The sequence below is a fragment of the Gossypium arboreum genome, chromosome 10, assembly GCF_025698485.1.
Source record: "Gossypium arboreum isolate Shixiya-1 chromosome 10, ASM2569848v2, whole genome shotgun sequence".
NCBI lineage: Eukaryota > Viridiplantae > Streptophyta > Magnoliopsida > Malvales > Malvaceae > Gossypium > Gossypium arboreum.
Genome location: NC_069079.1, coordinates 112,337,779 through 112,409,635, shown reverse-complemented (window position 1 = coordinate 112,409,635; position 71,857 = coordinate 112,337,779). Strand labels below are relative to the sequence as shown.

The following is a 71,857-nucleotide window of genomic DNA, read 5'->3' as shown; positions in this document are numbered from 1 at the left end:
GGGAATTCCATTAACCATAGACCTGTGTACATTGCCTTTCAAAAATTCTAGTTCTTTATCAGTGCAGTCTCCAGGGTAGTTAGATCTTTTCTTGTTCAAGGCATCAAAGTCTACCCCCAAAAGTTTGTCCTTCCAAGAGATTGAAGGGATAGGCCTAGATTCAATTAACATATCATTGTTTTCTTCAACATTCCCATCTTTAAAACAAACTTTCTTAGTATTGCGATCAACATCTGTTCGAGAATCACCACTAACTTCGATTTTCCGACATTGTGTTTCACCTTGTAATAACTGAAGGCTTATTAAACAATAGAAAAAACAAACAAAAAACATATAAAAGACTTAAGATAACACGAGTCCAAATCAACTTGTGAAGTAATACCTCGAAATTTTTTTTACAGTAAAATATTATCCGTAATATAGTAAAATAAGGAAATAAAGTGACAAAAAGGGAAATTTTGAGTTATGTCAATATTGGGAAGTATATTATGACATATTGATTCAAGAAAGGACTAAATTGTAAAAGTGAGAAAAGTTTTATGGTCTAAGAGTAAATACTCAAAATTTGAAGGATTAAGGTATAAATATGAAAAGTTAAAGGACTAATGTGCAAATATTTTAAGGGTGGAATGATCTAGAAACTAAGGAAAATTGATGAATTAGGACCAAATTGAATAGGTGAAGAATTATGAGGGACTAAAATGTAATTTTACCAAATTAAGTGATGACTCAAGAATGGAATTTTAAAAGATCATGAAGGGCAAAATGGTCAATTGGAAGAGAGAGAAATCTAGAGACAATGATGATGTTAGAGATATTTTAGATAAATTAAATAAATAAATATTAGTTTATTAATACTTTAAATTGATTTTTAAATGATATTTTATTATTTTATTATTATTTTATTTAATATATATGTAAGGAAAGAAAGAGGAGGATGATGATCACCTTTCTCATGCAACTAACGTGAGAAGAAGAGGAAGAAACAAAGTTTTCCTTTTCTTACAACTTGGTCCTTCCATCAAAAATTCACCATTTTTACCTAGAAATCAAAAGAATTTCCATATCTACTAATAGAGAAAAATGTTAAGGAGTCCATGGGGAGTTAGAATATCAAGTTGGATTCAAGAAATAGAAATTGGAGGAGAGAAAATCAAGTTAAAGATTGGTATCAAGAGAACAAGGTAAGTACATCAAGATTTCAATATGTTTTTAAGTTTGTTATTATTAACAAAGCATGGAAATAATGTTATAGTAGAGTTTTCTTACATAAGGTTCTATATTCTTGATATGTTAGTGAAGAGAAAATAAGAGAAAGTGATGAGAAATGGTGTAGAAAAATAAAATAAGGGTGTTATAACATGGTAATTAATATCTTACACTAAAATAGTTTTCGACAGCAGCAGTAGTCTAACTTTGAAAAATCATCAAAAATTGTGTAAATCTAATTATAGGATGAATAAAATATGAAATTAAATCTTATTAAGTCTAGTTTTTTATAGAAGAAATTATGTAAGCAATGGAATTGTAAATCATGAGATATGATGAATTTTGTGAGACAAGGTCAGAATGATTTCAGGTTCCCCTATTCTGACTTTGGAAAATCATCAAAAATTAGATAAAAATAATTATGGGCTTAAGTTTATATTTTAGAATCCTGAATGAGTCTAGTTTCAATAGAAACAAACGAGAACATCATTCAAATTATGTACGAGGAGATAATTAATTTTTAGTGAAGAAGGGCCAGAACTGTCAGACAGCAGAACAGGGGTAACTTTAAAGAATAAACTGTACTTATTGGCTGAAGAAAAAATTCTTAAAATTTTATGGTAAGAATATATATGAGTCTAGTTTCAGGGAAAATTAGCAGATCTTAATTTTGAGTTCTATAGCTCCATATATAAATAATTTAGTGACTATGACGCAGATAGACAGCTTGAATATTCATAAAAGTAAATAATAAAAATTATGGATAATGTTACTTACAAGTGTGTTATCTACATTAAGGATGTGGAATGGAGAGGAGGAGGATGAAAAATATGTATGAATATTCATCTAGCATGGCTAATTTGTATATTTTAGGCTTAGGGACTAAATTGAATAAAAGTAAAATTTTATGGGCAATTTTGTAAAAATGTCAGAAATGACTAAATTGCATGAAATGGATTATTTTATTGTTTAAATTACAAAATTGAACGAAATTATTAATTTAGTTCAAGATCGGGGAAAAACATGTTTTAAGGGATTAAATTGAAAAGTGTTAAAATTATGGAAAATCCTGATATTTTATAGAATTCATGGACTGTTATCAATACGTATAAGAATAATAGTTGGAAATAAGGATTAAATTGCAAGAATTTTATTTTCCTAACCATAAGGATGAAATCGTCATTAATTAAAAGTTTATGGGCAAAATAGTAATTTTGCCTAGAGTATTAATTAAATGCATTAGAATATGAAATGAATGAAAATGGTGATCAAATTTATTTATAAAGATCCGAACAACTCAAATACGAGACTTGATCGTGGAAAAGAAAAGATATCAGATTAATGAAATTATAAACACAAACAAGCAATGGGGTAAGTTTGTGTAACTTGAATTGTATTTTTAAACACTTGAAATATGTGGTTATGTGATGAAAATATGATTTGAATGTTCAATTCATGATAATTGATGGAATATTGATAATACTCGATATAAATTGAAAATAAATCCCAGTTGAATGGAATGGAATTCATGATTATACTTGTGAATTGTATTTTTGTCATGCATATGAAATTGATATGGATATATTTGATAATGCCCGATAAAATGATACATCCCGTTGAACAAAGGAAAATCCATCGAAATTCTGAGAAATTCAACGGGATAAATATGAGAAATGGAAGAATATGAAAATTATGGAATTAATGAACTCATAAATCATTTATCTTTGTATTGAATTTATATTATGATTTGTACATGTTATATGGACACATGGGTGGAAAGTATATGGTACATGAAATGTTGATATAATGAAATGAATGATAATGTTATTAAATAAACGGTAAGAGAATGATATGTATCATGGCATGTACATATGAGATTATCTTTTATATGTTAATATAAGGAAAATATGTAAGTTAAGACGAGTATTAAATTTAAATATGATATATTGAGAAAATAAGAATTTATATGCAATATGTGTAAGTACACTAACAAGTGTTGTTGTTGATGATGCTTAGGCAAGTGCCAAGTCATTGATTGAATGGTAATATATTTATTGATGCATGGAATCGGTAAGTATTTAAGTGAAATTTTTTTTTAGTGATTTGCAAATGGTAGTAATGCTCCGAAACCCTGTTTTGGCAGCGGATACGGGTTAGGGGTGTTACATGTGAAGTCATTTATTATTTTGAAATACTCTCAAACAGATTAAGAAGTTTACAAAAAGTCACCTACTTTCCAAGAAAAACTACTGGTGGCCGGTGGAATTTTAGTGAACGACCAGCACCGTCATCTGTCTATTATAACTTGTGAAGACAACAAAAATACCCATAAAATAAATCAATAAACATGTGTAACAAATAAGAAGAATAAATAAAAAATGGTTGATGGGAGGGAAAAAAGACGAGTGATAGCCAACCTAAAGGCTGACACTATTGCTGGACAAAACAGAAAATATGAAACAAACAACTTGTAGAAAAGGAGATAATTTTTTAAGGTTTTTCTTTTTCTTAGATGCTAGTAAATGAGTTAGTGCAATCCATTTGCATCAAGCCAAAAGATAATTAATTTTCTTGCCAAAGTCAATGTAATTCTATTAAAAAATTATTAGTATTTATTAGACGACATTGCAAATCTTAATATAGATATGTGTATATATATTAATCATTTTTGTGAAGAATTTGATTTCACTTCCCTTTTCATAATAAAACTATCAAATTATTTAAAAATAACAAGTAATAAATGATAAAAAACTATCATAATTAGGTTCAATTGTTCGGAAAAAAATTCAATCCTTATTTGATTGAATTCAAATGTTAAATCGAGGTGTAATAAAATGAATTTCATAAATTATCATAATTGTATGAAAAAATTGATATTGAAAAAATTCAAGGAACTTAAGTTGTTATTAAAAAAACAATAAGGATAATTTAGTAAAATGTGATTTTAGGTAATATTGGATTCTATTAACTAAAACCAAAATCTTATATTTTAAAATGTGTTAAGTAATCTTTCATTCCAGTAATTTTATTGGTAGAGGTAATCTTACATTCCTAAGGTGCATTTGATTCAAGGATTGCAACTGTTGAGAGGAGTTAGGTCTTGGACCCTTAACGAAAGGTATTTACCTATTTAGAAGTTTTGTCTCCCTTTCAAGGTACCACCTCAGTCAATGGTTAGTGTAGATACGACCTGCAAGCTCATGGAAGAGGTGTCAGTATTGTTAGAAATATTAATTATGCATATTGCATCTACAGGGGATCGAACCATCCACTAAGACCTTATATGCCTTAACAGTAACATTCCCAAGGGTAATGTTGGATTTCGATATAGAATTCCGATATTTAAATTTTGATAATTACCTTAGTTTGATAATTTCACATTCTCAATAGTGCCAATATTTGGGAATATAGAGGGCAATCTCAATACCACAACTTTGGTAAACATACCATGGAGGCCTCTTTAATAAGAATCATATTGCACTTTGCTCCCTCTATTAAAAAATGGGCAAATACTCCCTATACATTAGATCAGTGGGCAAACTTGTCCTTCTGTTGAAAATTCTATCCATTTTTACTATTAAAAATTGATCCATGTATGTTAGAATGAGGTACACGAGGCACGCCATGTGTAACTGTCTAGTTATTTTGTTAATCATACCAATTTTTAATGGTAGAAATCGATAGAATTTTTAACAGAAAACAGAAAGGACTTGTATTCTCTTTGATCTAACGTATAAGGACTAATTTGCTCATTTTTTTAATAAATAGGACAAAATGCAATCTAGCACTTAGTATAGGATCTCCATGATACTTTTACCCCATAACTTCATTTTGAAATCTTATATTCCCTTGGTAATGTGACATTATTGACAATTTTATCCCTATTATCAATAACATTGATTCAGTTTTCTTAAACCAATATGAAATAACAATAATCGATTAATCAAAATTTTAATTATTTAATATATTCTTCAGGTAATATTTTAATTTAATATATTCTTCAGGTAATATTTCAATCATATTTATTTATTATTATAAGTTGAAGAAAATTAATATTTAAGTCATAACATGTAATATGTTTTAATAATAAAAATATATTTTTCTTTTTTTTCTTTGTCACTTTGATTAAAAGAAAAGCCTTAGCAGCTTATCACTTTTCCTCAACTTTAATTTATTTATTTGAAAAAGAGATATGAAATTAATTTATTAGATAAATGTATTCATTTAATAGTAAAATAAAATAGACATAATCTTTGTTTAGTTCTTAACGTTTACATCTTTTATCAATTTCATTCTTATTCTTTTTAGTTAAATTTGGCCATTAATTTTTTAAAAGAGTCAAATTTGACCATAAACCTTTTGACTAAGAGTCGAAATGATATTTTTTGATGATAATACTAACTCAAATGTTAATTTTTTAAACATGATAACCTGCATGACAATTCACGTCTGCTCCATGCTAAATTTTTTGAATTTTTATAAACTTATTTATATATTTTTTTAATTTTTATAATATTTGAATTATTTATTGATGTGACATATAAGACAAATAATGTTATGTTAGCATGATGTGCACATGCATTCCCATGCAAGTTGGCACACCAACAAAGTTAAAAATTAATGTTTTAGTCATCATTTTCATTAAAAAGAAAACGAATTAACTCTTTTTTAAAAGGTTAAGGGCTAAATTTAGCTCAAAAATAGATTAATGACATTGACAGAAAATGTAAACGTTGAGGGCTAAATTTATCATTATACCAATAAAATATTATAAGCTTCAACTTTTGTGTAGGAAACAATAGAAAGAAAAACAAATGCTAGAATGACAATTTAGTAAAATGTGTTTTCAAATAATCTTACAATTTATCAAAATTTTACCCTCAAGCAAAATAAAATAAATAAGATAATATTATATACCCGATGTTGTACTAAATAATCTTACATTCCATCAACCAAATAGCAAAATTTTACCTTCTAACTAAATGAATCAAATAAGCTAATATTACATACCGATAGTGTACTAAATAATTTTACATTCCATCAACTAAACAGTAAAATTTTACCCTCCAACTAGATGGATAAAATAAGATAATATTATATACATGATAATATACTAAATAATCTTACACTCTAAACCATCTTCATTACTGTTAAGCATTGACTAAATATCCTAATTAACATAAAATATTAAATTTAAAATTAAACTTTTATACAATATCGAAGAATAAAAATGAAATAACATGATTTAAACTCCCGTCAAATAAATATCTCAACCTCGTACAATATACTTTTATACCTAAAATAGCCCCACCACATTATGATGTAAGGTAGGTGTTATTTGTCAAAATTTGATGATTCTAAGTTTCAAATCGGCAAAGCTCATTCATAGTACTAACTTTTATATAATTACAATATACACCTTCGCTTCGGAAAATAAATTAAACTTTTGAATATAATATTATGGTGGTAAGTGTTGATGGAATTTTTAAGTAAATAATTTTAAATTTAAATTATTATGAAAATTATAAGAAATATGAAATAATTTAAGATATAATAGTCGATTGAATCTTAGTTCGATTGACATCGATATTGTTACTAGTGTAGAAGGATATGGGCTCGACTGCGCTGAAGCGCATTATACTCCTATTTAAGAGTTGAAGAGAGATTAGAGGTAATTTTAGGTATTATATCAAAAAAAAGTAATCTTGGTGTCATTAAAACTACATGTACATGACATAAATATCAAACGCATTAAAATCTAAATAAACAAATTATTAACATGTAATTATTTCCTTAAATTGAATAATTATGAAAAAGTTATATAAATATATTATAATATCAAAGTAATGTAAACATGACACACATACATAATGTGTTAAAATATATAGGGGTGTTCATAGTTCGATTAAAATTGAATTAATCGACCGAATCGATTTAATTCGGTTAATGGGTTGGTGGGCAAATTTAGTTTGGTCGAAGATCGGTTAATGATATTTTGAAATTTCAATTATCAGTTAATTCGGTTAATTATCTAATTTCGAACCGGCCAAATTAACGAAATAAATAATATATTATATATAATCTATATTTTTATTAGTAATGTATGTTTTGAACTATTTTTTTATATTAATCGAAATAAATAATATATTATATATAATATTTTTAACTATTAAAAAATGAACATTAGCAATATATTTTTTATATTTTTATACTTATTTTAACTAAAAGACAAAAATATATAAATTTCGGTTAATTCAATTAACCGATCAAATTAACAAAATATTTCGGTTCATTAATGTATTTGAAAAAATTCAATTCGGTTAACGGTTAAAGATTTTTACATTTTGAGTAATTCGGACCATTTGAACACCCCTAAAAATATACATATAATCAATTTTTAATGTATGAAAATTATATATATTTTCGGGGGTATGAGTAAGGTATCTTTAATATTCGTTTTACGGTTTATGAAAACAAATCATTTTGGGTTTGTGGCTACTCTTTCCAACCATGTTGTCTTTAAAGTTTGAACATAAATTCTCTCATTTAAAGTGCAATATGTTTTACCGCTATACTCAACATTTATCGGTAAAATTATATAATTTTTAATAAACTCAAAAAGCTATACTAAATGTGAGATGAATTAATACATGACTTAAACAATTTAAAATAATTAAAACAAATAACATGAACACAACACCAAATTCACAAATGCATAAAAATATACAAAAAAAATAATTAAAAACGTGTAAAAACTCGAAAAATAATATAAATATACGAATGCATATATATAATTAATTTAGTAACATTTAAAAGTTAATTATTTTTTTATTTTTAACAACCTTATTATAAATTCTTATTATATCTGTTCTTTTTGACACAATGTCTAGAATTACCCATAGCTACTACCTAACTCATAAATAGGAGAATAATGCGCTTGATTGCACTCGAACTCACGTTATTTTGCATTGACAATAATACTCATACCAATCGAGTTAAGACTCAATTGACTAAATATAAAATACTTAAAATACAAATAAAAATAATAAAACCAATATCTTAATTAATTCCCAATATTTTTCTTAATTTTCTTAAATACTATAATTACCCTTGTTGAATTAACCTATCCCATGCATTGGGAGAACTTTTATATATATAGGGTTTTAGGAACTTTATATAAAGTTGTTATTATTATAAATGGTATATAATCACATATATTCTGACAGTTGGTTTTATTCTTAAATGTCATAATGACATTTTATTTCAATTGAAATATTCAACCCTAGCATTTCGGATATGAAATACTTTGGTTAAATTCTGCTAATAGCCCCTTTACTTTGCAAAAGTTATACAGTTAGTCTCTGTATTTTAATTTGGTCATTTTTAGTCCTTTTATTTTTCAAATTTTACAATTTTAGTCCTCACCAAATGGTAACTATTAAATTCATTAAGTTAAATAATGCTATTTTCCAAAATATGAAACGGCAAACATATTATAATATGTATAATACTAAATTAGCTTGTTATTTCCACATATTACTCACTAAAGTTTCAGTTAATGGATTAACGATTGTCATTTGAGTCAATACTAAAATTTCAAAATTGGAAGAGTGTAGGGACTTTGAATGATATAATTAAAGAATATGGACTAAATCTACAATTGTACGCATAGTGCATGACTAGTAATTAAAGTGAACCAAATGAATTTAACTGTTACGTTTGAGTCAAGAAAATTTTAATTTTGAAAAATATAAGAACTAAAATTGACCAGTTCGGAAAATAAAGAGACTGCTATTGATTAAATTAAAGTACATGAACTAAATCTATAACTTTTATAAAGTACGGGGACTAAGACCAACATTTAACCAAGTATTTTTCCCATAAAATTATGGCTTTATATAGTCTAACTGCAAATCATGTGAGCGGCGTTATTGAATTTTGTCAGTGTTCACTTCACTTGTTGTCACTCGCTAACAAATTAATGACAATTTCCAACTTCCTCACATATTTTATATCAAAATTAATTTTAATATTAGTAATTTACTGTATATAAATGGAATCCTTAACAAAAATGCAAAAGAATCAATTAACTCTACTATTGCTATTTAAAATAATTAATTAATACCGTTAGCGGTTTTCGTCATTAACCATATTAACTGTAAAAATAAATTAATGAATTAATTAAATAGTGACACATGACAACTTCGATTTAATCTAATATTTTTTATAAAAATAATAATAACATCAGAAAATCTTTATAAAAAATATGAAAATTGATATAATCTTATAAAAATTAAAAATATATAAATATTATCAAAACATAAAATTCTAAAATATTTATAAAATTAATAAAGCATATTTAAAATTTTATAAAAACATATTAAATTTTATAAAAATCATAAAAATTATAAAAAGTATTAAAATTGATATAAAATAATAAAAATTATAAAAAAAATCATAAAAATTTGAATTGGACCAGATCAATCGGTTAAATTGATTAGATTAAAATCGACAAAAATATCAATTTAGAGAAAGTCATTAAATCAGTTAACTTAATCTGGTGCGAATTTAATAAAAGAGCTGAATTAATTTTTACATTTTTAGGTTTTTTTGCCATATATTTTAATTATTTAATTGTTTCGTATTAATATTATTTATTAATTCTAAAATATTAGATTGAATAAAAAAAAGTGGGGTGGGGTCTACGCGGTTTTGGCTGGTGTCTTTGGTCTGCCTGCCCCATGCAACAAATTCCTCACGCGGAGACTTCTTAAACCGGATGGATTCTTCATTAATTTCTGACAAATTTCTCTAATTGACGAAACTATAACAATGTCAATCCAAATTTAAAATTAAAATAAAGTTTGTTACGTATTTTATTTTTAATAATTAAATTATTACCTTTTAAAACCTATGCACTTTTTAGTATATTTTACACACTTAATTTTCAAAATAAAAATTTAATGGTTTTCAATTTAATTGGGATTGTTTAAATCAAAATGAAAAATTAATTGAAATTGTATAAAATCGTGATTCTATGTTGTCCTTATCTCTTTTTAATAGTAAAATAGCAAATTAGATTTATCTTCCTGATGACATAGAATCACAGTTTTATACAATCTTTTCTCAATCTTTTAGATAAAAATTTATAGGTGAAATATTTTTCTATCCCCATAATGGATGTAACAACTTTTAGCATCACTTTATTTCCATAAAATTGGTTTTTGAAAAATATTTTAAATTTTTTATTTTTAAAAATAGTTTGTACATTTTAATATTCTTAATACAAAACTTTGACAAAAAAAAAAGTACTCCAACCATTTCAAATATTAAGATTTTTAAAAAAACCCTAGCAGCCAAGAGTGCTTCCTATAGTGTCATGGAGAAAGCAGTAGCATCTGCGGCTTAGGATGGAGGAAAGTAGTGGTGACGTTGGGGTAGGGAGAGATGAGATCGGGCTTCTAGCTGAAGAACTCCTTCAACTCTCAGTCAAAGGATCGATGGTGGTGCTGAGTGAGAAGCCAAATCTGATCTATACAATTTGGACTGAAAAATTGTATAATCAAGATAGTTTTAAAGCAAAAATGAGGAGTATATGGAAGACAAGAAAGAAATTTGAGTTTCAGACGGTAGGGCAGAATTTATTCTTAATTGAATTTGATCTTGAAGAGGATCTGGAGTCAATAATGGAGGGGAGACTATGGCTTTTCCGTAAGAGTCTTATTTTATTTAATAGATTATCTAAACCAGTAGAAAGAACTCAGATTCGGCTTATTTCTTCTCCTTTCTGGTTGAAAATAGGGGCGTGTTTACCAGAGTACGACAAAAAAGATCTGTTGCATGCAGTTGGAGTCACGTTTGGAGGTTTAATAAAAACTGAGATCAATGGTGAGGTGTGTCATCTTAGGATCAATTTAAATGTACAGAAGCCGCTTCGACGAGGTATTTTTGTATCAATTAATAATATGACTAAGTCATGGATTTCTTTTAAGTACGAAAGTTTACCAATGTTTTGCTTTGGGTGTGGACGAATGGGGCATAGCTTTAAAAAATGTTCAGTGCTAAGCCCAACAGAAATAAGTAAAATAGGTGATGATCCACCCTTCACACTAGCTTTGAAAGCAGAATCTAATTTAATTGGGAAGGAGTGTGTGAAATTTAGAACGCTTTTAAGGAGAGAAGGGACTCAATGCTCGTATATAGGAGAGGAATAACCGGTTCTGGAGAAGGGCAGAAGGCATAACGAAGGAATAAATATGAATGGGATACAAATAATGAAGCTAAATGGGGATGGTAAAGAGGATGGTAAGGAACAGGGGGATACATCAATAGCTAAGGAAGATAACCAGCTGGTGGACAATAAAAATCAGTTGGGTATTGAGCCATGCTCATCTAAGAAGAAAAGATGGAGAAGAATTGGTCTAATGGCTACTTTGTCACAAAGCAGAGAGGTTAATAATAAAAGGAAGAGGAAACTTATGGAGAAGATTGTGTAATCTGGTGTTTGGAGGGTGGACAAGAAGAGGGAGTTAAAAGAGCAAGACAGGAGAGTCTAGAGGAAGGCGGGGAAGTCTGGCCTCAAGTAATGAGTGAGATCATGGAGGAGAATAATCTTTCTGAATGTACAAAATCGGCAACTGCCAATTGGCAAGCTGACCGAATGCCATGAAACACATTAGTTGGAATGTCTGTGAATTGAGGAGTCCACGGACAATAAGAAGGCTGCGATTTTTTCTAAAGCAGCATAATCCCTATATGGTCTTCTTAATGGAGACAAAAATTGATAAGCAACGGATGGAGATGGTCAGGAGAGGTTGGGGTTTTTTGAATGGTATCGATGTTGAAGCGGAAGGTTCGAGAGGTGGATTAAGTCTAGCATGGAAAGGTGATATCGCAGTTACTTTGAGGAGCTTTTCTAAACATCATATTGATGTCATGGTTAAGGAGGGTGATGATTAAGAAGAATGGATATTGACAGGTTTCTATGGCTCCCCTTATGTTCAAGATAAGAGTGTTTCTTGGGACTTGCTAAGGAAACTAGGACAAGATAAAAATCATCCATGGTTAGTATGTGGAGATTTTAACGAAATCTTGTACTCATTTGAAAAAAGTGGAGGGATACCAAGGGAGGAGTGAAGAATGGAGGCTTTTCGGGAAACTTTAGAAGTGTGCCAACTAGAAGATTTGGGATTTAAGGGAACTTGGTATACATGGGAAAGAGGGAACTTGCCAGAAACTAATATAAGAGAAAGACTCGATAGAGGTGTTGCAAATAATAGATGGAGGCATATCTTTCCAACAGGTAATATTCGACATTTACCTCATTCAATATCGGATCATTGTCCACTCCTTTTAAATACAAAGGGGGAAAAAAGTATATGAGAATTCTAAGATTTAAGTTTGAAGTATGGTGGACTTTGGAGGAGACAATGGAAGAAGTAGTTAAAGATTCATGGGAGTTAACCAGGGGTACAATAGTGGAGAAGTTGGAACGACTACAAATAGATCTGAAAGTTAAGGAGCGAACAATTAAAGAAGGGAGGGATGGATTAAAGAAAAAGCTTATAAGTGATCTTGAGATAATGTTGGCGGAAGAACGAAGTGACAAAACAATTTCCAAAATTATAGATACAAAGATCTCTCTTAATTTAGAAATTGACAAAGATGAGATTTATTGAGAACAAAAGGCAAGAGCAAATTGGCTTAAAGCAGGGGATAAGAATTCAGCCTTTTTTCATAGATTTGCTTCTTATCGTCGACGAGTGAATACAATCAATGTGTTGGAGATAGAGGAGGGAGGAGAGGCTACGGATGCTAACGAAATTAGTGAAGTGGCAACTCTATTTTTTCAGAAGCTTTTCAAGTCAAATGGTGTCGGAGATTCATCTCATCTTTTAACGGACATTGAAAGCAGGGTTTTGGCAGAGGTCAATAATGCTCTATTATCAACTTTTACAGAAGAGGAAGTGTATTCAGCATTGAAATATATGGGGCCCACAAAAGCCCCAAGACCGGATGGTTTTTCAGCACTATTTTTTCAAAAATACTGGCACAAAGTAGGTAGAGATATCATCAATTTTTGTTTGGGTATTTTAAATAGAGGTCAGGATTTTGGTTCTCTTAATCAAACAGATATTGTGTTGATCCCAAAAACTCAAAATCCCACAAGTCTAGCCAATTTTTGACCTATCAGTTTGTGTTCGGTTCTTTACAAAATAGTGGCAAAGATAATAGCTAACAGATTTCAAGGAGTAATTGGTAGATGTATTGATGAGGCACAAAGTGCTTTTGTACCAGGGAGGTTAATATCTAATAATGTGATATTGGCCTATGAGATACTACATTCTTTTCGGCAAAAGCGAATAGGACTGAAAGGATATATGGCGGTTAAACTTGATATGAGCAAAGCATATGACAGAGTTGAATGAGGTTTTCTTCAGGGTATCATGTTGCGAATAGGATTTGCTAACCAATGGGTGGAATTGATCATGAAGTGTATTTTCACAGCATCTTTTACAGTTAATATAAATGGGGGCAGAGGAAGAACTTTTCAGTCATCTCGAGGTCTACGCCAGGGAGATCCACTGAGCCCTTTTATTTTTCTTTTATGCAGTGAGGGCCTTTCATCATTGATGAGATTGGCAATAAAAGAAGGTGTTGTAAAATGTGCAAAGGCTAGTAGGAGAGGACCAGTAATATCATATTTTCTTTTCGCAGATGATTGTATATTGTTTGGTGAGGCATCAGAAAAGGGAGCAACAGCACTAAAGGTTATTCTAAAGGAGTGCGAGGAATGCTCAGGTCAATGTGTAAACTTAAACAAATCCACTATTTTTTACAGTTCGAATACTTCAGAAAGGAGGAAAGCTGAAGTCACAACAATACTAGGGGTACGGAGCTCGACAAATCTAGAGAAATATATCGGTCTTCCCAATGTGGTTGGTAGGAAAAAAAAGAGTCTTTTCAAAACCTCAAAGCGAAAGTCCACTCAAGAATCGATGGATGGAGTACAAGAATTTTATCACAATGAGGTAAGGATGTTTTTATAAAGTCAGTACTTCAGGCTATCCCAACTTATGCGATGTCGTGTTTCCTTCTTCCAGCTTCTCTTTGTTAAGAATTAGAGAGTAGTTTTGCTAAACTTTGGTGGCAGAAATCATGGGGCAAAAGAGGAATCTATTGGTGCAAATGGAAAATTTGTGTCTTTCTAAAGAAGAGGGTGGAATGGGATTCCAAAGTATGGCAACATTCAATATCGCTTTGCTTACAAAACAAGGTTGGCGAATTCTAAAAAATTCAAATTCTTTAGTAGCACAAGTTCTTAAAGGAAAATATTTCCCGAATGATAACTTTTTAAAGGTGTAGTTGAAAAATAATGTTTCATACATATGGAAAAGTATATGGGCCGCTCGGAGTACTGTCGAAATGGGATTATGTTGGAAGGTAGGCAAGGGCTCAGATATTTCAGCACTTAATGATGCGTGGGTACCAGAATTGAAAAATACCAGATTAAAGTCTTTTGTTAATGATATGAATGATTTTAGAGTTGCTGAGTTGATTAATAATAATAGTAGATCATGGAAAAAAGAGCTGATAGAAGTTACCTTTCCAGAGGAAGTAGTAGTGAAAATCCTTCGGACACTATTGGCAGAAGAACCCCATGAAGACTTGCGGGCTTGGAATGGTGAACCCTCGGGAGAGTTTACAGTGCGTAGCGCCTACAAACTATTATAGAATATGGCAAAAGAGCCTAGAGCTTACGCTTTACAAAACGACTACAAGGAATTTTACAAAAAGCTATGGAGTATAGATATACCCTCAAAGATAAAAATTACATTCTGGAAAATTTCAAAAAATTTCTTAGCTATAAGGGATAATATGTATAAACGGAGAGTTTTAAATACCACAGAATACTCTCGATGTGGACGAGGATCAGAAAATATGGAACACCTATTCAGAGAATGTTTAATTTCAGTAACAGTATGGAAAGAACCGAACCTGGAGTTCACGCAGTGGCTCATCTGGGTGTTTTTGCAAAGTTCTCCATTTCAAAGTAAGGTTGTTTGCTGTGCATTATGGGAAATTTGGGGTGACAGAAATAACAGGATTCACAAGACGACCAACAAACCTGGAAAAGAAATAGCATGTTTTGTACAAAATTACATATCAGAGCTAAGTACGATAGAACAAAAAAAGACAGGAATATGTAAAGTTATTAGTAAATGGAAGCCTCCACCTGCAAAGGTAGTAAAGATCAATTTCGATACAGCTTTTGATGAAAGATCTTGGCTATCAACAGTGGAATTAGTCACCAAGAACAGCGAGGGTAAGGTTCTGGTTTCGTGCTCGAAGATTTATGAGTGCGTTGTATCGGCTTTTGCGGCTGAGGCTCTCGCATGTCGCATAGCAGTTCGACTCGGTATCAACATGTAATGGACATCAATTATCATTGAGGGTGATTCATTAGCAATAATAAAGAAGTGCAAGTTGGATAGTATAGATAAATCATAGATAGGGGCTTATATCTACGACATTCAGAAGTCACTGTCATTTTCTAAGAATTTTAGTTTTGAGTTCACCCCACGAACAGCAAATGAACTAGCACATAGTATAGCTACTGAATCAATGAAGGAAAAGAAAAAGTTTTACCTGATAGGACGGGTTTCCAAATTCGCTGAGAAACATGCTGACAAGGAGAGGGTGCGAGAACTAGACTAAACACGAAGGTCAGATGAGACCCTGGAGAGCATTTTTGAAATGGAAATGAAAGGGCGAGGTAAATATAGCTCTCTGTGGAAATCTGGAAAATGTTTTGCGGAAAGAATGAGGAAAATGTAAGAATGAAGGCAAAATGTGAAATGGAGAGAAGGGATTTGCAATCAATAGCTTCAGTGGAAGAGCTCTCCTTGGAAATCTGGAAGCGTCATGAAGAAGAAACGGCAGACGATTAGATGGGACGGGCAACAGATTGCTTTTTCTGATTGGGCAGTGAAACGGTGGTTTTTTTAATTAGGTTCTAGAATATGCTATTTTGTTTTTAGGTGCCAAAGTATACGGGCTTGTTCTTAGTAGAATTATGGTGTGTTTTCATTTATTAGGACTATCTTACAATTATTTTCATATAGGATCCAGTAAGGCCCAATGTGTTAGTTCTGGGTCAGTTGTCCTGTTATTTTGTTATTTTAGGTTTATGTTAGTTTTTTTGTACATTTTAATAAAGCCCAATCCAAAGATGATTCTTCAAAAAAAAATACAAAACTTTTGGTGTCTAATAACCATAGTGGGTTTAATTAAATCTAAAGTCAAGTCAATTTAGACCATTGAAAGGGAGTACAACCTCTTTTATCACTATTTTCTCTATCTACTAAACTTGAATTCAAAATTTTACTTAAAAAGATTGAACTTTTTTCTTACTAAACCCATCTAAGACATATTATTGGTAAAAAAGATTACATTTTAACTTTAAGGGTGCATTTGGTTTACGTTTTCTTCCATTATACATTGTAGTCTTACATTCTGATTGAAGATTACCTTGTTTGGATTTGAAACATTTGTTTTTTTGAAATAATACTAGATTTTTATTCACCTCAGGCCCAAAACAAAACCAACACAAACAAAACCGAACCAAAGTAAGACAATGTCGTCTAGAAACCAAGTCGAAAGCAGATAAAAACACAAAATAAAAAAGCCCAAGATAAAATCTTCCCAAAACATTAAAGACCCAGCAGACGAATAGACAGGGAAGCTTTAAGAACTTGCGTCCCAGCTGTAATCCAACAAATACCCCCTCTTGAAGATAATGACACCACCTAGAAAAACAACAGATCATAATTATCATCTGTCTCTTCCATCCATCAACAGTAGTCTGAATTCACTTACTCTCTAGAAACATGCTTCCCTTCATGAGAATTCCAAGCGTTAACTTTCTTCAAAATCACCTCCCAATTCTTCTTCAACAGTCCGGCTCCTTATTTCCCTTAAGTGCTCCGTCCACCTCCGCTCCTCATCCACCACGGCCTCAGCCCAGGAGGAACCCTATTCATCAGATAAATAGTTTCTCCCTTTTTGAGTCCTTCAGTCACTATAAAGTGAGTAACTTTGTTAGAATCCCTGTAGATAAAATGAAAAACACAGTATCTGATACTTAAACTCTGATGCTTTGAGTCTTTGATAAGTGCTGCGATTTCAGATCTGTCCTTTTTCTCTTCTTGCAATTTGCGAATCACCGTCCAAGAGTCTCCCTCTACTTCCACTTCACTCAGCCCAAGTTGTATGCCCAGATCAAGAGCCTGAAAACACATCGTCACTTCAGTTGCAAAAGTTAATGGTATGTTCACATTTAAAATAGTACCTGAGCATATAACTTCTCCTTTTTCATTTCTGACTACTAACCCAGAGCACGATTCTCTCTTTTGACTGTTGAAAGCGGCATCAAAGTTTATTTTAACTATTGGCCCTATCGGAGCAGCCCACCTGATCGTATGAAGCTTTTTTTCAAGTACAGACCTATTCAGCCCATCTAATTCCTTTAGGTAGTTTAAAACAAAATCTGCAACTTGAGAACCCGACCTCATTTCCCCCTCATGTAGAAATCTATTTCTGCAAGTCCAAATCGCCCATAAAGCTCATGTAATCAACCTACAGTTGGGAACAGAATGATATTCAAAAATATTTATTAGCTCTTCTTGAAAGTCAGAAGTTGCAACTAAACTAGGCCAACAAATATTTAACTTCTCCCACATTTCCTTTGCAACAGGGCAGTCTCTGAACAAGTGCTCCCTCGTCTCCGCTCTCGTTTAGCATCTTCAGCAGGTGGCAGAACCCATCAACCTTCTATAGTGTAGATTACTATAGTTAGGCAGATAGTGTAGATACTCTTTATTCTTATTGTTTTAATCAATTTCATACTTTATTTCCTATATAAATTCTATCTTTTAAAATGATTATAATATTGATTCTAAAGATTTATTTATTAGTATATTAACTACTATTATAATTATGATTTATCAATACAATTGTACTTGTTATGCATGTAAAACTTCAAAACTTCATAATGTATATACGAACAATTGAAAGTTTTTTTACATAAAATACATATTTAAAAAATTTAATTTTGTCACATTTGACATGCATGATCTATGTGAATGGAATATGAAATATGGCGATTAGATCATAAAAATATTTATCGTACAAAATTATACGAAATGATGCAAAGCTACTTCATAAAGATCTAATGTATGAAAATATTCGAACTTTGAGTGGTTTACAATTTAGTAAATTAAGTCAAATATTAAATATTAAATATAGGAGGATCTACTTATATCGGTGTAAAACGTAAGTAATTTTACACACTTCTATAATTTATTCTACGATCAATATTTTAACAATTCAACTGTCTTATTTTATGTTCCATTAGACAATGCATGTTAAGTTTTGAGTAAATTAAAATGTCTAACTATATGATTTATGTAAAAAGAATTTCAACCATTAAATATATTATAATAAAGACAATATTTTGGGTCGATATAATAAAGATATCGATAAATTTGAAAATTTATATAAAAAAATCTATATTAATAAATTCAACCATTGAATTGCTAAAATATGGATTGTAGAAAATGTTATAAATGTTGTATAAAATTGCAATGTAAATGGATCTCTCCTTAAATATATTTATCATCCTTAATACATGTTGCTAGAGGCAAATCTGGGGAGGGGGGTGGAAGGTCCTTGCCCCCTTTTTAAAATTTTTAAAATTTTAAATTAGTAAAGTTAAAATTACATTTTGATCTCCTTAAAAATAATTTTTTTATTTAATCATTTAAAAATTATATTTTTACTATCGTAAAAATTACAATTTAATTTCGGCTCTCTACAAAAATTTTTTGGCTTCGCCCTTGCATGTTGGATCAATGAATAAAAAGTCTCTCATTCCTCAAATTCATATTTAGTTAAAGACTAATATAATTATCTTTAAAACTCGTGACCAGCATCTACCCCTTAATGGATCTACAGAATGCGGAGGATTAGTTTGTTAACCTTGAGAAAAACCAAAAAAGGACTAATATAATTATTACGCATAATGAATTTTTTAGCCACTAACTTTACAAAAAAATATTTTAACCCTTCATTTATTTTTTTTATCTCTTTTAGCCTTTGAATTTATATTTTTTATCAAATCATCCCAAAATAGATAAAAAGTTATCATTTGTTAACTTTGCCCATGTAGTATACACATGGATTGCTATGTAAATGACATATCAATAATTAATTAATTTTTTAAATTTTAAAAATATCTTTTAATTTTAATAATTTTAATTTTAAAATTTAAAATTAATTAAATACTCACATGTTAAAATAAAATTAGATTACTAAATAAATTGTTATGAATAATTATTTCTATTAATAAAATTGATGTTGATATTTGATCATAAACTACAAAAATCATGTATTATTTGTATTACTAAAACAAAACCATTGACGTGTGAAAGCATTTAACCCAAAAGAAAAGAATGTTATTTGTATTTTCCTAGTACAATGTTTTTGACAATATCATTAGCTGGCAACATCTTGGACTTCTCCTACACTGCCAAATAAAAAATGAAATAAACGAGTGAAAAAAACATACAACATATGACAAAGGTATAATTATGCTCCAGTCCCTGTATTCTTTAGAATTTTCAACTTTAGTTTTAGTCTGATTTAAATATCAAAATCTAATTCATAACAATGTTAACCGACTCTTGTTAAAATTGAATCTGTTATCACATAATAAAATGTAACGAAAATTGATTGACAGTAGTATCAGTTTGAGGACTAAATTTAAAATAAAAATAGAGGGAGTAAATTTTATAAGTCCAAAAAGTACAGGGACCGGATGAATATATATAAAGCTATGAGAAAAATGATGCAAATATATGTTGGTATAGTATAAAGGGTCAGTGGCATGGAACCCCTCCCTCACATTCTCAGCCTCTCTTCTCTTTGTAAACTGCAAACAGGGAAGAAGATTTTAGACAGTTTGATTTCCATTTCCATTTTAAAGGAGACATAGGAGAGAGAAAAAAAGAAGAAGAAGAAGCAGAAGTAAAATCTAACTTGAAAACTGTCTCCGGCGCTGGAGTTTCGAGGTCCGTCGCCATTTTTCTTTTCCAATTTTCATTTCAGCGATGTTACATGCTCTTTCTTTCTTTCTTTTTTTTTTTTTGTTGGATTTTACGTGCATGGGCTTTCAAACATAGAATCAAAACAATGAAAAAGAAAAAAACAACTTTAAATGTGAGTAACTTCTTTGTTGTTTTTTTCCTTGGAGATTTTGATTTTTTTTCCAATGTAGAAAATGTGGGGTTTTCCCCTGCTTGTTTTATAGTAGAAATGGAAATGTTCCACTGTTCTCTAGTTGAATCTTGAATATCAACCTTTTTTTTTCTTAAAAATGTGAGTAAAATTACTATGTTTTGTAGTTTGCATTATGCTGATTTTTTTTTGTAGTATTATTGGTTCTTTCAGAAATTCATCTTCTTTTACACATTATTGGTTTTTTTCCCCTTGATTCAGCCTGCCACAAACCATTCATCTGAATGGTTGTCATATGTATTGTTTTATGAGATTTCTATGAACTGTGTCAGTATCAACAGATCAGATGGTTTTTATATTAGCTTTATTTTGGATGGTTCTGCTATATTCTATGAAGTTGTTAATTGTAAATTACAGATCACATGTATCCCATTATTTTTTGGTAATTGATTTTCTCTTTGTTAAGGCAATTGTATCATGATCACCACTGGTCTTCGCAAAATCCACATGCATACATGATATATACATGTTCTCTTTAGTGTGATGTGCTTTGCCAACTTCTTAGAGATATTTTATTCTTTGCACTGTTTTGCCTATGTGGTTAAGAGGATGATTTGGACATATGTGTTGCTATCATTGTAGAATATAGATTTATGTAAAAGCTATTTTTTTTTTTTAATTGCCCTTGTTGAATCAGTTATGGGAAACATGAAAAGTCCATTCAAGGGGATAACCAAAGACATCAAGGGAAGAAGCGCGTGCTACAAGCAAGATTGGGTCAATGGACTTTGCTCAGGCTTTCGGTATGTTCATGTTCTTTGTTTTGATGTTTCTGGCACTACATTTTGTTCCTCTGATGAAGATATTTTTTATTTTGATTCGTATTTCTTTTCTTTTCCTTCTTAAATTTTTAACAGGATATTTGCTCCTACTTTCTATATCTTCTTTGCTTCTGCTCTTCCTGTTATTGCCTTTGGAGAGCAATTGAGTCGAGATACAGGTAGTGCATCTGCTTATCTCCTTAAAATGAGAATGTTGAAAAGCTAGCATAATGAAGGATGAAGTTGCTTCAATGCAAATCATCTTATCTCTAAGATTATTAATGCTGGATATTAGTGCTGAAAACTTATTTATCCTATTTTTGTCGAGTTTATGGCTTTAATGAATAAACCATATGATTGTTTTTGTTTTTCTTGTTTCAGACGGTGCCCTCAGCACAGTGGAAACATTGGCTTCCACAGCTATTTGTGGAATCATTCACTCCATTTTAGGTGGGCAACCTTTGTTAATAGTAGGTGTTGCAGAGCCAACAATTATAATGTACACTTATTTGTACAATTTCTGCAAACGAAGGCCTGAGTTGGGCCAGGAGCTCTTTTTGGCTTGGACTGCATGGTAATGGATGTCATTCCTTCTTTTTTCTTTTCCCTGATTGTAATTTTAAAATTATTATTTAATATTTTTCGAGCTTCTTGATTCAGCAGAAATGTTCTCATTGTTTAATTTCATTTCTTTTGTTTTCTTTTCCCAGGGTGTGTGTATGGACAGCTATGCTGCTCATTTTTCTTGCTATATTCAATGCATGCACCATAATCAACAGATTTACAAGAGTTGCTGGAGAGCTTTTCGGCATGTTGATAACTGTTCTTTTCCTTCAAGAGGCTGTTAAGGTATTGAATGGCTTATGCAACAAAGAAATTGTGATGTTTATGATGACAAAGTTCTATGGTTTAACCTTGATAACTATAATGTTTGGATCATAGGGAGTGATCAGTGAGTTCAATGTTCCCAAAGGTGAAAATCCTAAGTTGGAGAAATATCAGTTCCCCTGGCTATATACAAATGGGTTGCTTGCAGTCATTTTCTCATTTGGGGTTCTATTCACTTCCCTAAAGACTCGTAAGGCAAGATTGTGGCGTTACGGAACAGGTACATCAACTCACTAACTGACATTTACTGATTTGACAGTTTCACTTGATATTATTTGTGGGACTTTTTTTTTTTGTTTAAATCTTGTTTTTAATGGCTTTTCTTTCAGGTTGGATTAGAGGTTTTCTTGCAGATTATGGTGTTCCCCTTATGATCTTGTGTTGGACAGCATTGTCTTACATGATACCTGGACAAGTTAGTTCTGGAGTCCCCAGGAGGCTGTTCTGTCCACTTCTTTGGGAATCTGAATCATTACATCACTGGACAGTGATAAAGGTAAGTGATGAATCCATTACTTTATTTGTTCCCTTTCCAGGGATCTTATGTTATTGATATCTTATAATTGAACTGTCTCTAAAATTCATAACCTTAAGCTATAATCTAGGAAACATTGGAATGTTTGTTTGGTGCATACCTGGTTTTTCTAATCAGATGAAAGCCCCAATAATTTTATATTCAACTCTTGTTACAGGATATGGGAAAGGTACCCATAATGTACATCTTTGCTGCCTTTATACCAGCAGTAATGATAGCAGGTCTATACTTCTTCGATCACAGTGTTGCTTCACAGTTGGCACAACAAAAGGAGTTCAACCTTAAAAATCCTTCTGCTTACCATTATGATATCTTATTGCTAGGAATTATGGTACTTAATTCTTCCGACCTATTCTCTCTCCATAGTTGCCACCACCCCCTTTTTTTTTTAAAATTGATATTTTCAAATATATATATATATATATATATTTCATACTAATATCAGGCTTAAACACATGTCATTTCAGACTTTGATTTGTGGGTTGCTGGGACTCCCTCCTTCAAATGGGGTCCTTCCACAATCTCCCATGCACACTAAAAGCCTTGCAGTTCTCAAAAGGCAGGTAAGACATCGTACTTTTGGGAACCATTCCTCTAATTGCCATATGATTCATATGATTCCCATCAATCTAGATTCTTATACTATATAATCAATCAATTGCAGCTGATTCGGAAAAAAATGGTACAAAGTGCCAAGGAGGGCATATCGCAACTAGCAAGCAACTCAGAAATCTATGGGAGGATGCAAGCTGTGTTCATAGAAATGGACGAATCTCCTGCTGTAAGTACTATAGGCTTGTAATACTGCTTATATTACTTTGTATGTAATGCATGCTTGCAAAATATTTAATTGGCTGAAAGTCTCATTACAACATAATTTGGATTGCAGCCTACTTCAGTAGATAAAGAGTTGAAGAACTTGAAAGAGGCTGTAATGAAACGTGATGGTAGGGAGAATGGAAAAGAAAAATTTGATCCTGAGAAGCACATTGATGCTCATTTGCCAGTTAGAGTTAATGAGCAAAGAATGAGCAACTTGTTGCAGTCCTTCCTTGTTGGACTTTCATTGTGTGCTCTGCCTGTGGTAAAAATGATACCTACCTCGGTACTGTGGGGATACTTTGCCTACATGGCGATTGACAGCCTCCCAGGGAACCAGTTCTGGGAAAGGATGTTGCTACTGTTTATCACCCCTAGGAGACGTTACAAGTAAGTCATTGTACCTTAAGAATAAACATATTTAATGATTTATACAAAGATATATTGTATAGAAGCAGTAGCATAACTCTGATAAGAAATTGAATGTGATAGTTGATGTGGTTTTGCATCTTATATCTTTGAACAGAGTCCTTGAAGGTGTTCATGCATCATTTGTGGAGTCAGTACCTTTCAAGTCCATTTTGATGTTTACACTCTTCCAGTTGGTATACTTTCTGGTATGTTTCGGGGTGACATGGATACCTATAGCTGGAATACTGTTTCCACTGCCGTTCTTCCTCCTCATCAGCATCAGACAGCACATCCTTCCAAAGTTTTTCGCTCCTGAACATCTGCGGGAACTTGATGCAGCTGAGTATGAAGAAATTCTTGGCACACCACGCAGAAACTTAAGTTTATCATTCAAGGTACATCCTTTTTGGTCCTTTCTAATAATTTGTTGTTTTAGATCCAGAGCAATATTTGCATATGCTATTAGTAATTACACTAAATAGTTTGGTGTTTCGACCTGTGGAACGAACTTATGGGAAGGGTTTCCTCTCCATAACTGAAAATCTTAGCATAAATGATACAGTTTTTCTTTCTATGCTCTAGCGCAGTTTAAGTTATAAATGTTCCTTTGATTTAAATGACTTTATACTTCTTTTCATATGCACATTGATCGCAAACATGGTAATGTTTAAACAGGGAAGGGAATCATTTGTTTCTCACAATGAAGGATCTGAAGACAACTTTTCTGATGCTGAGATATTAGATGAAATGACAACGCACAGAGGAGAATTGAAGCTTAGAACCGTAAGCTTTAAGGAAGAAAGGTTACATCAGGTATATATCTCTTTAAACTTCCATTTTATAATGCGATATTCCACTCCCAGTTCATCGTCATTATGCTTGATTATGGAATACAGGTTCATCCATGAGAGCGACATTAATTTTTCGTGTTCGATGAGCTGACTACAATAAGGATTGCTAATGGTACGGGATTAATATTTGTATAGGCTAAGGGCAATATTGAGAATAGCACTATTTAAGCTAGTTTCAGTATAAAAGGGAAGCCATTCACGTGTACATTCATCACATATGGAATGAAAAGATTGTCCCATGAGAAGATTGTCCAAGAATTTTGCCTTTCTGATAAGCAAAAATAGAGTAAAGGAAGCATTGAACCGTATTTCCCCCTTTTTCTTCATTTGCACTATTATTTTAGTCCTTCCAAATTAGGCATATCTGCTAGAATATTACAGTGACGATAAGGTACATTTCACGTTAAAAAGAAATGGAAAGGCCGATTCTTTTATTGAATTTGTTGTTAAAAAATGTTTTTCCTTGCATGAGTGATAATAATAAAAGAGCATGTTTCATTTTGCTTTTTCTCCTTGGGCCTTTGACCAATGTCCCATGGCACTCCCATGAGCCATGGTGGACTCCCGCAATTGCAACTGAAAAGGTATGACCTCAATCTCTTTACTTCTCAAGGTCATTTGTTTCTTAGAAGCTGGATGGCATCGAAGCATACCAAGTTACAAGTTTGAATCAAGACTTTTGGCCTTGAAAAACACTATTTGGTTCCATGTTTCGACATTGAAAACAATGTTCCACCAGCTGGAAATAAGAAAACTATGCAGGAGGTGAGGTGATTGTACTTGGATTATACAATATTTATTTTAATACAAACACTTTGATAGACATTAAAATTTCTCCCCCTTGTTCATCGCTATATTTCCCTCCTCCTGGCGGTGCAGACCAAGTAGATAAAGAGAATCATGGCAATGGCTCTTGTGAGTCTCCCAAGCGAGACAAATGAAGATATGCATCAGTCCCTGTCAATCACAACACAAAAGATATGTTAGTTATCTGCTTCTATAATATGAACAATCCTTTTGACTGTTGCTTTCTACTTAAAATCTACCTTGAGATGACAGTGCCAGTGCCACCTAAACAATATATAATGCAACTATATGTTCATGTATACGCAAAGATACATGTGATGTCAACCAAATATGCTTGCTTACAAAGTGAAATAGTATGACTGTCTTATCAACATTCGATTGTTAAGCAATCAAAATCGTAGCAAACCGCACTCACCATATCCTTCCATGGAGATAACTTGAAGATCTCCTCCGAAATACTTTGCATACAAGCGGCTTATAGGTATTCCATAACCGTATCCTGCCATTGTTATTCTATCATCTGTTCCAAGATCTGTATGCTCATCCAAGGGGTTTTTGGCAGTGCTATAAAGGTAAGTGAAAATTTTGGGAAGACCACTTCTTTTTATGCCACCCCCCTCATCTGAGATCTGGATTGCCAGTTAGACCAATTAATGCTGTTAGACAACAAGTGAAAATGCTTATTTAAATGAAAATAGTATGGACAAACATTAAGCATGATAAAACTACCTTTATAGTTACATCCTCGATTCCCTCGGCAACTATTATTCGAACAGGTGGTGCAACTTTATCTGAATACATAAAGCGCTCTTGGACAGCACGCAGGGAATTTTTGACCAACTCGAATACCATAAGTTGCAAGTGTGTTGGAACGTAACTGTAACGCAAGAAAACAGATAATATGCAGGACAGGAAGCACAAGATCATTGCTTAACCATACGTATGACTGAACTAAAGACAAAGAATGGCTCCAGGATGGAAACTAAATGGATCAAATGCGACAAATGTGAGATAAACCAACTTACGGAAATGTAAAACTAGGATCGCCGTAGATATTAATATCAGGTGCACTTCCATATTCACGCAAACAAATAGCACGTGCAGCCTCGCTAGCATTTTTTGCCACCTCCACTGGAGACATTTTTGTATGTATATAGCCCACAACATGTGGAGCAGGATTTGGTTTATGCAACTCGACGTGCTGCCCTGGTTTCACCAAAATTTAAACCATGCAGAGTGTATAGACCGAGCTTGAATATACAGTTACAAATGTGGTAATGAAAAACATTTAGCAGCAAGTGTTGCATCAAGAAAACAACAGATTCATCTCACCAAAACTAATGAAGTCGAAACTAACCAATAAGCATGCGGATTCCAATCCGTGACAAGTAAAACCGATCGAGAAACTGATGAATCTCATCAAGATCCTCATAAACAATCTTGGGATCCATTCCTTTCTTCAACTGTTGAACCCCCAAAGCCATCGTAGGGACGACGTTGTTGTGTCGCACCTTGATAGCCTTGATCATTTGTGTAAATTCCGTCTCATCATTTATATCTTTGATCTCAGGGAAAGATCTTAGGTCACGGAAGGAATCCAGGTACCAGTCTCGGACCTATGAATCACAAGTTCAAGTAAATGAGTCATATATCTCCCCATTTCCAAAGCTAAACCATTAAGGACTGCAATTGACACAATAGGTAAAATTTTATGAAAAAAGCAAACAATTTCTTGGATTTTTTAAGTGAAATTCTATGTCTATATTAGATTTAGAGGCCCTAAAAAACTCAGCAGGGACTGCATGCATCAAAATGTAAGCAAAGGGCAACAAATAACTTGAAAATCACAAGGCAGAACACATGAAGAAGAATCTACACAATACAGTAAGAAGGAATTACTACTAATCATGAAATTGAAGGTTAAGATCTACTAACCACTATGCAGAATCAGGTATTTAAAGGCTAAGTGGAGGTTGAAGCTTGAAGACCCTTTTTTTTGGCCAAAAAAGTGAAGCAACAAGCCATCCAAGACATGGAAATTTTATAAAGGAGAAAGAAGAAGAAAAAGAAGAGACCTTCAAAATAGCACGCTTTTCAGAAAGGCCATAAGGGAGGGTATCAAGCTCAATGGCTCTGCGAGCAATCCTAATGGGGAGCTCCTTGTGGAGGAACTGACCCGAAATCAACAAGTTCCGGTCAGTGGGTTTGGACCCAAACTCCATCATGTACCTCAAGCTCACCCCTGTCTGCTTCATGCAACCCCATTTATGCACATCCTCAATTAAGCTCTTGGAAAAAGACTCACACGCCTTCTTGGCCGCCATCACACCACCTTCCCTAGCTGTAACGATTATAATTCATCCAGGAAACCCAACATGCAAGTGCCAGAAACTTTTACTAGGGAAAATGCTCAAGATTATACAAAATAAATAAGAGAAACAAAAACAATACCCAAAACAAGGAAAAGCCTTAACACTAATTGAATTTTAATTGGACAATAATGTAACGTCTAATATAATGACTAAAACCGAAAGAGAAAGAGAGACAGAGAAAAGAAAACGACAAAAGGAAAAAGCCATGGAAAACTGGGTTTTACGATTGCAGACGCCATGAAAAACCCATGACCATCATAGTATATTCTTTCCCCAGAATTTTTAAGTGTGATTTTAAAGCAGCAAACACAAAACAGAAAAAGGGCAATTATCAGACCCTGCTGAAAACTGAAAGCCTCTATTCCTTTGGCCAATTGATGACTCAATCAATTTATCTTCTTTTTTCTTTTCTTTTTTTTGGTTATTTCGATTAACAAAGAAAAATGCATGCATATATATACATTAGAGAAGAGAAAAATGCATATATACATATATATAATAGTTCGCAAAGCCGGTTTTTAAGGGTGTATTGGGAGATATGTTTATCTATTATTGTAAAAACAGTAGTCACCACGGAGATTAAATATCAATAAAATACCATTAATATTTGGTAATATAAGGAAATTTTATTAATTTCAAGTAATTATGATTTTTTGGCACTTTTTTAAATATATGAACGTTAATTTATGATTCCATATTAACATCATTTATTGTTACGAACCTTTTTTGAACCGTTTATAACTTTTTAAGGGTTAATGCCATAAGATATCCTTAAGTTATAGCCTGATTCTAAATTAATTCTTAAACTTTAAAATGTTTTAATTGAGTCTTAAAGATTGTTTACATCAAGTTCTTCTGTCAATCTAAATTAGCTTAGATATTAAATGGAATTTCAAATTTGGCACGGAGCATATTTAAAACATATAAATTAAATTATAAATGTGTATAGACATATTGCATAGATAGTTTGGATCTAATGTGTTAAAAAAATAATCCTCCTAAATTTTATTTATACTTTTTTTAACACGTCATGGGTATATATGTGTTAACAGTTTCGTCAATGTTTTTTTTAAATATGTTATATGCCAAGTTTGAATTGAAAGTTAATGCCTAAAATTGACACCGGGATTTAAAAGAGACCTAATTGGTATATTGCAATGAAGTTTTTAGACTATATAAGTAGGACTAAAAAGTTGACAAGTGTAAGGGTATAGCAAAATATTTGTAAAAAAAGAAAAAGAAAAAGAGATAGCTGTAAAAGCCCAAATCCGTCTGGCCCAATAAACAAAACAAATAATAATAACAAAAGTCCAGTCCATCATACAAGCTGAAACCGAGGGCCAAATACATTACCCAATCTAACAAAACCCTAAAAGCCCAATACTACATCAACCCAAGCTCAAAACCTAAAAAACTAACAGAAACCCTAGCAGCTTCGGCACCGCTCTTTCGCCACATTAGCCAATGTGTCGCTCGAAGCCTTTCCCCTTTTTTCACCGAAATGGCAAGGCGCGGCTCCCCGCGCTGTTGACCTTGCCACGAATACCTGCAATAAACAAAAAGAAACAAGATAGAGGACAGAGATAGCAGAAACAGAGAAAAGGAAAAGAATATATATATATATATATATATATATATATATGTAATCAGCTATAAAAGCATAAGGAACAAACTGTATTTTTACGGACAGAGAATCAAAAATAGAATACAAGAAAGCAAAAACCTACAAGTGCTTAAATAAAAGAAGGTATTTTAATTTTTTTTTATTTCGAAGCATATATATATATATATATATATATATATATATATAAATACAAAAGACTTAAGCTTTCACTTGCGCCACCGTTGTTGGTGGTTCTTTAGCCTCGAAGGATGTTGAATCCCTCGGGATTCTCCTACGGCCGCGCTGAAAAGGGATAAAAGCCGAAAAGTCTCATTTTTTGTTGTTGAGCGTTGATTGGATTCTAGGGGTTTTGAACCCAGATCCGGTTTCTCTAAAAAAAAGGGGGATAAAAGAGGAAGCTTTTAGGGTCTCCGGCCACTAGAGGCGGCGGTCTTCGTCGTCGATGACCGATGGCCACGACGGAGACTCGTCAGCACCAAGGCCGAATAAGGGAAGGGACGAGAGAAAAAAAAAAGGGTCCTAAAGTTTTTTTTTTAACTGAGATTAGAAATGATTTAAAATTATTTTTTTTTGGTATATATAGGGACCATGATATGACGTCGTTTTGGCTAGGTTCCAGAAGCCCTAAAAGGTCATCGTTTTAAGACACGACCCAAATGCCCGACCTAAACTCCTTTAGATCCGCGTGTTTTTAAAGGGGTGAGATAATTGTTGCCCAGGTCCTCCCGCTTTTGAGCATGTTTTGATATAGTCCTGATTTAATTTTTCTTTTCTCTTTAAAATTTACCATTTAATTTTATTTTATTTTCATTTTGATCCTTTGACCATTAGTCACTCCTGGAAACAACACGTGTACTAGGTTTGGAATAATTACACTTATTTTGCTTTATTTATTTATTTTATATAATTCATACTTTAAATTCTATTTAAATTTCAATTTAATCATTCATTTATTTAATTTTATCGATTTAATTACTGTTTTCATTTTATTTTAGCACTTAAAATTTATGTTATTTTTATTCCTTTTGTGCATTTTTAGATGGTTATTACATATTTTTATTTATTTATTTACTTTGGTATTATGATAGTGATATGACTATTGCTATTAATATTTTTATTATTATTATAGTTACATTATTATTATTATGGTATTTATTTATTTCTTTATTATTTATCATTCTAATATGTTTTACCCACATGGCTATTTTATATTATTTTGCCATTTCTATCTCATGTATCATGTTTAAATATATTTGTCCATTTTCATACTATGCCCAAATAAATTAAATGCACATCGCTTTAAATGTTACATTCATTTTTACTTGATGCATAAAAAGGGAAAATTTAAAACCGAGGCAACGTTCTTTATTTAGAGATTCGAGAAGTTGTGCTCTAACTTACGGAGTTTGATTTTCTCTTTGAACCTAAATAATTGAACATCCTTTTTAAAACTAAAAACACACGAGATTTAAATAATAATTAAATAATCAGCAAATTTATTTTTGAGGATTCGAGATGTGTGCCCTAACTTACGTGACATGACCTTTTCGTTTTGGTTATCTCGAGATAAGAAGGCATTTTACATAAGTTTTAATTTAACTAAGTGATTTTAATTAAAAAGAACATCATGTAAAGGGGGATCATATTTTAATTTCTCTTCGAATTTTCAACTTTCGACACTAAGACATCAAGTAATCAATTTGGTACTAACTTTGGGCATTATGAGGGTGCTAATCCTTCCTCATACATGACTGACTCTCGAACCCATTTCCTAGATTGTTGTAGACCGAAAATGATTTTAATAAATCTAACATTTTATTAAAATGACAAAGCCTTGAGATGATCCGATCACACCTAATTAAAAAAGATTGGTAGTGACTCCATTTTAGTTTTTAAAATAAAAAGTCAATTTCAAAAGAAGGTTTCGACAACAACAAATTTTTAAAACTACTTGTGAAATATATAAAAAAATACACTATTAATATATCAAATACTAATCTTAATACTAATATTTTAAAATTTCAATTAAAAAGTTTTGAAATTTAGTAACTAACTTAAAATCTAGGCAATAGTTTTGAGGACTTGTGATGGAATTAAACTAATTTTATTTATAGGACAAGAATATTAATAGAGTGTTTATTACGAGTTAGTGAGGGCAGAGTTTAGTAGAATCCTACCCTCTTAAAATGATAAATTTTTAATTTAAGTCCTTTATAATTTATAAAATTTTAAATTAATAATAAGAAAATTGTACTTTGATCTCTTAAAAATGATAAAAGTTTAATTTATCTCTTTAAAAATTATAAAATTTAGGCTATTAAAATAATAAAATTATATTTTTATTATCGTAAAAATATACAATTTAATTTTAACTACCTAAAAAATTATCTAGCTTCAGCTAGTCTTGACTTGATAGTGACTGATGAAAGCTGTCATGATTACTTTTGTTGATCATTAGTTATTGAGTTAGTTAACATTCTTATTTTATTTGGTTTGTGGTACTACTTTTCTCAAATCTTTTTCGTTGTTTCCTTATATGAATATGGAATACCCAAAGTGGAAAAGGAAATTGCAAAGCAAAAAAGGAAAAGAAAAGCAGAGAGAGTGGTGAGGGATTGAGGAGTATAGAATTGAAGTACCTGCAGATAACATGGCCACCACGGTCTTGTTGATGATCACTCAATTGGAGCACATTCTTGGTAATATGTTATGTTATTATTATGTCATACTCATAAAGAAATATTTAATACATGTTTAATATTAAGAAGATAAAAAGGGAGTTGTGGAATGGTGAGAGTGCAAAAGAATTTTAATGTTGACAGCATCATAATGGGATAAAAAGAGCAAACAAACGAAGCAGAAGGATGAATCAATTCTGAGGTATCTTAAGCTCTAAGATTGAGAAGATTATCACGCGAGAGATATACTCTTTGAAAATATTATTTGGATATATTTACTATTCATTATCTCCGATTTTTATTCATTCTCTCTAAACAAAACCACTAACTTAAGCATTAGAGTCATAGCAAAAAGCACAGATTGTCAACAAACAGCCGGTACTGTGCTTATTGTGCTTTTTTATATGACTATGATTTTAGACTTCTGTATAAGTTTTATAAAATATCCTCCTCTAATAAGATGAAAATCGTTTTCATGCCCGTATATTCACTGTTAATTGGGGCTCTAGTTATACTTCATCCCTTGACAGAATAGCCTTTGTAAACTTGAAGCCCTAGATACACTTCAAATTTTGACCGTATAATCAGCATCAACTAGGACATTGAGTTACAATGCAATACCGACTTCTTTAGTAATGACTCCATCCTCATATGGAAGGTGAAATGTTTAGGTCACCGAGCTCTACAACATCACTATGAACCTAAACACAACTTAAAACTATGACTATATCTGTCCTAAACACAAACAAAAATAAATTTATAAATTTCTAATTTCTAACTGTAAAAGAAAAAAATTTATTAACAAAGTAAAAACGCATTTTCATTTTTCTCTCCAAAAAAAACTTATCCCGATAAATATAAAAAAAAAGGACAACCTATTTACTTAAATATTAAAAAAATCAACATATTTCATTAATTTACCCATAAAAACAAATTAGACCCAAACATTTTTCTCTTAATTTTCAAAATACAACATATAAATAGATGAACAGAAAACAATTTAAACTAGAACCCATAGTCCCATACCTATGCAATTACACGTGTGGGAGTCGAATATTTTAAACTCCTCAAGAACTCTAAGACTTAAATTTTTATAAAATAATATTAATACTAATTTTATTTTTAAAAATATTTCTATGGTAAAAGTATTATGAAGGTTTTTATATTAAAAGTTGAATTGTATTTTATTTTCTCTACTAAAAATAGATAAATAGTAAATCGATCTTTTTAAAAATTTCATCTATTTTTCCTATTCTAAATCAATGAATATATATTAACATAAGATATATGTGACATGCTATATGGGGTTATTTGATTATTTGGTCAGTTTGGATGAGATTTTTTAATAGAAAGAAATAATTTTTTTTTGGGTAAATTACACCAACAGTCACCAAACTTTATGGTAAATGATAAAACAGTCACATAAGTTTCATTTCAGTCACTTAACTTTCAAAAAGTAACAAAACGGTCCTTTTTACCGTTTTTCGTTATAGACGTCACAGTAAAGTGACGTGGCAGGCGACGGAGTCCTAGCTGTCAACTTTAAGTATAGCTGGCCGGTTACTAACACTTTAATAATAGTACCAACACCATTTTAGGGTTTGGAAAAAGAAGAAGAAGAAGAAGAGAAGCAGGAAGAGAAGAAGAAGAAGAAGGAGAAGAGGAAAAATGGATATGCCTGAAGTGATTCCGGTGTGCTTTTGTGGAGACCCAGCCAAATTAAGCATGTCTTGGTCCAATGACAACCTAGGTAGGAGGTTTTTTGGGTGTAACAAATTCGGCAGTCAATTTCGAAAACCATGTCGATTTTTCAGCTGGTTTGATCCACCATTGACGCCCCGTTCAAGAATGGTGTTGTTAGGTCTTTTGAAAAAACTGAGGACATTGGAGGATGCAAGGAAGAGGGAGAGAAGAACCTGGTTTTTGGTGCTTGTAATTGTTACTGTTTTGCTATTTTCAAAACTTTAAAAATCATTTTATGTTAATTGAAAACCAGCTTATGTTTTGTAATTTTGTTGCTGGTAAATTGTTGCTTATGGTGGTATAGATGGCTGCTGTTATACATGGCTAACCATCTCATGTTGTTTACAAACACTTGAATGAAATGGAAAATTTTTGTTGATTACAAATTGTGTTGGAATATTTTTGTTGCTTAACATGTGTTAAAAATGGCTGTTGGTATACATAGCTAACCAACTCATGTTGTTGTTTACAAATTGCTTAACATTTGGTATACATGGCTGCTGGTTAGAAAAGATAACAATTGATATACAAATTTAACAGTTGGTATACATGGCTGCTAGTTAGAAAAGATAACAGTTGGATAACAAATAGCATGATAAATTGCTTATATATTAAGGCCAAACTGTAAACTGTTTACAAAAGGAATGAGGGGCAAAATATTGCCAAATTTTCCTACAATTCATTACAATTGAACAGATGTGAATTGTAGGAAAATTTACAAAAAGATTCAGTGACTATGCCTAAGTTCATCAACAGTAGCAATCATAGGCAAATTTCCCAAAAAATTATCTGCCTAAGTTAATAATCAGTAGCAGACAAATTTACACAGTTTTAAAAGGTTAACAAACTGCAGTCTGTTCACATCATCATCAATGGTCTGTCATGGATGACTCTTGAGTAGAAGGTATCCATCTAACAGTGGTTGTGGTTGATTTTCTCTTTAATGGGAGCTTTTGTCTTGAGGCAGCTTCTTGATGAGTTGGGGCATGTAACGCCCCAATTTTCGGGAATCCTGTGAATGTTGGCATAAGTTTAATTATGTTAGTGGGCCTCTAGAAAGCCCAAGCTTAAGATAGAACTCAGCAATTTTAGTTAATTTTTGTTCCATAAGTAAAAGGGGGTCAAATTATGAAATAGGACCTATGTGAGAATGTTTGAAAATGCTATAGGCTAAATTGAGGTGGCCAAATAAATAGGAGTGCAAAATAGGAGGATTTGCATGACAAACCTCCCATTTTACATGAAGTGGCCAGCCATCATGTTGTTGTAGAAAAAATGTACACTTGATATCCATAATTTATGGTACAAATTGATACAAATTGATAATAGGTTAGGTAAATGTTTCATGATAATAGGTTAGGTAAATGTTCCATGATAATAGGTTAGGTAAATGTTCCATGATAATAGGTTAGGTAAATGTTCCATGATAATGGGTTAGATAAATGTTTCATGATAAGAATTTCATGTCTTTTGTATTAAAGAATTAAATGGATGAAATATGAAGTTTTATTAAAAGAAAAGGGTGAAAAGAACAAAGTTTTGTCCATCTTTGTTCATCATAGCTGAAGTTAGAGAAGAGAAAGGAGAGGAGAAAGCTCTTGAGTATTCGGTCATTAGGAGGAGGAAAATTGAAGGTAAGTTCTTGGTACCTTGCTTCTATTTTGAGGTTCATGAGTTCTTCTTGATTCTACCTTAACTCTTGAAGTATATTTTGATTTTAGTTGTGTTGTGAGCATTTAGTCATGAATTAAAATGAAGGAAATGGTTGTTGTTTCATGTTCTTTTGATGAAAAATGGAAGATAGGTGAAGTTGAGCCAAACAAATGAGCATGCATGTGCCTTAGATGTTAAAGGAAAAATCAGCTAACATGTTGTGCTTTAAAATGATGAAATGGAGATTATACTTAAGTAAAATCATAGATATGTGATGATTGATTGGTGATATACATGTTTAAATAACATGCATGCAATGTATGTGTGAAAGAGTGATTTGGTAATAAATCTACTTGGGACAGCAGCAGTAACGTGACTTTGGAAAATCACCATAAATTGTGGGAGAAGAATTAGAAGCTGAATAAATTATGTAATTAAAGCTTATTGAGTCTAGTTTCTAATGAAATAAACAAGAACATATTTTGAATTCTGTACAATGAGAAATTTGATTCGTAATGAAGAGTGTTCAGATTAGTCAAACAGTGAAACATGGGAAACTTTAAGAAAAATCTGGTATTGATTGGCCATACCAAAAATTCTGAAAATTTTATGGATAAAAGATATATGAGTCTATTTTCAGGGAAAATTAACGGAACTTGATTTGGAGTTTCGTAGCTCCAGTTATAAATGATTTAGTGACTGTTGCTCAGGAAGACAGCTTGCAGTGAAATTATAATTATGTGGTAAACATTGACAAAAATTTGTTAATGAGTTGCTTATTGATTTCTTATAAGCTTACTATGATCTGTAGGTGTGGTTGGCCGAATATTGTAAGGGGTTAATACGTAGTTTGTATTTGAATAGTTAGATTAACGTGTTAGTAATCCAATTGTAGGCGGTTCGTGTGTGGATCTCACAAGAGATATCGTCGCAAAAGCAGTGTGTAATGACACCCTCTCATAGACTAGATTGGCAAAAGCGAAAAGCGAAATCTTTGAAAAGTCGGTATTTTGGGAATTTGATGAAAAAGTGTCGAATGCTTGTAAAATAGTTGGGTTTGTATATTTGGTAATCTAAAGTAATAAACCGCAATGACGCGATTTAGTACATTTTGATAATTTGGGCTTAATGGGCCAAAGATTGGGTTCATGGGCCAACAGGCCCAATTCAGTAAGTATGTGCGGTAAGTGTTCTGATAGTACGTAAATAGTTAGGATATGCATGAAAACCCTAAAAGTAGCTAAATTACTATAATACCCCTATGTATGGAAAATTACTGTTATACCCCTAGGTGCAAAATTACCGTTATACCCCTAGGGTTAATTTTGACTGAAAAGCATGACGATCTGATTCTGTATGATGTATGCCATGATTATATATCTGTTGCATGGGGACATGGGTTATATTATAGAGGAAGCGTTCTGGTGGCTATGCCACAAATATCTGATCTGGTGGCTCTGCCACATATATCTGTTCTGGTGGCTCTGCCACGATTATCTGTATCTGGTGACTCTGTCACATTATCTGTTCTGGCAGCCATGCTGTAAATTTTGTGGTGTGTAGCGGTTGGGTGGGTCGAGTTGTCTCCTCACACGGTGTAAGGTTGGTACGGGGGTGTATACGGTTGGATATGGTTGGGTTTCTGCATAAACATGTAATATCATTACGTTACATTATGGGCCTATGGGCTTTATTCAATTCATTCGGGCTAAGGCCAACTTATTCATTTCGTGGGTTGAGCTGATTTAGACTATGGTTGGGTTATTTTACACTTGAGTTTCCCCAAACTCATCCCTTTTATTTTCATCCACGCAGTAATCCCCAACCATAGTGGGCTTGGAGCTGTGAGGGATTTGAGTGGCCACCGCTTCGAAAGTTTGATTTTCTTCGGTGAACTGGACATCCTTTTAATTACGTTTGAGGTTTTGGGCTTTTAAATGTAATAAGGCCGCTTATTTATTTTTGATGGTTTTTAATATGTATTACTAAGATAGGTAATAATTATTTTAACTGTTGAAATTGGATAGCTTTAGGGCGCGTTTTCAAAAACAACAGTTGATTTCAAAATAACACGACAACAAGCAAAGCTTCCGCAAGGAAAGTATTTTCCAAAATTAATCACTTTTCCTAAAAATAACTTAATCAAATTGGTTTCCTAGAAATATCCATGACGTTAAAGTGTGGCAATGGCGGTATGCATGTCTAGGATTGGATCCGAAGGGAGCTTGGTACTTAAGTAGTCCGATAGACTCACCACCTCTTTTCCGGTTTCCTACCTGGTGCACAGCTTCCATTCACTTTAACCTTTAATGAATTAATCTTTCGAACATCAAGTACGATTTTCTGGACTTAGAATGGAAATTTTTTTTTTTACGTTTTTGATGTGGCATGCCGGATCTGGCCATAACTTCTGGGCCGAGTTTGGGGTGCTACAGGGCAGTAGGTAACTGAGTTGGGACACCTTGTTGAGTTGGGGTACCCTCTTGTTGACTTGGGGTAGCCTCTTGCTAGGTTCAGACACCAACTTGATGTCTTTTAACCTACAAGAATAAAAGAAATGTGAAAAACAAACAAATTCATAGATAGAAGTATATTATAAGTTAAGGCAAATTACTTACTGGAATGTTTTGGCCAACTTCCCCTTTGCAACTCCTCTTATTGTGGCCTATTATTTTGCATTTACTGCACCTCATCTCTACCCTTCTCTTGCTCAACCTTTCTATTGTTTGTGGTTCATCAGGTTCTTTCCTTTTTACTTTAGTAGGTCTGCCAGGTGGCCTTCTTAATGGAGGAGGTAGTATTGGTAGCATGTTTGACAAAGAGGCCCATTGTTTAGGACCCCTTACTGGACTTACAAAGTTGGAGTAAATTTGAATCTGGGTTTGCTTGGTGTGCCAGGTTTGTTCATAGGTCTCTGGGAACTCATTTTTTACATGAATGACAGATAATGCAAGTAAGCAAGGGATGCCAGTAAGATCCCAATTCCTGCAGGAGCAGGAATTCTGAACTAAGTCCACCATATGCTGGCTGTCTGGACCACATTCAACCTAATACTTGTCCCCACCAGCATGTGATGGAACACACCTAAAAAATAGTGAGCATGCTTGGTTAAAATATTATAAAAAAAACTCATTGCATGCATATTAAAAAATAGGCAACACACCAACAATCATTGCATGCATATTAAAAAATAGTCAACAGCTTTCCAACAATCATTGCATGCATATTAAAAAATAGTCAACAACTTTCCAATAATCATTGCATACATATTAAAAAAAGTCAATAGCTTTCCAACAATCACTGCATGTGATCAGCAACATTAAGTTAGAATATAGGCATTAGAAAGAATCTTTACCTTAATGAATCTTTTATATTTACATCCAGCTTTTTCTTGATCTTTGGACACAAAGTTCCTTTCCATTTTTCAGCTTCTTCTTTCTTCTTAACAATAAGTAAGATAATCTTGGTCCTTACTGTTTCCATCATGGTCAGAATAGGTTTACCTCTTGCTTCCAGTATCATCTGTCCATAAATTACATAAATGATTAGTGAATTGCTAATGATCAGTAAGAAACATAAAAACATAGGGATTTGCCTTGTTAAATGATTCAGATAGATTATTCACCAACATGTCAGAATGGCTCCTAATTGAGAAGTGAGACATTGACCAGTGAGCAGGGTTTTTCTTCTTCAACCAGTCATAAGCATGGTGATTGGTTTTTCTCAGTTCATCCATGGCATCATCGAACTCTCTTGTAGTGCTTGCTCTTGCAGCTTTCCAAAGCAAATCTTTCAGCTCCTTTGTTCGGAAACCAGTATTCTGGAAATTAGAATGTAGGTGTCTAACACAGTGCCTTGTTTCTACATTAGGAAACAACAATCATATTGCTTCCAAAAGTCCCTGCAATTAGGAAAAAACTAATTTAATTCTTTGACAAACCTTAAATAGAAACAACATAAAAATATATATATATAAATAGAGTTTTACCTTTTGTTTGTTAGACATGAAAGATATGTGGTACGAGCTCACAATTTCCAAGTCCATTGCAAGCAACTCTAAGAACCAAAGCCATGATGCTTGGTTTGCACTTTCGACAGCAGCATATGCAAGTGGATAGATGCCATTATTTGCATCTATCCCAACAGCTGCAAGCAAGTAGCCACCATAGTAGCCCTTTAAAAAATATCCATTTAAACCTACTATCCTCCTACAACCAGCCCTATAGCCATCTTTGCATGCCTGCAAACAGACATACATCCTTTGAAACAATCTGTTATCCAAATAACAGATTGTTGTTGTTCCCTCATTTTGGGTCCTAACCTCCAATAAATACTCATAAATCTTCTCATATTGAGCTTTATGAGCTCCTTCAATTAATTCCAATGCCCTAAGTTTAGCCCTCCTACATTTGGTTAGTGAGACCAAGCAACAAAAATCTCTTTTGACATCTTGCTGTAATGATTTCAAAGAATAATCAGAATTGGCAACGAATTTTTCTTTATACTGTTCACCTATCCAAGCTGAGGTTACATTCCTATTTTTATAGACTTTAGAACAAGTATGGTTAGGGTTTGAACTCCTAATTTGCCAAGTCTGGTCAGTAGGGTCATTAGGGTTTAGCCTAGAATCCCATATGAACCAAGAACATTTTTCATTGCAGACTACCTTTAACCTTCTTAAATCATTTTTGGGAAACTTAATAAAATAACTATTCAACATACCATACTGCTTGGCAGCTTCTTTTAGACTGTGTTTGGACTTAAATAACATTCCAACCTCAAGTCTAGGATTACTCATGTAGATTGAACTCAGGCCAATTTTGGCCATCTGAGTCAGATCCATGTGCACTATCTAACCTCCCAGAATCGTCACTATCTCACAGTTCATCTACTCCTATACCATCCATGTTTAAACCATCTAAAGTAACTCTTTCAGATGCATCACTATCACTACCAGACACTTCACTACCAGACACAACACTACCAGACACGTTTTCTTCATTTTCATTAAAATTGTCATCAATTAAACCTGCCAAACAAAGTACTCATCAATAAAGGTAGACAACATAGGCAAACACTTTAACCATTTTTGTCAGACAATAACCAATACAAAATACCGAATAATTTAATACAAACACTTCTGTCATGCATATGGCAGACAACAACCAATACAAAAATTAATTTAATTAAACACAGCCATTTTTCTCATGCATATGGCAGACAAAAATAGGCAATAACCAGTACAATAAAGAAAGTAAATAACAATAGGAGCCTGGATACAAACAATGATAGATATACACAATAAACATCAGTTTAATAATGTATAATTTAATGGCAGATACAAACAATGGCAGATATACACAATAAACATTAGTTTAATAATGTATAATTTAATGGCAGATACAAACAATGGCAGATATACACAATAAACATCAGTTTAATAATGTATAATTTAATGGCAGATACAAACAATGGCAGATATACACAATAAACATCAGTTTAATAATGTATAATTTAATGGCAGATACAAACAATGGCAAATATACACAATAAACATCAATTTGATAATGACATTCATACAATGGCAGATACAAACAATGGCAGACATACACAATAAAGATCAGTTTGATAATGGCATTCATACAATGGCAGATACAAACAATGGCAGATACACACAATAAAGATCAGTTTGATAATGGCATTCATACAATGGCAGATACAAACACATCAAAATCAAAATCGAAATAACCTTAAACAATGGCAGACACAATACAATACACATTATATGTCATAAACTTTAAAAATCAAACCCTAATCTGTCATGCACATTAATAACAAATAAAATCAAAATTGAAATAACCCTAAATCGAAATCTAAATCGAAATCAAAATCAAATTCTAATCCTAGATTGAGTTCGAAATCTAAATCGAAATCAAAATCAAAATCAGAATCAGTGAGTGTTTCAAAATTGTAATCAAAATTGAAATAGAAATCGAAAGCAAAATCAAAATCGAAATTAAATTTGAAATCGAAATATCCATAATTAACCCTAAATCGAAATAACAGCATTGAAATCCAAAAAATTTAAAACTAAATGCAAGAACTTACCCGTTAAAGTGGATGTAACAGCACTGGTAGCTTCCCTTCTACTGCCCATTGTCTCTGACAATCAAAAACTTTCGGTTCGTCTTCTTTTCTCCCTAAACAAAATAAACCACCCTAAACCCTAAAACTTATACCCTGTTAATCGATTATTGAACCGATTTCTAACCCCAAATCAATTCCCAATTCAGTTTAAAACCTAAAAAACCCCAAATACCGATCAAAATTTTCCAAATAGATTTTCGTTCCCCCCCCCCCCCAAATCCCCCTGAAGCTAATCTGTTTCTAACCCTAAAACATTAACCCATTAACCCTTCAATTTTTTTCCCTAAACCCGTCCCAAACCCATCTGCCGTCGCCAACGTGGCAAGTTAACTTGCCACATCAGCGGTTAACTTGCCACGTCAACAATCCCGTTAATACCCTAACGGTAACTGTTAGTTAGTGACTGTTTTGTCACTTTTTTAAAACGTTAGTGACCGTTTTGTTACTTTTTGAAAGTTAAGTGACTGAAATGAAACCTAGGTGACTGTTTTGTCATTTACCCCAAAGTTTGATGACTGTTGGTGTAATTTACCCTTTTCTTTTTAAACATACAAGGACTATTTTATTATTTTTTGAATGAAAGGGAGCAAAATATAATTTTATCATATTTGCAACCTATAGGGACTATTTTATTATTATCCTTTCCTATACTAAACAGCGGCAATAGAGAGAGAACTCAAGCTCAACTGCTGCTGCTTAGTTGAATCGCTCCCAAAGATCCACACTTTAATCCTATGGCATCCTCAATGTCCCTTTCCTTCTCTTCTTCTCTGCTCTCCTCTGCTCTGCTACGCCCAGAACCCATGCCCAAGTCCAAGCCCCATCCCCCAAACTCCTTCATTGTTCCATCTGCCGTCGCCGGTGCTGTTTCCGATAAGAAGAGGCACTGGAAGGAAGGGGAGTACCCTGGCCTGTCACACCATTCCATTCCTGGGTCTTCCAAGAAAACCCCCCTCAAGAATCTCAAGAAGAAACTCGACCGCAAGAACGCCGCCAAGGCCTGGGTCTCCACCGTCACCGAAACCTTGTCCGATTGCATCCTAAAGAAGCAGTGGCTTCAAGCTCTCCAGGTTCACTCTCTACTTCTCCTCTTCTTTTAGCGGTCGTGGGATTCTTTATTCTGATGATAAGGTAGCCTTTTTAATATTCAGGTATTTGAGATGCTTAGGGAACAACCCTTTTATCAACCAAAAGAAGGCACGTACATGAAACTACTTGTTCTTCTTGGGAAATCCGGGCAACCCCACCGTGCCCGCCAGCTGTTCGATGAAATGGTTGAAGAAGGATGTGAACCAACTCCAGAGCTTTACACGGCATTGCTCGCTGCTTATTGTCGAAACAATCTCATTGACGATGCTTTCTCAACGCTTAACCAAATGAAAACACTTCCTCGTTGTCAGCCTGATGTCTTCACCTACAGTACCTTGATTAAGGCGTGTGTTGATGCCTCGCGATTCGACTTGGTTGAGTCTCTGTATGAGGAAATGGATGAGCGGTTGATAACTCCGAATACAGTTACCCAGAACATAGTGTTAAGTGGATATGGTAAGGCGGGGAAGTTTGATCAGATGGAGAAAGTCCTATCTGGCATGTTGGAGAGCTCAGCATGCAAACCTGATGTGTGGACAATGAACACCATCCTCAGTGTATTTGGTAACAAAGGGCAGATTGATATGATGGAGAGATGGTATGAGAAATTCCGAAATTTTGGCATCGAGCCAGAAACACGCTCTTTCAATATCTTGATCGGTGCTTATGGGAAGAAAAGAATGTATGATAAGATGTCATCCGTGATGGAATACATGCGGAAGCTTCAATTTCCGTGGACAACCTCTACTTACAACAATGTCATTGAGGCATTTGCTGATGTCGGGGATGTGAAACACATGGAATACACGTTTGATCAAATGCGTGCTGAAGGGATGAAGGCAGACACCAAGACCTTTTGCTGCCTTATCAATGGATATGCTAATGCTGGTCTCTTTCATAAAGTTATTAGCACCGCTCAGTTGGCTGCCAAGTTTGAGATACCTGAAAATACCTCATTTTACAATGCTGTAATATTTGCTTGTGCAAAGGCAGAGGATTTGATGGAAATGGCGAGAGTTTTTAATCGAATGAAAGACAAGCAATGCCCACCTAATGAGTTAACCTTCTCCATCATGGTGGATGCATACGGAAAGGAAGGCATGAATGACAAGATCTACTATTTGGAGCAACTACAACAGGAGTTGCTTAATAATGGTTGTCTACCATCTCAGTAGAACATTTGAGTGAAACCAATAACAGTGCTGCTGTATTTCTCCCACAACCGAATCGGAGAAGCATAGCTTTTCCTTGAATGCGCTTGCGATCTTAATGAATCGAGTCACTGATAGATCAGCTGCTGCATTTGCTTTCTAGAATGGATGGTTGATCACTGCCTATCCTCTTATATTTGCTGTGACTGATATCTTTGGGGGTTCATTGATGTTTGGATGGAAGCTTGCGGGTACTTCAATTTATGTACAAAGTTGTTGAATGTAGGGGAATAGTTCATTTTATGTACAAAGTTGTTGAATGTAGGGGAATGTAGGGGAATTTCAGAGCTGTAATTTCTTCTTTTTATTGACAGTGGGAAGAGGGTCTTCATCGGTTATCTACTTTTGTGAGTGATTAGAATTTGTGGGTTCTGGAATCCAAAAGGCTATAGATAGATGGTTTTTATCAGGTTATTGTGATGGAATAGATTCATCTAATATTTACTTGCACTCTCTGTCACGACCCACGACCGAACCATACTTTCTATTACAACCTGAACCTTCGGGTTATGTTGTGATACTCTATCAGAAATTGTCCTCTATTCAAACCTAGAATCTTTTGTACAAAGAGTGCACTTAATACAAATATTTTGCCATCAACAAAGAAGTGCATTTTGTAAAGAGCCTTTTGCGTGTGAGGTTTTAGGTTCGAATCGGCAACAAAACTTGAGAAAATTGCGGTAGCTTAAAGGTACCATTCCAACTTGAGACACTTCATACACAATATGAAACCTTTTAAGCACTCACAGAACTCTTTAAGATTTTGCAATGTATAGGTGCATCTCAATAAATTCAAACCTAGAATCTCACATATAAAAGAATCTACTTTACGAAGTAGATATCAAGATTTTGTCATGCCTCAATTGATTCAATCCTAAAACCTCACATATAAAGAATTGTGTTTTGCAAAGCAGATACCAGAGTAAATACCAATACTCCATGTGTAAAGTTTTAGATTAGAATTCATTGAGGTGCACTTGCTGGTGGCAGCAAACTTTTGAAACATGCAGGTAACTGAAAAGGACAATTCCAATTTGTATGCCACTGTTTGACATTTCTAATTCGAGTCCAGTTTGATTAAGCATTGTATATGACCAACATACTTTTATTTTAAAGAAAAATAGATTCATTAATAATAAGAAGGATTGGAAAGTTAAAACAGAGTGAAAATAAACGGCTTATACCCAAGTAGACAAGCTTATTTCATACACTCTTACTTAAATCTCTCAATGAAATGAATTTCACCTAATTGAACCAATCTATCTATATTAACAATACGAAGAAAGACAACTAATATAATTAAAGTAGTTTGGATTTTAAGTACATAAGTAGAAATTTAATATTATAAATATAGAACAAGGTATAATGACTTATTTGGCCCTTCACTTTATAAAGAAAATATCATTTTAGTCCTTTATTTAATTTTTCTTCTCTTTTAGCCATTGAACTTACATTTTTTGTTATTTTTTTGTTAAATCACCCTAAAATGAATGGAAAAATTTGACGTTTATTAACTATGATGATGTGGCATATACATAAATTGCCATGTGGATGACATGTAAGCAGTTATTTAATTTTTAAAATTAAAAATATTTTTATAATTTATAATTTTTAAATTTTTAAAAATAGTTCTTATATTTTTGAATTTTTAAATTTTAAAAAATTAATTAAATATCGATATGTCATCCACATGCTACTTTAGCAAAATTAAAAAATTAATTTTTTATCCATTTTGAAGTAATTTTACAAAAAAGTAAATTTAAAGACTAAAAATCGAAAAATGAAAATAATTTTTTTGGATAAGCTAATAAATTGTTGGAATGGAGTGGTATAGCTAGAGATTAGGTTATAGGAATTCAAAATTTTCTGAATCGAAATTGTGTAGTTTACAAACTAATAATCCAAATGACTTAGTAATATTAAGTTATAAACATGTTTTCTTTGATTTATTTTGCTTACAAGCTTTCGAACCTTTTCAAGGTTAAATGACAATCACCCAACCATTGAGGACAAGAGTAGAGCCAAATACTCAAATGTATACATAAAAATGGAGCTTTGCCACTATCATCACTATGTTATCTAAATTACCCTAATCTCTCATTTGAAGCAAAAAATTAAAATTGTTAAGTATTGTTTGAATTTAGTCAAAATTTAAATTCAATTATTAACTTCAGTTAATTTTTTTAAAAATTTATTGATATAATATTTTGAAATAAAAAAATATTTAAATTTGTATTTTTAATTCTTGAAATAAAATAGGAGATACTGTAGCATATTTTAACTTAGTATTTAATCAAATATAATAATACATCGATTTGTTCATTGTTCGTCCTCCTTACAAGTTTCCAAAACAATACAACTAAAAATAGCCCATTAATTAATGTCACCTCGAGTTATGCTTGTAATATGCTTGTTTATTTGTTGTTTGTTTCTACCCTTTCGACTCCATTTTCATAAGGCGCATCGCTTCGCTTTGGTTTTAATTGTCTTTGAATTTAACGTATCGTTTACTTTCCACGTTTCCCTGCTACATATTTACCTCTCACAACATCTTAACTCTCTGCATGTTTTCAACCCTTTGGTTCATCATCCCAATACTGTATGATGGCCCAACAGGATGGTTCAGATGAGATGGAATCCGTGAGAATCCAGTTATCAAATATTGGAAGGAGTGTCTCAACTGAGGAGGTGCAGACTTTACGTACTCTGACTTCTTTTGATGATGATAGTGATTATGATGATGATGATTATTATTGTTATGATGATTATTGTTATGATGATGATGATGATGATGATGATGATGAATACGAGTCCCAATGGGCTGCAGTTGAGAGACTACCATTGTTTGAACGCATTACTACGGCTCTTTTCGATGACAAAGTTGGAAGAAAACGACTTGTTAATGTCACCAAACTTGGACATGATGAGCGGCATTGTTTCATAGACAAGCTCATAAAACATGTTCAAAATGATAACCTGAGTTTGTTGGAAAAACTTAGGCACAGAATTGACAGGTAACTCTCACTCTCATCATGTATAGCAGCATTGATGCATTCTCTAATCCGATTCGTGTTAAGAGCATGTTTTAAATTTTACAGGGCTGGAGTACAGTTGCCTTCTGTGGAAGTGAGGTATAAAAATCTAAGTGTCCAAGCCGAGTGCCAGTTGGTTCATGGCAAACCTCTTCCCACACTCTGGAATGCCACCAAAGGCGCCTTTTCTGTAAGTACCAGCGAGTAGATCACCATTTTGTTGATATCACTTTTGTAATTCTATAAGTAAATCTTGAGCTGAGATGGCTCATGCATTCATTCATAATATACCTAAGTTGCAAGTTATGATCAAACCTTGGGTATTTCACTTGTCTTTTCTCAAATATGATAGTATTTCTTGTATGTATTTGTTTTCGGTTTGCTAGTTGGTGATTAATTTAGTAATGTTTTCTAGTTTCTACCGTTGTGACAGGGTATATCTAATTTATTAGGTTCAAAACAAGAAGCCAAGATAAGCATCCTAAAAGATGTCAACGGCATCATAAAACCCGGAAGGTACACCAATGGAAATACTTCTACGTTAAACAAGAGAAGAGAATAAAACCTTCTATATTTATATACATATTGGGGACTAGGTTGACTAAACTTCTTTTTGGATATGGTTACATCTAGGATGACTTTATTGCTTGGCCCTCCAGGATGTGGCAAAACTACATTTTTGCTGGCACTTGCTGGGAAATTAAGCCAAACTCTCGAGGTGACATTTTTAACTAATTCGAAATATATTTCTCCCGAAATGTTTCAATGTTAACAACTTAACACAACCATTGATGCTGTTTTGGGTCAAAGTACAAAGTTTATAATAACACCATATGAAGCTGCATTCCACAACCTAGTGCTGCTTGATTTAGTAATTGCTAAGCTATGGCATGCTGTTGGAAATTCACATGCTGCATGCAGGCCAATTTCCAACACTCCTCCTTGGCTTGCATGCTGCAAACTCTTGTTCATTAAGCATTCTCTAATGATTTTATTCACTAAATCATTTTTCTCATCTCCTTTTGCTTCCAAATCTCTTTGAAGGTCCTCGACCATTAGCTTCAACTCCAATTTTTGATTCTCCATTTCATTCAATCTTTCGGATGATTTTTGTTTCTTTTTATCAAACTGCAATTCTAGTTTTGCCTTCTGGATATGAAGAGATTCCAGCTGCTGCTGCAATGTGTTTACCTCATCCATTAACCTCTGTACTTGATTTGATGCTTCATCACCTTCAAATGCCAAATTTTCTTTCAACAGAGCCTTCTCAGCTTGCAAAGTCTCCTTCTCTGATAGCAGATTAATTTCCTGAGCAGTCAAGTTCTTCATACCAGACAATGATTCACTGTTATCATCCTCAAGTTTCTTCGTGAGAATAAAAATTTCTTTTTCTCTCTTTTCCAACATTATTTCGAGTTCTGAAATGCGGGATTGGAATCCTATATTTTGTTCTCCCAGTTTTTCTGCTTCAATTGCTTTGTTCTCTAACTACTCTGCCATATCTCTGTTAGTTGCTTGCAATGATTTCAACTCAAGTTCCAAGCTAGTTACATGTGCCTTTAATTCTTTTATCTGAGCAGATGATTGGTTCCCATGCATATCATGCACCTCTTTGAATGTCAAAAATTTCCTTTCTTTCTCAACCGAATTAGTGAAATTTTTAACCAAATCTTCTTTGGTTAGCTGAGCCATTGACATGTTGTTGGCATGGCTAAACCTCTTGTGACACAGCATGGATTCATCTGCAGCAGCTGTGTAGGCACTATCTGGACTCTTATTCCAGTCCACAATAAAACTTTTTTCTGTCATAGCTACTGTCATGAGCTTGGATCCACTAGGATCACTAATCAGGCATTCTTTGCCTTTGAATACAACTGAATAGCCCTTCTCAAGCAGTTGAGCAATGCTAAGCAAATTTCTATCAATTTCAGGCACTAACAAGACATTTTTAACAAGTTTGGTACCTGTAGGAGTGCTTATCAGCACATCTCCTTTGCCTTCAACTTTGATGAAGTGTCCATTTCCGACCTTCACATTTGTTTTGAAGCTTCTGTCAATTGACTTAAAAATGCTAGCATCAGGGGTCATGTGGTTTGTGCAACCACTGTCTATCAACCATCCATCTGTAGCTTTTCCTTTAACAGCTGAACAAGAAACTGCAAAAACTTGTTCTTCTTGGTCATTGTCTTCTTCTACTACTTGAGCTTCAGCTCTTGGCTGCTGGGGTTGGTTGTATCTTGGTCTGCCCTTATTTTTGCAAACCCTTTCTACATGACCCATCTTCTTGCAAAATCTGCACTGCACATCAGGCCTGAACCAACATACTTTACCCGGGTGACTTACCCTTCTGCAGTGTGGACAGGGTGGATATCTTCCTGCACCATCTGTTTTAAGCTCGTTTGACCAAGTATTCTTACCTTCGTAGGCATAGGTGCTCGAGGCAGACTTGGCTTCGGCTTGAAAGGCATCTTCTTGGTGCTCCTCCTGTTTGCTGGCCCTCCTTTGCTCTTGTGCATACAGAGCATTGATCAACTCTGTTAAAGAGATACTGGTCAGATCCCTTGAATCCTCTAAGGAGGATATTTTTGCTTCGTACCTCTCCGGTAAGGTAGAGAGCACTTTCTCCACAATCCTTGCCTCATCAAATTGCTCACCAAGGAGCCTTATGCTGTTTACTACAGCCATGATTCTGTCTGAGTACTTCTTGACAGTTTCCTCTTCCTTCATCTTTAAGTTCTCGAACTCCCTTATCAGGTTCAACAACTGCTGTTGGAAATTGGCCATCCATGCTGCTGTTATGTTTTTGTTGAGTGCATACGGCTTGTATGCATGCTGCATGCTGCAGCAACATGTTGTTTGTTGTAGTTGCAATTTAGTTTAGTTTGGTTAAAAATGAACTAGTTGTTGATGTTTTTGATAGGTTTAGGTGCTGATAGATTGAAAAATCAGCTTTACCATGTGTGCAAGTTATGTTTATCAATTTACTAGGCTACTTAGTGGTAGTAGGTAGTATTTGGTGATAGTTTTTAGCTATAAATGTATTGTTTTTCTTATTGAAAAGATGAGCTAAATGAGCTGAAGCCATAGCTCCCTTGCTGCACATTTGTGAGCAAGTAAAAATACTGCCTTGTTCTGTCCTGTATTTCTTCCTCTGCTCCGTTCCTCTGCTGTCAAAAATCCCCAACAATAGCTAAAAGCTTGAACTTCAAGCATTTTTTCTTCATATTTTATCCGGGTATAATACGTTGCTGCTGGTGCTCTGTTTGAAATTCTTACTTTACCCGGTTAAAGTGCACTCAAACTCCAACAATTGGTATCAGAGCCTTAGTCTTAAGGGCCTTTGGAATTTTTGCTTCTACTGCTAGAAAGGCAAGGAGCCGTTGAAGCCTGTCATCTTTGAAGGCTTGTCTTTGCTTCTGCTACTTGTTAAGAAAGAAGCTGCCAAAGTCTAACATCTTTGAGGGCTATTTGTTAAGGTAGCAGCAACTCACATTTGTGAGACTATAAGTTGAAGGAGGAGAAGACAGCAGCAACTCACCCTTATGAGACTCTCAAACAAGCTTAGGATAAGCTGAAGGAGGAGTTTCAAGGAAGACAGTATGTGAAGAGCAAGTCTGTCAAAGGTGAAGTTCAATGCAAGTTGTAAAGTTGCAAGCCTGTTGAAGACAGTAAACCAAGTGCGAGCCTGTCAAAGTGAGAGCCCGTCTAAATGCAAGCCGAGTGGTTGCAAGCCAAAGTGTGGCGGACGGTCTAAATGCAAGCTTGAGAGGGTGCAAGCTGTAGATTGAAGGCAAGCAAACTATACTTGCAAGTTGTTTGTGTAAGAAGAAACAGGACAGTAATGAACAAATGAACAAGCTAGGCAAGATGTGTTGTCAACCGAGGCTATGAAGGAGGAGAAGACTCCATTTGATGAGCAAATGTTTGGCACAAAAGACTGGGATAGTCAAGTGTGCAAGTCAGATTTGCTATGAAGGAGGAGAAGACTCCATTTGATCAACGAATATTTAGGCACAAAAGACTGGGATAGTCAAGTGTGTGAGTGAGATTCTGTTGATAATGAGGCCAAGGTTGAAGATAAGTTGAGAATGAAGTTCTTGTGCAGGGTCAGCTTGAAAGAAGGCATCTAAGGACTGTCAAGTTCAAAAACTTGATGAATGAATGACATTTGCAGCATGGAGTCCAAGGAGGAGTGTTGGAAATTGGCCATCCATGCTGCTGTTATGTTTTTGTTGAGTGCATACGGCTTGTATGCATGCTGCATGCTGCAGCAACATGTTGTTTGTTGTAGTTGCAATTTAGTTTAGTTTGGTTAAAAATGAACTAGTTGTTGATGTTTTTGATAGGTTTAGGTGCTGATAGATTGACAAATCAGCTTTACCATGTGTGCAAGTTATGTTTATCAATTTACTAGGCTACTTAGTGGTAGTAGGTAGTATTTGGTGATAGTTTTTAGCTATAAATGTATTGTTTTTCTTATTGAAAAGATGAGCTAAATGAGCTGAAGCCATAGCTCCCTTGCTGCACATTTGTGAGAAAGTAAAAATACTGCCTTGTTCTATCCTGTATTTCTTCCTCTGCTCCGTTCCTCTGCTGTCAAAAATCCCCAACAATAGCTAAAAGCTTGAACTTCAAGCATTTTTTCTTCATATTTTATCCGGGTATAATACGTTGTTGCTGGTGCTCTGTTTGAAATTCTTACTTTACCCGGTTAAAGTGCACTCAAACTCCAACACATGCTTATTATCTTTTTCATTCTGCAAAAGGTTTCAGGGGAAATAACTTACAATGGTTATGGACTAGATGAGTTTAATCCTCGGAAAACATCAACTTATGTTAGCCAATATGATCTGCATACTCCAGAGATGACAGTAAGGGAGACACTTGATTTTTCTGCACGCTTTCAGGGTATAGGAAGCAGAGCTGGTAAGTGCTCAATTTATAAGTTGATTTTGATATTAAGTTACTTCCTTTTCTTTGGTATTTCCTAATCTTTTGCGTGCTTATAAAGAAATCATTAAGGAAGTCAGCCAAAGAGAGAAGCAGGCAGGGATAGTTCCGGATCCTGATGTAGATGCTTACATGAAGGTTTCTGTTCAGCTTTCTATTTTATTTTCAGTGCTCGAATTAATCAAAGTGCTCTTCCATTTTGATATAAGACTTGCACATAGAATACAGATAACTTTTATATATGATGCATAACGTCCGTTCTTTTGCACAATGTTATATGGACTAAACTATTATCGTTTCTTTCAGGCAATATCAGTTGAAGGTACGGAAAGTACCCTTCAAACAGATTATATTCTGAAGGTAAAAACTGGTTTTCTTTTACAGGGAAGAATACCTTCTTGAAACATGAACTCATGTCGTGTCTTTTTTTTTTTTTCAGATTCTTGGACTTGACAACTGTGCTGACACAATGGTTGGTGATGCCATAAGAAGAGGTATCTCAGGTGGTGAAAAGAAGAGATTGACTACAGGTAGTGTATGTTTGAGGGTAGACTTGCTAATATGTGTCATTTGGTTAGTAGAATGTAGTGCAATAAACTTAAAACGTCTAGGAATTGGGTTGAATAGGACTGGATTTTCTTTTAAGTGCAGGGGAGATGATTGTAGGTCCAACAAAAGTTTTATTCATGGACGAAATATCGAATGGCCTTGATAGCTCTACTAGTTTCCAGGTTGTTTCCTGCATTCAGCATTTGGTGCATCATACTGATGCTACTGCATTGATATCTCTTCTTCAACCTGCACCAGAGATCTTTGATCTCTTCGATGATGTTATTCTGATGGCAGAAGGGAAAGTTGTGTATCATGGCCCTCGCACTTATATTCACAAATTCTTCAAGAATTGCGGGTTTAGGTGCCCGGAAAGAAAAGGAATTGCTGACTTCATTCAGGAGGTATACCTGTGATTGTGAGGCTCATACTTGTGAACGTCATTGTCTCCATGTCCTCATTGGTCTCTTAAATGATTATACTTTTTTATCTGCTCCAGGTAATCTCAAGAAAAGATCAAGCACAGTACTGGTACCATAAGGAACAGCCTTACAGATATGTTTCTGTTAATCAATTCATCCAAAAGTTCAAAGAATGTAAAATCGGCGTAAGTTTAGAGAAGGAGCTCTCGGATCCACTTGAAAAGACTCAAAGCCGCCGAGATTCTCTTTCCTTTAAAAGGTACTCGCTTAGTAAATGGGAGCTGTTTAAGGCTTGCTCAAGGAGGGAATTCCTTTTGATGAAGAGGAACTCTTTTCTGTATGTGTTCAAGACTTTACAGGTAATTGACATCGTGTTTCATCATCTGATCAACTTCCATTTTTATCCTTCATAGCTGAGAGCATTATTGTTGGATTATTTTTCTCTGCAGCTTCTCATGGGTGCATCAATGACTATGACTGTTTTCCTACGCACTCGAATGGCTGTTGACATCATCCATGCGAATTATTATTTGGGTGCTTTATTTTTTACTCTCATGTTAATCATTGTTGATGCATTTCCAGAATTGAGCTTAACCGTATCAAGACTCGAAGTTTTCCACAAACAGCGGGAGTTATGCTTCTATCCTGCGTGGGCTTATGCAATTCCTGCAGCAATCCTAAAAATCCCGCTTTCATTCTTAGAGTCATTTTTATTGATCTCTCTCACCTATTATACCATTGGTTACAGCCCTGAGGTTGGAAGGTAAGATCTGCACATATGGAAACTTTAGTTCTATGTTTTTGGGGATTAAGTTGAAGTGTCAGATGTATGTTACTTATTATACATGAGTGGCTTAATTATCCCTTAGACATGACTATTAGTACTTACTAGTATATGCATCAATTCAGAAGGGGTACATTACAAAAAAATGAATACTAATGCAGATGAAAAGATAAAGATCAATCTGATTTTGTAATATTGGAGATATACATGTTTCAATTCACATAGGATCTATAAACCTTACTGCCATGGACTCTAAAATGTAACTTTATAAAATAGCTTTAAGTTGGTTAGGGAAAACATACGGATGAAATCAAGTCTAACAGTTCACTCTTCAAAGTACTAAATTTTTAAAATTTTGATTGTGATTGATATATGTGTGTGTGTTTGTGTATCTCATCTGAAGTATATTATATATGCTCCTATTAGGTTCTTTCGGCAGTTCCTTGTAAGCTTTGGTCTGCACGTAGCAGGAATGTCCATGTTCCGTTTAATTTCCTCGGTGTCCCAAACTATAGTTGCTTCTACAACTGCTGGCACTCTTGCACTAGTGATTATGTCATCCTTCGGTGGCTTCATCGTGACACAACGTAATGTCATTAGCTGCTCTCCACCATTTGATTTGAAATTCATTTGCTTAGATAAATGCCAAGTGCTTTTCTTTACAATTTTTGCACCTTATATGGTTGCAGCATCTATGCCTCCTTGGTTAAACTGGGGATTTTGGCTAAATCCGGTATCATATGGGGAGATAGGCATGGCATTGAATGAACTTCTTGCTCCTCGGTGGGAAAAGGTAAAACTCACTACTCAATAAATTGCAGTGGTTGCAGTCGGCACTTTGATGCATTATGAATATGGATGAACCAAAGGATTTGGCATATTGTCATCATCTTAAATCTTTGTTTGGCCTTGGCCAGAAGCTGAGAACAAGAGAAACTAGTGTTAGCATGCAAAGAACCAATGTGATTTTCATTTTTGTCTGCTTCTTATCTTTAGTAATTCTGATCCATTAGAGCCTCCATCAATGATTCATTCATTAGGCATAAATCATATATTGGTTCTTAACTTGTTTAATTTTGCTTATAGGTTAAGCCCGGAAACACAAGCGCTGGACAAGAAACTCTAGAAAATCGTGGATTGAACTTTGATAGCTCCTTTTACTGGTTATCGGTTGCAGCTTTATTTGGATTAACAGCGCTTTTCAATGTCATTTTTATGTTGGCTTTGACTTTCTTGAAGCGTAAGTTGATCTTCAACTGCTGGCCAGAGCTCCTCTTTAAAAGGGAAAATATATATAAATTTTGTGCTAATCAATACATTGATGAAGTTCAGCTCCAGGAAAGTCTCGTGCTATGGTTTCTTTCGAAAGATACTATCAGCTACAAGGACAAGAAGATAGTAAAGATGAAAGCATACACAATGAAAGCAAAATCAGTGTTGAAACTGACAGTTTTTCTGGATCTGAAACAGGTGAGAATATCGAATCCTCTTTAACATCAAAATTGAAAAGTGTTATTATATATTAATGTAGAATTTGTGTTGTATGAATATGTCTATAGGAAAAATGGTTTTGCCTTTCCAGCCACTGACTGTGGCATTCCGGGATGTGCAGTACTATGTGAATATTCCTATGGTAACAATCCTAATCCTACTTCTAGATTCGTTCATGTAGTTGGCATTATAAATTCTTCATTGCTCTCTAACTCGAACGAAGTTGTAAATTCTTGTTTCAGGGTTTTAAGCAGAAAAAGGTGCAGCTTTTATCGGACATTACCGGAGCATTTAGGCCTGGTATTTTAACAGCATTGATGGGTGTCAGTGGAGCAGGTAAAACAACTCTTATGGATGTTCTTTCCGGAAGGAAAACTGGGGGCATAATTGAAGGAGAGATTAGAATTGGTGGGTACCTCAAGGTTCAAGATGCATATGCCAGGGTATCAGGCTACTGTGAGCAAACTGATATACATACTCCCCATCTCACCGTAGAAGAATCACTAATATATTCTGCTTGGCTGCGTCTTCCTTCTTATATTGATTCAGAAACTAAAGCTGTATGGAAGGCACCTTACTTCAGATTATAATTAATGATTTCCTTTTTCTTATTCATCATTGTCTCTTCTTTTTATTTTTCCTGCAGAGCTTCATAAATGAAGTACTTGAAACCATAGAGCTTGATGAAATCAAAGATTCCATAGTAGGCATAGCTGGAGTTAATGGTTTATCTACTGAGCAGCGTAAGAGGCTGACCATAGCTGTTGAGCTCGTTGCCAATCCCTCCATCATGTTCATGGATGAACCAACTACAGGTTTAGATGCAAGAGCAGCAGCAATTGTTATGAGGGCAGTGAAGAATGTTGTTGAAACTGGGAGAACTGTAGTTTGCACTATCCACCAACCTAGTATTCATATATTTGAGGCATTTGATGAGGTAGAATAATATGATATATACATACATTTCTTATGGTGAAATGGGATCTAAAGCTAACATGCACTTTTTTCTTGCTCACGTGGCATGGCAGTTGATTTTAATGAAAACTGGAGGGCGCATTATCTACTCTGGACCGCTGGGTCAGAACTCCAGTCGAGTTATTCAGTACTTTCAGGTCAGCTTACTAGAGGATTTATTATGAACAATATGACGGTTGCAAGTATTATCTAATCTTTGGAAACATATTATCATTATTAATGGTTCTGAGATATTCCGTTTTTGTTACCATATAATGCTTTAGAACATCCCTGGAGTTCTCAAGATTAAAGACAAGTATAATCCAGCGACATGGATGCTAGACGTTACTTCTAAATCTGCAGAGGCCCAAACTAGCATAGATTTTGCTGATGTTTATGAGACATCCACTTTGTATAAGTAAGTACAACGGAAAATGCTAGGTGCAGGCTAACACTGTCACAAATTTAGTAGTTGGTTTTTCCACTACCAGCATTGGCTTTCATTTGCTGACTTCCATACATATTATATATGGTTGCATTTTGGCTAGCTTAGCATGCAAGTAACTCTTATGGCCATCTTACTATAACAGGGAAAATATACAGTTGGTTAAGCAATTGAGTTCACCACCTCCTGATTCAAAAGAATTGGAGTTCCCTACCCGATTTCCTCAGAATGGTTGGGAGCAGTTCAAAGCATGCCTATGGAAACAGCACTTGTCTTATTGGAGAAGTCCTTCATACAATTTGGCACGCTTTTTTTTCTTCTCTGTCTCATCTGTTATCTTCGGCATACTATTCTGGCAGAGAGGAACCAAAATGTCAGTAATCCCGATAACTATGAGCTTCAAAATTGAAAATATTCAAGACTGGTGCAATATACCTTTTTTTTTTTTCCTTCTTTTTTTATAGAAATAACCAACAAGACCTGTTCAATGCACTTGGTGTGATGTATTCAGCACTATTCTTCTTTGGCATCAACAGTTGCTCATCAATTTTACCATTCATTTCAATCCAAAGAACAGTTATGTACCGTGAAATGTTTGCAGGAATGTACTCTTCGTGGGCTTACTCATTTGCACAGGTTTAAACTTCCCTCAAAGTTTATCTGAGTTATTCTGTCTAGCATTTCAAGATACAGTTGATGGTGCTTTACACTATAATTTGAGTACCATTTTCTTTTGATGGAAGTTAATTAATCCGATAAGGTCAGCATGGTGCCAAGTAAGATGTAGTAAATCCATGGTGTTTCTAGTAAAAGGTGAAGGATATCTTGAGATGTTTCCATTTTTGTTTTCTTTATCTAATGGAGTTGGGATTTTCATTTTGTAGGTCATAATTGAGATTCCATACTTGGTTGGTGTTGCACTTCTATATGTGATGATCACATATCCAATGATTGGTTTCTACTGGTCAGCCTATAAAGTATTATGGTCATTTTACACCATGTTTTGTTCACTGCTATGCTTCACCTACTTAGGGATGATGATAGTGTCATTGACACCCAACACCCCAGTGGCTTTCATTATGGCTTCATCTTCTTACTCCGTCTTGAATTTGTTCTCCGGCTTTTACATGCCTAGACCGGTACGTAAGCTTTGAAAACTCCTAATACTAAATAAAAATACTAGTGAATGTGATTGCTCCTTGTTATGCCAATCCTTGCTGAATTTCGGCATGTTTAAGCATGAAATTGATGCCCTCTTGCAGGAAATGCCGAGTTGGTGGGTTTGGCTATATTATTTAACCCCCACGTCTTGGTCACTGAATGCCATCTTCACGTCGCAGTATGGAGATATCGATAAAGAAATGCACGCTTTCGGAGAAGCCACGACGGTTTCTGCTTTCTTAGAAAATTATTTTGGTTATCATCATACGTCTCTAGTTTCAGTTTCCATTGTTCTCATCATCTTCCCCGTCGGATTGGCACTTCTTTTCGCTTATTTTATCAGAAAATTAAATTTCCAAAGGAGTTAAATCAAATCTCAGCCTCTGTTGCTGCTATCTGTACAAAACATTCCCTGATAAACTAATAAAGAGACAGGTTTTACTTATGAAAGTCATTCAACTCAATATATATATATATGTCTTAACTCTAAGCAAATCCTCAATATGTAAATATAACAGGCTTCAGGTGGACCAATTACAGTAACAAGGCATGTTGTAAATTCTAAGCAAATCCAACCAAAAAAAATTACACAACATGTTGTTGTAATAAGTTCGAATACAAATTTGTTTACATAATGGCTGTAGTTACAATATACTAGCAACCGCGTGGACGATCACCTCTGCTTCCACCATGCAGATATCCTTGACCAGGCAGCCAGCACCGGTATGGTGGAAATACGGCAATGAAACAAATTTTGCCCACCCACTTTCCGGGCTTGACTCACTAAACCAGTGACTAACTGCAACACAAACCGATATTTTTACTTGTGTGATTATGATATGATGTGCTTGATGAAGATGAATGTTATTAAACGAATCGTATCGGCGTTTATACCTTTTCCAGCGATGTGCCTGCTTTGCATCTGATCCAGGACACGCAAAGTGAACTCCACAAACATTTTAGAACCAGCCGTGAGAGTGACTGGATCTTCCAAAGCCAAATACAGGGAGATATGAGTGCCTGATCCATGTCGTCTTCCTTTCGGATAAAGCTGTATTTTCCTGCATCATGAACATGAAAAATCGAACCTGAGTAGGCCTTGAAAACGTATCATATCCGTATTCATATTCATATCAATGGATACCATACCATTTCTGATCTCCAGAAAAAAATGCTTGTGATTCCGAGTATTCTGATTCTAATTTTGAAAAGTTTTCAATCTTCCAAACATGCTTGCAACCGATGGCATCTTTCATCACTGACAAGCATTCTGCTCTTCCCGAGCTCGTTTCCTTGGTAATGAACACTTCAGCTCCGAATACGCAAGTGTCATCGAGTAGGTATCCGTTGGAAACATCATTAAACGATCTAATGGGGATCAACTGATCAAATCCCCATTGATGTTTTAATCTGTGAAAGCGCCTGCTTTTTTCCTTGGCATCTTAGGCATGACATGACAAATAACAAAAATCAATTTCACATCTTCTATACATGTATATACATACATTCTAAAGTTGAAGTGAAAAAAGAAAGCTGCATGGAATCAAAATACCATGAACTACCAAGTAGTTGTCCTTGCTCTGATCAAGCAAGAAAAACCGGAAATCGGCATGGACCTCCAAACCGTGACGAAAGAGAGAACTAACATCAACAAAAACCAAGTATAGAGAAAGGTGTTCTTTCACATTTCTGCTTCTGTTCCCATTCGGATACAGTACGAGTTTCCTGCAAGTGCGCATGAAAGCGATAGGGTAAGCAAGTGATAAAAAGCCAACATTAACTTATAAAACATACTGTCCTATAATTCAGCCATTAATAAGTCAAAAGTACCATTTGTATCCACCAGCTTGGAACTCTCCAGATTCATATTTTTCAATGCCATTCTTTGAAAGTAATGAAAATGATTGTATCTTTAGTATGTAATGACAGGGTGCTGTATCTGATATAGATCTTTCAACTTCTGCAAATTTAACAAGCATGCACAAAATATGAGCTGAAATTAAAAGAACAATGAACCAGACATTGTGTTTGAATGAAGAACAATCATATACAGAGATGTTTAATGATAGATACCATCAAGGTTATCTGATACGAGAGTAGCCATGGGGACAGATTTTGTACAGGAAAGGATTGTTAGACACCGTCTAATTGGCTCAAACATGGTTTGCTATATATACATATATACATATACACAAATATATAGGAAAAGGAGAGTCAGAAAGTGATTCCAAACGTAAAAAGGTCTTTTTGGAGGATTCGACATTTATGCTTTGCTTATTTGAGGATTGTTTGTGATAAATTAACAAGCATACATTCTCTGCTTGCTGAATGAAATATGGTTTTCAATACGAAAGAAGCAGCTGTGAAGAAAAAAAAAAAAAAAAGGTAATAGAAAAGTATAGCATGTATCTTTGCCTTGTAGGCTACGCAACCTGTTGAAATAAGAATAGAGCAAATGCGCTCCTTTTAAAGTTCTTCCATGGCTAATGGTCGCATTTTTGTTTTGGTTTAATTACGTTCTCAGTCATTTTACTCTTTATATTTTTAAAATTTAGTCCCTTTGATTTAAAAATTAAAGTCCAATTGATAATACTATTAATTAAGTTCCTTAAAATTTGAAAATGTGACATTCTAATATTCAAACGATTGATTTAAAAATTAAAGTATAATTGATAAAAAATATTAAAATTTAACGAAATAAATTAATGTTGTTAAAATTGGACTTTTATTTTTTAAAATAAATAAAAGGACTAAATTTTAAAAACTCAAAATGTATAGGAACTAAAAGCATATTTAATTTTTTGCAGTTCTTTGTGTTTGAGGGTCTTCCAATATACATAAGCCCATTTGGTGGACACCTAAAGCCCAAAGGCCCTTTTCTACTTCTCTTCCCTTCTTCGTTTGATTTCAACATTATGTCACTATGTTAGGCTTCTTTCAACATGGCATTTTTAAAGCTATGTACCATGTTGATCTAGATGTTTCGGGTTTAGTCTAAACATAATATTAATATACTTTATATTTATCTAAGTTCGGCTTTGCCCGAAATATGAGTCTAAAATTTTGTCTAAACTTGTTCATATTTTTAAAAAACTAACCCAAGTCTATTTTAAGCTCGCTTATATTATATTTTAAATATTTTTAAAAATATTTATATTATATTTTTAATATTAATAATTTTATTTTTTATTTATTGAAAATTTTCACATAATCATCTCAACATTATTTTAATATTTACATTAGAATAGTATCATATATTTGGTATAGGTTCATATTTTTAATGTGTTACAAATTACATAATATATAAAAATAACGTAATATAAATTATCATAAACTTAAAAACGGAATGGGCCGGGCTCAGGCCTTGAATGTTCAAGCCTGACCTATATTTTAAATGGGCCTTTTTTTTTCAAGTTCATTTTTTGAGCCTAATATTTTTGTCTAAATCCTTTTAAATTTCGGACGGGCCTTCGAACTTAGATGAATAGCCCGAACAATGAATAAATCCATGTTGATCCAATCTACTATACTTCACTACAATTATTGCATTTAATTCAATTCGATTTTATTTTCTATTCAGTAAATGCAATCAAGGAAGAATGTAGAAAAAATAATAGGGATGAAAAATAAAACTTTAAATTATCTTATAATTTTAAAAGGATTTAAACACAAATTTACTTCTTCTCTTTTTAGGACAGGAACTTGTTTACCTTGTATTCGCCTCTAAATACAATTGTTTAAGTTAAACTACAATGGGTCACATAATTTAAAAATATCACTTAATTTTACGTCATTTTAAAATTAATTCACTTTGTTTAATTTAATAAATCTCATAAAATTAATCGTTTGTATCATATGTTATAAAAATAACTACTTGGTATGTTATGTTTCGATTTGTGCTAAAAACAACAAATATGACAGTTGATACTATAGCTAAAGAGATTAAGAGACGCATAATGAGACTGTTTGTATTTACTCAACCACCTCCTGGTACGATTTTATAAGATAAGTGTTAAACAAGTCTATTTTTAATTTTTTTTAATTAAATACTGTGGTTAATTTTTTTTAACGAAAAAAAAAAGAACTTCTTAATTGATTTGCCAAATATTGATGTTCATTTAATAAATAGAAGAATCATGTAATACCTCGAAAATTTCTAGAGTAAGATATTATCTTTAATATAGTAAAATAATGAAATAAAGTGACAAGAAGAGGAAAACTGAATTATGTCACTGGAAAGTATATTATGACATATTGATTCAAGGAAGGACTAAATTGTAAAAGTGAGAAAAGTTTTGTAGCCTAAGAGTAAATACTCAAAATTTGAGGGATTAAAGTGTAAATATAAAAAATTTGAAGGACTAATAGTGAAAATATTTTAAGGGTGGAGTGATCTAGAAACTAAGGAAAATTGATGAATTAGGACCAAATTGAATAGGTGAAGAACTATAAGGGACTAAATTATAATTTTACCAAATTAAGTAATGACTAAGAATGAAATTTTAAAAGATCACAAAGGGCAAAATGGTCAATTGGAAGAGAGAGAAATCTAGAAAGTAATGATGATGTTGGTGATATTTAATAATTATTTAATTAGATAATTATTATTTATTTAATATTTTAATAAGATATTTTATTATTTTATTTAGTTTATATATATGTGTGTGTGTGAAAAAAAAACACACAACACACACTATCCATCATCTTTCCCATGCAAACTAACGTGAGAAGAAGAGAGAAAGAAAGAAAGTTTTACTTTCTTTACAATTTGGTCCTTTCACCAAAAATTCACCATTTTCATCTAGAAATCAAAAGAATTTCTCTAGCCATCAAGAGAGAAAGATCACAAGGAGACTATGGGAAGCTAGAATATCAAGTTAGATTCAAGAAACGGAAGCTGGAGGAGAGAGAAAATCAAGTTAAAAATTGGAAACAATAAGACAAGGTAAGAACATCAAGATTTCCATGTATTTTTAAGTTTGATATTATTGAAAAAGCATGGAAATGAAGCTAAAGTAGAATTTTCTTATATATGGTTCTATGTTCTTGATATGTTAGTGAAGAGAAAATAAGAGAAAGTGATGAGAAATAGTGTAGAGAAAGAAAATAAGGGTGTTATAAACATGGTAATTAACATCTTGCACTAAAACAGTTTTAGATAGCAGCAGTAGGCTAAATTTGAAAAATTATCATAAATTTTAGAAATCAAATTAGAGGATGAAAAAAATATGAAATTAAATCTTATTGAGTATAGTTTTTTATAGAAGAAACGGTGTAAGCAATGGAATCGTGAATTATGAGATATAATAAATTTAGTTAGATAAGGTTAGAATGATTTCGGATTCCCCTGTTCTGAAAATTCTGAAAATGTGCTTATTGCCTAAACGAAAAATTCTGAAAATTTTATGGCAATAAGATACGTAACTATAGTTTCATATAAAATTAGAATATATTAATTTCGAGTTCTGCAGCTCAAGATATAAATAATTTAGTGACTATGATACAAATGGGCAGTTTCTAATATACATATAAGTAAATAGTGAAATTATTGATAATGTTATTTATAGCATGTTATATAAATAAAGGATGTGGAATGGAGAGGAGGAGGAAAATATGTGTGAATATTCAGCTAGTATGGCTAATTTGCATGTTTTAGGCTCAGGGACTAAATTGAATAAATGTAAAACTTTATGGGAAATTTTGTAAAAATGTTAAAAATGACCAATTTGCATGAAATGGATTATTTTATTATTTTAAATTGTAAAATTAAATGAAATTATTAATTTAGTTCAAGATCGGGGAAAAACATGTTTTAAGGATTAAATTGAAAAGTGTTAAAATTATAGAAAATTCTGATATTTTATAGAATTCATGGGTTGTTATCAATTTGTATGAGAATAATGGCTGGAAATAAAGATTAAATTGCAAGAATTTTATTTTTTTGAGCCTAAGCATGAAATCGTCATTAATTAAAAGTTTAAGGGTAAAATGATAATTTTGTTTAAAGCATTAATTGAATGTATTAGAACATGAAATAAATAAAAACGATTATCAAATTTATTTATAGAGATCCGGATGACTCGAATACGAGACTTGAACGTGGAAAAAAAAAGATATTGGATTAATAAAATTATAAACATGAACAAGCAACGAGGTAAATTAGTGTAACTTGAATTGTAATTTTAAATGCATGAAATATCGATATAATGAATTACCTGATTTATGTTTATGAAGAAATGGCAAGAGAATGATATTTATCATGACATGTAAATATGTGATTATCTTTGATACGTTAATACAAGAAAATTAAGTATATTGAGACGAGTAATAAATTCAAGTAAAACATGTCGAGAAAAATAAGTACGTTTAAGGGACAATATGTTTGATTTCAATTGGTTCCAAATATGAACGTTAGATGAAATAAAATATCTGATAAATAAATAGATTACTCCGATAATGCTCCGTAACTCTATTTCGGTAACGGATTCAAGTTAGGGGCGTTACAGATCAAAATGCACTCTATTACCCCATTTTCTCCTTTGGATTGCCATCAAAATGCTTAAGTAAAACTAATGTTATATCTTAATTTGCTGCTTGGAAGCTTGAGACTGCAAATCTCAACCAACAAGGCGATTTCCAAATTAGAGGTCTTGGCTTCCAAAATGGCACAATTATAATTATATTCCTTTAAAATTAAGAGATAATAGTAAAATTATCTAATTCGCCCCTACCTGTTGGTCCTTTTTATATAAATAACTTTAAAATATTAATTAATTACATGATTTGAAGAAAAATTATATATAAAAATGATTTGTTTGCTACAATTATCACTGGTGTTACCTGATATATTGACAATATCACTCCCTTCCCCCCTTAATCATCAGATTTAAAAAAATAAAAATAAAAATTGGTGCCACCACCATATCAAGTAGCACTCGTATATATTTTTTGAAATATGTGTGAAAAATACAAAAAAAATTTATAGGTAATTTTTTTAATCAATCACGATGCAAAAAGAAAACAAAAAAAAAATATTTTAATAGGTGACACTGATGTGTCAGTCGGCACTAGTAAATTTTTTTTAACTGTGCTAGTTAAAATAATTCGAAAAAAATATGAAAAAAATTTATGGATGTTGCCTGATAGCCCGGCAACACTCATTAAAAAAAAGGTGCAAAGAAACAGTTGAGATAAAAAAAAACCGAAAAATAAAATAAAGAAGAGTTCGTAACCGATAGTTGCTTCATAGGTGATTATTGTGTTATTAGCTTACTAGTGCCACCATCAATGAAATGAAAAACTTAGAAAAGAAAAACTAAACACAAACAAAAACTGAATATAAAGAATTTTGAAAAACTCAAGAAAGGAAATATAAAAAAAAAAGTTTAAATGACCTTTTATTAAAAAATAACAATATAAATTTAAAAAAATGAAAAATGTGTGATACGGGTACAATTACATTTATGAGACATATTAAAATGGAAAAAAAATAATAATAGAGAAATGCAGTGAAACCATTTATTTTTTAAGCATGTAACTTGAAAATAAAGGCATTCAAATTTCATATTTTTTACTGTACAGAACCCTCTCATGAAAAATGGGAAACTAGATAATATTATTATAAACGATCAATGTTTTCCATAAATCTCTTAAATCTTAATTTAAAATATTGAATTTTATTTTCTTCCGTATTTCTATTTTCATATCATGTTTTTTCTTTTTCTTTCCCACATTTGATTTCTCTTTTCCTGTTCCTTCATTTTTTCTGTCATATGTCTTCTTTTTTCACTCTAATCGCATCTAAGATTATTTGTGTTTAATCTTTTTTATTTTCTTGAGTTATTCAATCCAGTGATGGCAGTACTGGCAAGTCAAGAAGACAAAAACTATTTATGAAGCAAGCATCGATTTCAGGCTTTCCCCTTATTTTTTTTTTTATTTCAATTGTTTCTTTTTAGCTTTTTTTTCTATTTTACCTTTTTTTTTAATTCCCACATTTGTTACCTGACACAACGATAGCACCAATAAAAAAATAATTATTTTTTTTCCTTTTTTCATTGACAAAATATTTTTAAAAAATTAGATCGGTGCCGCCTAATAGATCAACGACACCCATTAAAAAATATTTTTCTTTTTCTCTTCTCTATATTGAATACCCATATTTTTCACTATTATTTTAAAAAATACATACGAGTGCCTCCTGACATAGTAGTGACACCAAAAAAAAATTTTAAACACGGATGATTGGGTAATAATTAGGGAAAAAAGAGAGTGGTACTATCTATTGGCTAGGTAGTATCGACTTTCATTGTAATAAACAAGTCATTTTCAGATATAATTTTTTTTTAAATTATTTTTCATAATTAATTAATATTTTAGTGTTATTTATATTAAAAAAATACTTGTTGGGTTGAGTTATTTTTATTTATCAGTTTTATTTGGTGATTAACCATTTAATTAGAAGTAAAGAAACCTATTTTTCCTTTTGGATTCCTTTTACCTTGGATATATAGAAAATAGAGAGAGGAGACTTGACTTGAGAATCGAATTAAATTAAGCTTAGCCAAGTTGATGACCTAAAATTCAGTGATTTTTTAAGCTTTATGTGGTGTCACTTGTGATAGAAGAAGATAAACTACACAATTTACCAACACAAACCAAACAAACAAGTGTGGAAAATCTGTCTGCCTCCTTGAAATAATTACACCCTTCATTTTTGTTTTTTTATAATTTTTTAATTAAAAATTCTAGTAGTATGGTTGATTCATACTTCACGTTGGGTTAATTATTTATTTGTGTTAAATTAAAGAATAAAAATTTTAAAATTAAAATATACTTTAAGTAAGGTTTTCAAAATTAGATAGTGGTCGAGTTAGTTAGGTCATTGGTTGGTACGATTCGATTAAATAAATAATTAAAAAATCATAAAAATGAAAAATAATTTTAAAATATTGATTCAATGAACTTTTTTAGCTTGGTTCAAGTGGTCTGTACCGGTTCTTGGGTCAACTAGTTTAATGACTCTCTTCGAACCAATTTCTTGATTGGCCCAATCTGGCTCAAACAATTATGACTCTAAGTCTTTACATTTCGTGCATTTAATATTTAGTCCTACTACTTTTATTTCAAGAATTTAGTCTCTCTATTTTTGAATTTAAAAATTCATTTTAAACTATATATAATCACTTAATGTTTTAATTAAAAAGTTAACAATATTAACTATTTGAACTAATTAATAATATTATAAAAATATTAAACTAATTAAAAACATTTTAAAAATATAGAGATTGAATTATGTTAAAAACTATAGTATAATGATTAAATCTCAATTTTAAGCATATTAAAAAGACCAAAATTGAAAATTAACTATTTTTATAAAAATGGAAAAAAAATAATGGATGTGTGTCTTACTAGACCTATCCATGGGTTGGGTCGGGCCTTGCCAAAATGTTAGGCTTGAGTCTGGCCCGAACCAAAGAATAGGCCTAAAATTTTACCCAAACTCAACTCGGATAAAAATGATAAAACCCAAGCCTAGCCTGGCCCACCTGAATTAATTTTTTTATATAAAAAATTTAAAAATATAATACATCAAAAATACTAAAAACATTAAAATAAGAGTTTCCGAAAAATTAAAAATAAATTTTAAAAAATATTTCTACTTAAATAACATTAAGATAGGTGTAACTTAACAAGTAAATGTCTCTAAAACAGAAATAAAATTAATAATAAAACAAGAGTTATGTAATATTCAACCAATAACAACAAAATAATAGTAATATAATAGTAAAATGGTAGCAAAATAGTAAAAAATAATAAGAAAATAGAAGCAAAACAACAAGAAAACACAAAACAGCAAGAAAATAACAATTTTCTTTCTTTTTGCTAATTTGGGCCTAGCCTAGATTGGGCCAAAAAAGCCTTACCTAATACTCAACCTATTTTTTAAACGGGTCTTTTTTTTTACCCAAACTTATTTTTCAAGACTATATTTTTATTTAAATCCTCTAATTTTTCGAGTGGGCTTTTGGGTCGAAAGATAAGTCTATGTCTCACCACGAGAGAATTTCCTTTTACATATAGTTATATAGATAAAATTGACAGTGATAATTTCTCATTTCATTTTTGGTTTTATTATTATTATTATTGAAGAAGTTGGGTGGGCATCACAATGAAAATGTAATTTAAAATGAATAATGTATTATAATAAAGTTATACATTTATGTGCCCTTTCAAACTATGAAAAAAAACAATATTATAGAACAAAGTATTTTAGATTAAAAAGATACTTTATTAACAATGATATAAGAGTTTAGTGGCAGTTTAAATTTATTATCAATATTAATAAATTTAATCAAAAATAAAATTTAACAACTCTATTTGTAATCTTTTCCTTGTAAAAGAAATCATTGAACTTTGTCACATCATTAAACATTATTACTTAAATTTTAATTTCATGAAATTTAAATACTGAAAGAAATAAATTTTAAAATATAAAGAAATAAACTTAAAATATGAATATAATATTATTTCTTAATCAATTAAAATAATATTTCATTCTTCTTCATTGGAATTGTCATTCGACTTAGTAGTTCATTTTCTAAGAACTATTATACTTAAAAAATAGAAAAATGTAAAAATATTTTGCATGAAGTAAACGCACCCTAAAAAATACTTTATTTTTAAATTTTCGTTAGATTCCACTATAAAAGTGTTAGATATTAACTGATATATATTGTAATATTAATTAGCGATAATTATTAATATAAAATAGAAACTGCAATTTATAACTAATTAAGTAAATTGTTTGTTTAATATTATGATATAATAGCACTAAATTAAATTAAGTGTAGTTATTTATTTATCATAATAATTATTTATTGATTTGATGTGTTTATATTATACTTAAAATTGATGATTAAATTGGTGTTATGAGTCAATCGAGCATCAACTCAATTGAGAAATAACTAAAAAATTAGTTTTACAAATTTATTATACTATTACGAGTGTATTTTTTTTATATTTATACAAAACTAATAAGAATCATAGTGATAGGACTTGAACCCAAATTATTATAATTTTTACTTCTTAGCATTATTATTTTAATCAAAATTTCATTTGATTTTTACATAATTTTTAGTAAGGATATTTCTTTCACATAAAAAGTTTTCACCTACACCGTGAATGTGCACAATCACAATTTGATAGTTATTATTTAGTTGTTTAATATTATGATTTATATTCTAAAAATATGTTGCTTTCTTTATTTATCCATTATATTTTTAATTATCACTTTAATCACTATTAAATATAAGAGTTTTATAAATGTTATAAGACTTGCTGTATGATTTTTTTAATTTTTAATTGTTTTTATATTATTATGATTTTATCTAAATATATTTTTAATTATCAATAAATTTATATATTATATTTTATATTAAAAATTATTTAAATATCAATTTAGCATATAATGAAAATGTTTCTCTTAAATTTGTGCTTTCATATGTAATTATAGATTTATTAGGTTGAATTGTAACCCAAGCCCTTCTCTCTTTAGATTTTTGAAATTTAGTTCCTCTAATTTAATTTTTAAGAATTTAGTTCTTATACTTGTTTGATTTTAAAATTAAAGTCCAATTGATAGCCCTATTAATAGATTTTTGTTAAATTTGAATGTGTAGCAGTTCAACATTCAAATCTCTTATTTAAAAATTAGAATAGAATTAATAACATATATTCATTTAGGAAAAGACAATTGATGTTGTTATCAATTAGATTTCATTATTTAAATTAGATAGGTAGATATATAAATAGATAGAGCAAATTCTACAAAAGAAAGTAGAAATACTAAATTTAAAAATTAAAAGAATATAGGAACTGATAGAAAATTAGACCAATTTATTATTTTAGTAGCACTAGTCATTAATTATTAGTTATAAGATAATCTACCCTTAAAAAATTGATATTATGTTGAGGTAATAAATTTTCATAAATGAGCTAGCTAGGAAAATGGTGCATATACACCCAACTTTTTACTATTCAATTTAATAAATATCAGGGTAAATTTCCTCACAGGTCACTCTAAAATAGCATCATTTTTCATATGGTTACTCTAATTTTTTTGTCAATTTAATCACTATCATTAAAAAAGTTGTTTAAAATTATCACTCAGTCGTTAAACATTTACCAAACCCACCAACCAATCATAACTCTTTCTCTTTTTCTTTCCTTTCATCATCTTCTCCCCAACTTAGGGATTTTACTATAATAATATTTAAAAAAAAAACTAAAATAGGCTGCCTTCAAAATTATATACGAAAATGGGCTATTCCAAGTGATGGAGGGTGGTGCATAGGCGGCACCACCCTCAATTTTCTGACATGTACAGGTAAGAAGAAAAAAAAAACAATAGGTTGAAAAAATAAATAAAATAAGGGTTGAGGGCATCCCATAGGCGGCATCAATTGTGGTGTTGTCATAGGCGGCACCAGTGGTGCCTTTCTGACAGCCTTGACCCCCCAGTATATCTCCCCCCACTCTCCCCCTTCGGCTCCTACCAGATTGAAAAAAAAATTACAGAAGAAGATAGAGAGAATAGAAGAGAAGAAAGAAAGAAAGGAGAAGAAAGAAAAGAAAAGGTAAATTTTTTATTGTTATTTTTAAATAAAATAGATTATGATAAGAAAAATTATTTTGTTAGTATTATATAGTTTGTTTAGTGTTACTTTTATGTTTTGTTTTAAAATTTATTTTGTTTATTGTGATATGTTAGTAAGTTTTGTGTTTAGATTAATTATGTGTTTATTGTGAATGTTATGTTTTAGATTTTTAAATATATTTGAAAATTTTTATTTTAGTAAAACTATTATAAAGTAATTGTTAATTAGTGATAACAACTAAAAATGTTTTTGTTATACATATTGTTAGAAATGGCAACATATTTGGTATTGCCTGATGAGATAATAAGTTTAGCACAAAAGGAGAAAGTTGATAAGATGATGAGAGAAGTGCAATATTACAGAATGAAACCAGAAGATGACATTGTTCAACACCTTATTACCGTAAATCGAAATCTGCAAAAAGTGTTGTGGAAGGGTCATGAAATGATTAGAAACAATAAAGTGCAATATTTAACCCTTAGAGGGACATTAATAGAACAAGAGCATCAAATCATTTTAGACGAACTTTGGAAGACATCGGTACAACAAATCTATTGGAATCTAGTTATAAACTTCGTGAAGTTTATAATCTCTTATGGAGCAAGGAAAATAGCAAGACAAAGTATAGGTTCACGAAAGTTAATTGGGAAGCAAAATGTGTTTGACAAACCATGGATGGATAAATTAGTTGTTAGAATATTACCAAGAGAACTTGTATATTCAATACCCGTTATAAAGATTGAAGAGCCAGAAGATCCCGAGGAATTTCCAAATTGGATTGTAGAAGATGAATATGAAGAGAATCAAGAATTTCTAAATTGGATTGTAGCGAATTTCCCAGATGAAGATACGGGATTGGAGATGGAAGAAAATGTAGAACTGAATTTAAGTGGTTAAATGTAAAGATAAATGTTGTTCATGTACAAAATGAGAATTGAAAAAGTATGGGCTTATGAATGAAAAAAATTGCATATTGATTAATTAATTTTGTATTTAAGTAATTTATTTGTTGTTCGAAATTGTTTTGAGAAATTTTGTTTATTTTTTTAACAGATTGAGTATTGAAGATGGATAATCAGTTTTTCGTATGCGTTTATTTTAATGAAATCATCTTAACAACAACCGTTGGATGTATATTTGAATGTCGACAACAAATAGCAATGAGATTTAATAGAAATGTCTTGTTGGATGATATGAAGGGAAGGATTAACGCAAAAATTGTTAGACATTGTGGGAGAACGATCTCAAAACTTTTC

The 71,857-nt window shown here is 32.5% G+C and overlaps 6 protein-coding genes across 6 annotated transcripts; 3 read left to right on the top strand and 3 right to left on the bottom strand.

Annotated features, from left to right (window-relative positions):
• The first annotated feature begins 19,949 nt into the window (after positions 1-19,949).
• Positions 19,950-25,269, top strand: LOC108489451 (probable boron transporter 7). The gene is made up of 14 exons (XM_017794010.2): positions 19,950-20,339; positions 21,203-21,308; positions 21,423-21,505; positions 21,708-21,900; positions 22,037-22,175; positions 22,269-22,434; positions 22,544-22,710; positions 22,907-23,080; positions 23,217-23,312; positions 23,414-23,530; positions 23,639-23,958; positions 24,095-24,374; positions 24,655-24,792; positions 24,876-25,269. The coding sequence occupies exons 2-14, from the start codon at positions 21,205-21,207 to the stop codon at positions 24,885-24,887; spliced, it is 1,989 nt and encodes a 662-aa protein (XP_017649499.1). The 5' UTR covers positions 19,950-20,339; positions 21,203-21,204; the 3' UTR covers positions 24,888-25,269.
• A 161-nt stretch (positions 25,270-25,430) lies between these two features.
• Positions 25,431-28,555, bottom strand: LOC108489452 (pyruvate dehydrogenase (acetyl-transferring) kinase, mitochondrial). The gene is made up of 6 exons (XM_017794011.2): positions 27,713-28,555; positions 26,995-27,253; positions 26,663-26,843; positions 26,367-26,514; positions 26,053-26,266; positions 25,431-25,787 (listed from the first exon to the last, which is right to left on the bottom strand). Exons 1-6 carry the CDS (start codon positions 27,959-27,961, stop codon positions 25,729-25,731), a joined length of 1,110 nt encoding a protein of 369 aa, XP_017649500.1. The 5' UTR covers positions 27,962-28,555; the 3' UTR covers positions 25,431-25,728.
• Positions 28,556-38,220: 9,665 nt separating this feature from the next.
• Positions 38,221-41,864, bottom strand: LOC108487657 (uncharacterized). The gene is made up of 8 exons (XM_017792036.1): positions 41,816-41,864; positions 40,589-40,736; positions 40,029-40,110; positions 39,738-39,947; positions 39,333-39,527; positions 39,063-39,229; positions 38,326-38,692; positions 38,221-38,247 (listed from the first exon to the last, which is right to left on the bottom strand). Exons 1-8 carry the CDS (start codon positions 41,862-41,864, stop codon positions 38,221-38,223), a joined length of 1,245 nt encoding a protein of 414 aa, XP_017647525.1.
• A 524-nt stretch (positions 41,865-42,388) lies between these two features.
• Positions 42,389-44,492, top strand: LOC108487047 (pentatricopeptide repeat-containing protein At3g06430, chloroplastic). The gene is made up of 2 exons (XM_017791264.2): positions 42,389-42,924; positions 43,006-44,492. Exons 1-2 carry the CDS (start codon positions 42,589-42,591, stop codon positions 44,116-44,118), a joined length of 1,449 nt encoding a protein of 482 aa, XP_017646753.1. The 5' UTR covers positions 42,389-42,588; the 3' UTR covers positions 44,119-44,492.
• Positions 44,493-46,758: 2,266 nt separating this feature from the next.
• Positions 46,759-58,392, top strand: LOC108487656 (pleiotropic drug resistance protein 3-like). The gene is made up of 24 exons (XM_053020126.1): positions 46,759-47,168; positions 47,253-47,376; positions 47,620-47,702; positions 47,820-47,904; positions 51,953-52,112; positions 52,198-52,274; positions 52,443-52,496; positions 52,576-52,666; positions 52,788-53,089; positions 53,185-53,466; positions 53,557-53,870; positions 54,318-54,478; positions 54,581-54,684; positions 54,978-55,131; positions 55,224-55,361; positions 55,451-55,524; positions 55,625-55,942; positions 56,029-56,319; positions 56,411-56,494; positions 56,621-56,754; positions 56,927-57,154; positions 57,246-57,417; positions 57,666-57,920; positions 58,044-58,392. Exons 1-24 carry the CDS (start codon positions 46,759-46,761, stop codon positions 58,308-58,310), a joined length of 4,362 nt encoding a protein of 1,453 aa, XP_052876086.1. The 3' UTR covers positions 58,311-58,392.
• Positions 58,379-60,107, bottom strand: LOC108488505 (MATH domain and coiled-coil domain-containing protein At3g58370-like). Its single transcript, XM_017792781.2, has 6 exons — positions 60,016-60,107; positions 59,773-59,902; positions 59,495-59,667; positions 59,092-59,383; positions 58,837-59,003; positions 58,379-58,741 (listed from the first exon to the last, which is right to left on the bottom strand). The coding sequence occupies exons 1-6, from the start codon at positions 60,101-60,103 to the stop codon at positions 58,587-58,589; spliced, it is 1,005 nt and encodes a 334-aa protein (XP_017648270.2). The 5' UTR covers positions 60,104-60,107; the 3' UTR covers positions 58,379-58,586.
• Positions 60,108-71,857: the final 11,750 nt, after the last annotated feature.

Bases quoted from the DNA above. Each gene is read 5' to 3' on its own strand.
- LOC108489452 (XM_017794011.2), bottom strand. From the start codon at position 27,961: ATGGCGGCCAAGAAGGCGTGTGAGTCTTTTTCCAAGAGCTTAATTGAG. The intron at 26,267-26,366 runs GTAGTTTTATCA...CTGGCAATCCAG, and splicing joins TCGAGGATGTAACTATAAAG to ATCTCAGATGAGGGGGGTGG. The intron at 25,788-26,052 runs GTGAGTGCGGTT...TGTGATTGACAG, and splicing joins TATCTCCATGGAAGGATATG to GGACTGATGCATATCTTCAT.
- LOC108487656 (XM_053020126.1), top strand. From the start codon at position 46,759: ATGGCCCAACAGGATGGTTCAGATGAGATGGAATCCGTGAGAATCCAG. The intron at 52,497-52,575 runs GTAAAAACTGGT...TTTTTTTTTCAG, and splicing joins AAACAGATTATATTCTGAAG to ATTCTTGGACTTGACAACTG. The intron at 53,090-53,184 runs GTATACCTGTGA...TATCTGCTCCAG, and splicing joins TTGCTGACTTCATTCAGGAG to GTAATCTCAAGAAAAGATCA.
- LOC108489451 (XM_017794010.2), top strand. From the start codon at position 21,205: ATGGGAAACATGAAAAGTCCATTCAAGGGGATAACCAAAGACATCAAG. The intron at 21,901-22,036 runs GTAATGGATGTC...TTCTTTTCCCAG, and splicing joins TTTTTGGCTTGGACTGCATG to GGTGTGTGTATGGACAGCTA. The intron at 23,081-23,216 runs GTACTTAATTCT...ATGTCATTTCAG, and splicing joins TCTTATTGCTAGGAATTATG to ACTTTGATTTGTGGGTTGCT.
- LOC108487657 (XM_017792036.1), bottom strand. From the start codon at position 41,864: ATGGGCAGTAGAAGGGAAGCTACCAGTGCTGTTACATCCACTTTAACG. The intron at 40,111-40,588 runs GTGAGATAGTGA...AACCAAATGTAG, and splicing joins GGTATAGGAGTAGATGAACT to GAGGGCTAAACTTAGGGCAT. The intron at 39,528-39,737 runs GTGAGCTCGTAC...TCTAATTTCCAG, and splicing joins TTGCAATGGACTTGGAAATT to AATACTGGTTTCCGAACAAA.
- LOC108488505 (XM_017792781.2), bottom strand. From the start codon at position 60,103: ATGTTTGAGCCAATTAGACGGTGTCTAACAATCCTTTCCTGTACAAAA. The intron at 59,668-59,772 runs GTACTTTTGACT...GCGCACTTGCAG, and splicing joins CAAGCTGGTGGATACAAATG to GAAACTCGTACTGTATCCGA. The intron at 58,742-58,836 runs GTATAAACGCCG...TTTGTGTTGCAG, and splicing joins CAGGCACATCGCTGGAAAAG to TTAGTCACTGGTTTAGTGAG.
- LOC108487047 (XM_017791264.2), top strand. From the start codon at position 42,589: ATGGCATCCTCAATGTCCCTTTCCTTCTCTTCTTCTCTGCTCTCCTCT. The intron at 42,925-43,005 runs GTTCACTCTCTA...TTTAATATTCAG, and splicing joins AGTGGCTTCAAGCTCTCCAG to GTATTTGAGATGCTTAGGGA.